Genomic DNA, 66,959 nt, shown 5'->3' on the forward strand with positions numbered 1-66,959 from the left:
GCTTAGGGGGCGACCTGCCTGATCGGGGCCGGGGGTTGCAGTGCCAGGGCCCGGTGCTGTGTGCTCCCACTGAAGAGGATGTGATCAGACCAGGCCCTGGTTTCGGCCGGCTGCTCCGCGTGTGATAGCGTGGGGCCTGCTTCTCTCTCAGGCACGCTCCCCAGCCCAAACAAATCCCATAATCTCTCAAGGTGAAGCCTTCTCTTTCTGCCCTCCCCTTGCGGCTGCCTGCCAGCTGCACTGGCTGTGTGACTGGCGCTGGGACTGGAACATGGCAGACACTCCGCAGAGCTCCCTTCTCTCTCCCTCCACCCCCTGAGCCGGCCTGCTCCGTGGGAAGTCCCTTCCCAGCAGCAAGTTCAGGCAAGGAAGCCGGGAAAGAGGCGACAGGAGGGGCGGACACACCTGAAAGCCCTGCAGGCGGGGAGGGGCCGCCTCTCGGAATATTGGTGGAGTCCTAAGGGAGGTGTGCAGGGAGCATGGGAGCTGATTAATCCCTTCAGTCGACGCAAGCGACACTCGCCCGGTGACCTGTCCTGGCCGTGCCGGAGGCAGAGGACTCCAGAGAGACGCTCCGTTCCATTTCATGGGGGAAAAGTTTGCCAGGAGTCACCATGCATTGCTCAGCCAGGGAGAAGAGAATGAAATGGTAAGTCACTGGCATTCCCCTTATCTCTCCCAGCCTGAAACAATCGCCCCAGTGTTCTGGCCTCTTCACCGCAGCAAAGCTCTGCACGCCTGTCATGGGAGTGTACTGTCTGCCAGGGGACTCGGGAATATTTAAACGCCAGGGAGTGAAATGGCGTGGGCTCCGTCTGAGCCAGCTGGCAGCTGAGGGTTGCCTGTGCTGCCGTCAGGGATTTGATTTCCACTTGGATAGGCTTTAAGCGAGCCAACGGCAGCGAGGATGCTGCGGCACGGGCTGCTAACCCAAAGGAGTCGAGCTGTCTTAGCCAGGTTAGTGGTGGGGCCGGGGCCAGGGCGTCGTGCTGCGCTGCAGACCCGTTGCCGGTGGCGATGCAGACGGTCCCTGCGAGCAGCGCTCTGACGCGGGAGAGGAGCCCCATCAGCCTGCCCGGGCTGTAACTGGTGATTTGCATCTGTGCATGCCGCTGAACGGAAAGAGAGCATGGGCACTAAGCCATGTACGGTCTAAGGCCTCTGTGGCACGGTGCCTCTTATTCTTTATGGAAATGTGCTTATGAATAGGAATAGGCCATAAATATGCTTTATGCAAAATACTCCCTGTGAGATCTTTGTGGGCATGTAGCATTCCTGTATTGGAAGTTGGAAATCTGAAGTGTAGAAGTATGAGGTATGTTTACTACTCTAGACGTGCTAAGGGAGGGCTGTTACGAGTACCCACGGAGCTTAATGGCCCAGTATTCAGGGCAATGATCTGTGAGCCAGGACCTGGGTTGGTCCTGCCAAGATCTGTGGACAGGTCACCTGAGGCTGGAACCCATTTTGGACGCTGGTTTTTTTCCATTGAAGATGAGAAAAGTTTGAACTGAACACAAAGTGTCCCCCCTTGGGCAAAACCTAGACACCTGCGGGAAACCAAACGATTTGTGGCTGCCAGATGCCAGCACATGCCTGGTTAGCACCTAAGGTGTCTGCTGGACCTGAACATTGAGAAGGATCAGGCCCAAGCTGGGGGGCTTCCCAGCTTGTGAGAAAAGATGATTAGAAGCACGTCTAGGGGAAGGAAGGGCAGGTAACAAGTTTCTTGGGCCATGAGGCTTAGCTGGCGTCTTTTGGTTTTCGATTAGTGACTTACTTTGATCTGTCCACTAGAACTTGCAACCGCTTAAATCCTACTTCTTGTACTTAATAAAATCATGGTGTGTGCTAATTAGCCCAGTGTAAATCATTGTTACCTGGGGAAAGACAGCACAGAATCCTAGAGCACTAGGACTGGAAGGGACCTTGCGAGGTCATCGAGTCCAGCCCCCTGCCCTCATGGCAGGACCCAGCAGTGTCTAGACCATCCCTGACAGGCGTGTGTCCAACCCGTTCTTAAATATCCCCAGAGATGGAGACTCCACAACCCCCTGGGCAATTTATTCCAGTGTTTAACCACCCTGACAGTTGCGAAGTGTTTCCTAATGTCCAACCTAAACCTCCCTTGCTGCAGGTTAAGCCCCTTGCATCTGTGCATCCCTCTTTCGTTGCTAGTGGGGACAGAGCTTTCTCTGCAGCATGAGATGGATTTATCTGGGGTTCTGGTCCCACCGGGGCTGGGCACCTGGCTGCTGTGACGGACCCTTCCCAGAGGGGGTGGCTCTCAGTCTGAGCTGCTCTGCTGTGGGCTGCAACCCCGACTCTGTGCCGTTGCTGTGGGAGACACCGGGGGGCTGGCTCAGCAGGGCAGGGTGGTGGGGTGCCCCACAGGGCAGGCAGGCAGGCTCCGGGGTGCTTCAGCCTCTCAAGTGACAGTCTCAAGAGGATCTCTGGCTGAACCCATGTCAGCCTCAGTCCTGCAGAGGGATGGAGTCACTGAGCAATCTGCCTAAAGCCGGACAGAATTTGACAATGGGGTTTGCAAGCAGGGGGTGGGACAGGTTGGGGTAACAGCAACACGGCCAGGTGGATGTTTTGTCTGATGAGTCTTATACAGCGAGGGGTCCAAGGAATGTGCGTGTGCAAGTGTGTGTGTGTGTGTGTGAGCGCATGTGTGTGTATGAGTGCATGCGTGTGTGTGCATGTGAGGGCGTGTGTGTATGAGCGTGTGTGTGTGAGCGCGCGTGTCTGTGAGTGTGTGCGTGTGCATCCATGTGTGTGAGTGCGTGCGTGTGTGAGTGTGTGTGTGTGTGCGCACATGTGCGTATGTTTGTGAGAGCGCGTGCATGTGGATGCGTGTGTGAGCACATGCATGTGTGTGTGTGAGCGTGTGCATGTGTGCGTGCGCGAGCATGTGCGGGCTTGTACGTGTGCGTGTGTGTGCGCGCGCGCATGCACAGAGAGCAAGAAAGACCATTTCTTTCATTAAACATCTCATCTGTAACGTTGGCTGCTGTGCAGAACGGCCCCGCATGTGCCTCCTACAAACTCTAGCGTGTCCCGCGGGGGCGACGTGGGTATTTTTAGGCAGCAGGGTAGAAAGGGGCCGCTTGCTCACAGAGCAGGCTAGAACACAGGGATCTAAGCGGGCTGAAATCCCCGTATTGTCGGCGAACCTGTCAAAGAGACAATGGCAAATCCAGTCACTGGGGCGTTGCACCCAAGACTCTGGATGTCCCCCTCTCTGGAGGAAGTCCAGCTGCATTTCTCCACTTGGAGTACCCTGAGTGTGAAGTGGAGTCAAGTGTTGGCCGCTGCAGGCTGAGGGGCTGGCGGAGCAGGCGGGGTTAGAGAACCAGAACGGGCTTCGCTGGAGCCTGTTTCTTTACAGCTTACTCTGCTGTGTTGCAGGCAGCTAATAGACTCCTCATGTGAAGAGGTGGGCTGTGCCCACGCAGGCTCATGACACCCTCTATGTTTGCTAGAGCCTAAGGCAGGGCTACCCAACACGCAGCCTGTCGGGTTCGTTTGCGCGGGGCTCGACATACGGCCCGGGCCTGGGAGCCAAAACAAACAAGGCGTCACTAGAATGGTCTTGTGCTGATACAAGTGGGGTGGTGACATTCCTGGGCTGCATTTTATTAATATCAGCAGAACTGACTTAAATGTGTCTAGACTACACAGCTCTGTCGACGGAGCCATGTGAACCAGTTTACCCGACATAGTCCATGAAGCTCCCCCAGCCGACAGATCCGTGTCTAGTCTGCCGCGCTGGGCCGGATCAGCTGATTGTCGGCACAGCGCGGCGGTCGTGTTTATTTTTATGAAGCGGGGATTATTTAAATCCCCGCTTCATTGACTGTGCCGGGTAAACAAGTTTGCATGACTCCATCGACAGAGCCACGTAGTCTAGACGTACCCTGCGTGTGGTGTAGTCTTGCCTTAAGCTCTGTATTCATGCCTGGCCGTGTGAAAGAAGCTATGTGCATCTCTTTGCATATGGATTTGCATGTATATGCAACCGCACTTAAGTGAGTATCATTGTGGCCCTTGGGGCTTCCCAAGTAGCCCTGCTTTACCTCCCGTAGCTGGCGACCCTGACCCAGGGGAGGGCTTCCTACAGGGGGCTCAGGGCCCCATCCCAGGGGACACAGGGTCCAGCCAGGCTGGGACTCCGGATCTAGGCAAGGGTGGGGAACAGGTCCCGATCCCTGCCCCAGTGGCTGAATTCCGGGCTGAGGTGCAGGCAGACCCCTCCTTGCAGAGGCTGAAGGACCAGGCTGGCCTCCGTGCAGCTCAGCCCCTGGGGAGAGGTGGCCAGGAGAGATTCCTGTGGGAGCGTGGATCCCTGTTCCGGGAATGGCTTCCCCCCAGAAAGGTGAGGGCATGGGGGGTCCAGCGGCAGCTGGTCGTCCCCTGAAAGTATTGCCGCAAGCTGCTGTATTTGGCCCACGACGTCCCCGTTGGGGGTCACTGGGGGATCCGGCGCACCCGGCTGAGGCTGCTCCAACACTTCTATTGGCCGGGGATGTTTGCGGCCGTGCAGCGGTACTGCCGGTCCTGCGACTCCTGCCGGGGGGGGGGGGGGGGAGGGTTGGAGAAGGCCCTAGATGGGAGGAAAGCTGCTTGGAAACCCCTACCCCATCTAGAGGAGCAGTTCTGCAGGGCAGCATTAGAGATAATGGGGCCTGTGGGCCAGGCAACCCAGACAGGGAACAAATACATCCTGGTAGCCGTGGATACGGCTACCCGCTGCCCCGAGTGCCGTGTCCCTGCCCTCTAGCGAGGCAGACGCGCTGCTGGCCCTTTTCAGCAGGGTGGGGTTCCCCAGGAGTCCTCACGGACCAGGGGTCCCACTTCATGTCGGCCCCGCTCCGGCGCTTGTGGGAGACGCACGGGGCCCGGCTCACCTGGACCCCAGCATATGGTGCCCGTCCCAGCGGGCTGGTGGGGAGGTTCATGGGGACCCTGAAGCAGATGCTGGAGGCCTTTATGCTCTGGCACCCACAGGTCTGAGACAAGTACCTGCCCCACCTGCTGTCTGCACAGGGGGAGGCGCCCCGAGGGTCTGTCAGGCTCTCCTGAACCGAGCTGGGGTGCGGAAGGGGGAAAGACCCCCTGGGCTTGCTGAGAGAGTTATGGGAGAGGAAGAAACCCCCTGGATGGAGTGTTGGGGTTGGAAGACGTCCTGGCTTTCCGGGAAAGGCTCACTGGGCTCATGGGCCCGGCCAGAGAGACCCTGGCCAGAGCCCAAGGGCAGTGGAAGGGATGGTACAGCCACCGAGGATGAACCCGTGTCGGTCCCCCCGGAGCTGTGCAGCAACAGGACAGGGGGGAGCCGGCTCCTGCAGGACAGCGCCGCAGCCAGCCCGAGCCAAGGGGAGCGCCAATGTCACTGCCGCGGCTTTCCCGGGCAGGGGACCTGAACCTCCCTAGGCCACAAGTGGAGTGACCCTGCTCAGTTCGCTGTCGGAGGGGGGCAGCTGTGGCGCAGGGGGGGGGCTGCCTGCTCTGTGACCCGGGTCCCCCTGCGCTGGGATGGGAGATTCTCACTGACTCTCCCAGGTGTGTATTAACCCGACACCCAGGCTCAGCCGCCCAGGGAGAGACAAAGGGAGGGGGGCGGAGACCAGCACCTGGCTGGGGGCAGGGCTGGAAGAGAGGTTTTTAGTTTCTGTCTGGTTTCATGGAGGAAGCAGCCTAGGCAATGGGCTGGGATTTAGGGGCCCAGGCTCCCCCATCTCAAGGGGGGCTGAGGCATCCTAGGCCTGCCCTGGAACCAGATTCCATCTGTGCTGTGCTGTATCCTGGAGAAGCAATAAACTCCCTCTGTTCCACTGGCTGGCGGGGTCTGTTCGTGCCATTACGGGGGTGCAGGAGGCAGGGGAACCCCAACGCGCCACCACACATATATATTTGCATGTATATGCAAGCGCACTTAAGTGAGTATCATTGTGGCCCCCGGGGCTTCCGAAGTCGAGTAGCCCTGCTCTACCTCTCGGTTAAGGTTTCCTGGAGGAAGCGTGAGAGCCGCAGGGGCCTGGAGCACTGAAAGGGCCTCCAGAAACGGTCCTAAAGCTGGGCCCGCAGCACTGGTCCTGCGGAGCGGTGACGATTATTTTTTAACGTGAATTTGAATCTTCCTGAGCCAAGCGCTTGGCCGGCAGTTTCTGACTCTCTGGAGACGCGCGTCTCCCTCGGAGTCCTGGCGTGCGCTGCTGGGTAAGAGGATTCCATCGATCGTTTGACAGTCTGCCGGCTCCTTTGAGAGCTGGAGAAGATAGCAATCGCCTTCCCCAGACACGCTCTGCCCCTGGGTGGAGCTGGGTGCAGAGTGGCGGTGGGACGGGATGTGGAACTTTTCTACGGTCACGCCCGGCACTGGGCCTGCTTTGCTGCCCTAGCTACCGCCAATGCCCATGTGTGTCAGAGCTGCCAGTCCCGCCTCACGTCCAGCACGGGTCTGTTGCTGAGACTAAGGCCCTCACGCGACCGGCAGGAGGGGATCTTTGCAAAGCTGGGTTCATTTTCCTGGGGTCCCCCAGAGCCAGGGCTGGATTAACCATCAGGCTAATAAGCTTTAGGCCCCCCTTGCTCAGGCAGGGGGCAGGGCTGGGCCGAGGGAGGGAGGGAGGGGACGGAAGGACTGTAAGGAAGGACTCTGATACTGTAATGCGGGGAATGGAGGGGGAAGAGGAGGAAAGGGAGAAGGGGAAACACAATGTAACAGGAGAGGGGGAGGAAGGTAATTAACATACGCTCAGATCCATACTTTCTTGGCAGCCCAGGCAAGAGATTTTGCATAATCATAGTTCCTGCTCATCTGGTTTCTACAGTCTTGGCCAGCCAGACCGTGTGGGGCCAAACCGTGCTGGAAATATTTGAAAAATGTGTTCAGCTCTAGTAGAGATTTCAGCCTGATTCTTGTGTGGTTTGACCTGTCCAGGCAAAGGTGACAGACTCGAGTTGACATTGAACAAGTTCCATAAACCAAATCCCAATACTCCTGGGGCCTGCAGTAATAGCTGTGCCTACAAATTTACCCTTTCACAACCATGAAAGGCAAACCAAAATGATAAAGATGTCACACTGACCTGTAACAATAAACATTGATTTCCTTCTCCCCACCCCTCTCTCCTTCCCTTATTTATTCTTGGTCTGGACTTCTACACTCCTGTCATCTGAAGAAGTGGGCCGTGCCCACGAAAGCTCATGATCCCATCGACACGTTTTGTTAGTCTTTAAGGTGTGCTACTAGACTATTTGTTGTTTTTTAAGTTTTTCCTGTTACAGACTAACTAGGCTACCTCTCTGAAGCTTTTGAACAAGCAAGGCACTGCATTCAGCCATATGGAGTGGAAATCCATCAACTACACAAAGAAACTCACGCAGCTCCAAATAGTTATCATCTTCCGACAACCCCCTGGCCACAAACAAATTCTTTCCAGTCACCACGCAGCACATCTCCGTCATTTCATCCAGGAACCCACCCCTGCAATCAGCCCCGGTGCCAACTCTGCCCACATATATTCACCAGCAACACCATCACAGGACCTAACCAGATCAGCCATACTGTCACTGGTTCATTCTCCTGCACACCTACTAACATTATATATGCCATCATGTGCCAACAATGCCCCACTGCTATATACATCGGCCAAACTGGACAGTCCCTACGTAAAAGAATCAATGGACACAAATCAGATATTAGGAATGGCAACATACAAAAACCTGCAGGGGAACACTTCAATCTCCCTGGACACACAATTGCAGATCTAAAAGTAGCCATCCTGCAGCAAAAAAACTTCAGGACCAGACTTCAAAGAGAAACTGCTGAGCTACAGTTCATCTTCAAGTTTGACACAATCAACTCTGGATTAAACAAAGACTGTGAATGGCTTGCTAACTATAAAAGCAGCTTCTCCTCTCTTGGAATTCACATCTCCAGATCAGCTACTAGAAGTGGGCCTCATCCTCCTTGATTGGATCCACCTCCTCATCTCCAGCCTGATCCTGGCCTGCATATTTATACCTGCCTCTGGAAATATCCACGACATGCATCTGACGAAGTGGGTCTTTGCCCACGAAAGCTTATGCTCCTACACTTCAGTTAGTCTATAAGGTGCCACAGGACTCCTCGCCACTTTTATCCTGCCTGGACACTCATTAATGGATCTGCAAGTCACAGTTTTGTTTCAGGCCAATTCCACAAGCCAAATACACAGAGAAGGGTTGGAACTTAACTTCATTCACAAGTTTAATTCTTATGTAAATGGTATGAACGGGGCTGTTGGCTGGCTCACACACGACCTTCCACATCCTACGATTTAACCAACCAACCCAACAATGGAGGTGCTAATTGTTCTTATCAGCCTCTTGTAACTATTGGAACCATCTACTCATTGTCTCTCTTTTTTCCTCCCCTCTTTTTTCTCTTTTTTCCTTCTCCTCGCCCTCTCTCCTCCCCTTATTTATTCTTGGATCTGGACTTCTAACGCTCCTGTCATCTGAAGAAGTGGGCTCACACACGACCTTCCACATCCGAATGACTTAACCAGCCAACCCAACAATGAAGGTGCTAACGGTTCTTATCAGCCTCTTGTAACTACTGGAACACTGGCATAAGTTGCCTGGGGGGCGTTGTGGAGTCTCCATCCCTGGAGATATTTCAGAGCAGGTTGGACACACACCTGTCAGGGATGGTCTAGATGGTGCTTGGTCCTGCTGTGAGGGCAGGAAACTGGACTCGACAACCTCACAAGGTCCCTCCCAGTTCTAGTGTGCTATGATTTGGTGAAACCAGACTGACTCACAGTGCCCCAGGGTGCAACCCAAATGAGCCACCTCGATGTTCTGCAAGAAGAAGCCACTGTTTCCCAAACACATTCCGCTGGGTGGAGTCGCTGTGGCTTGCTCCCGTTGGGTTATCGTTGTAGGCCAGGCGTGTCTCAGGTGATTTGGCATCGGAATGCAGCATGTTCCAAGCAGGGAGGAACCACTTCCAAATGACAATGAATTGCTCTAATTGGCTGCCAGTACGGAAACACGCCAGGACACCCTGTGGTAGTCATTGTAAACAGGCCTCCTGGCTGCCCAGCTGGGTGTAGGGCACAAGGGAGTGACTCAGACGCTGGGACATTTCCCACCCCGGTATTTCCAGCCCATGTTTCCTGGAAAGGATCTTGGTTTTCCATGCGGAGATGTTAATGAGAAGCAGTTGAAGGGCAGGCCAGTCAGTGATTCTGCCTGCTGGAATTCGCTTCTCCCTGGGAGGTCTCTGGGCAGCTTGACAAAAAAAATAGCCGGTGTGTCTGGGGGTGCCTGGGGTGGCCCTCATTAGGAACGCCAAGGTCTGAGCAGGCTGGAAAAAGGCAGCAAATGCTCCCAAGGCTGGTGGGAAACATGGAACCAGACACAAACGGGGCTTCTGACCCCCCTGGGCTGGTTATCCAGAACAAGCAGGAACCACACACACATACCCCTTTGCTGCATCCCAGGTTTCTGGGTCCCCATCAGCACCTCGGTCCAGTACAGTGAGAAGTGATTTTAAAACTCTGCTCACAGATACCCATTACCAGGTCACTGTAGGGTTGGATCTTCCCCCATACCAGGCTTCCAGCCAGTCCGGTAGAGCCTGAAACAACGGGCGTGGTAAGAGAAAGAAAGGCCGAGAAGAGAGCGATGAAATGGCCAGTCACACCCACAACAGCTGCCAAGTCCGCCAGGCTGGGTGAGTTCTCTGGCTGGCTGGTCCCCCAGGAGCACGGCGAGAGTTTGGATGGCCTTCAGCCCTTTGTCCAGCGCTTCCTGTGTAGAAGGCTTGGGAAGCAGCGGCGAAGACTAGCTGGAGAAGATGCAGCTGCCTTTTATACATGGGCGGCAGGGCTGAGAGGCAGGGGCCCTGTGACGTAGTGTTGGTACCTTGCTGGTTGCTAGGCTGGGGCTGTGGCTGACCCCCACTGGCTGCTGTATGTACCACGGCCCAGCAGAGTAGCTGATGGGTCAGGCAGGTGACCTGTCCGACCAGTTACCCCCCCAGGGAGAGGAACAAAGGGAGGTGGGATGCCGCCCCTGGCTGGGGGCAGGGCTGGAAGGGACGGGTCTTTAGTGGCTGTCTGGGAAGCAGGGGAGAAGGAGCTAGGGAGGGGGGCTGGGATTGCAGGGCCCAGCCACCCCCCTCTCAAGGGGGGCACTGAGGCCTCCTAGCCCCAGTTCCTGTGACCAGATTCCATCTGTGCTGTGCTGTACCCTGGAGAAGCAATAAACTCCCTCTGTTCTACTGGCTGGTGGAGTCTGTCCGTGCCACTACGGGGGTGCAGGAGGCGGGGGACCCCGACGCGCCGTCACAGGCCCTGCCCACGCTCCCTAGCCCCACTTCCCCCAGTTCTCCTGGGGCTGTCTGGGTTTCATGCCGAGGTGGGGCCATGCAGCCAGCCCTCTCAGGGCTACGGAGTCTGGGCCTGGGGGGGCACCCTCCCCATGTGCCAGGGAAGCCTGAGGCAATGTGCTGCCTGCCCTCCCCAGCTGAGGAGGACTGGGGTCGCCTGCCGTCCGCCCTCCCTCTCCCCCCATTTGGTCTGGGGAAGGCTGAGGCGCTGCACCACCCGCACCTCCCCACCCCCCATGCTTCTGCCAGGGCCGGGGAAGGCCTGGGGCCATGTTCTGCCTGCTGGGAAGGGGTGGCCTGCCCCTACAGTGGGGGGGGGGGGGGCACTTGGCTTCCACGGGGTCCTGGTTGGCAGGGGAGGGGCATGAGTGGAAGGGGCGGGGCTAGGAGCATGCCTCCCCCAGCCCTAGGGTCACCCACTGCCCGTGTTTTAATATTCCGTTTGGCACGTGGCTTCTCCTTCCTTTGTCCCAAGGAGATGCTGCCCAGCACAGGGCCTTGGCGGCCTGAGAGTTCAGACCATAGACAGGCCCCTTCATGCCCTGCTGGGTCACAGGGTGTATCCCCAGCCTTCTCTCAGCTGGTCAGCGGAAGAGCTGAGGGCCTGGATGAGCCCTGCAGCAGGCGAGTGCATCACCATAGCGCCCGTGGGCATCACCCGGCCGCCTCGCAGACAGACAGAGCCCGGAGGTGGTGCAAGCCCAGAGCTGCGATTCGTACCTCTGGCAGAGCAGAACAGCTGGGCAGATGCTGTATGTGGTCTCCGGGCATCACTCAGGGCCACCCCAGCACCCTGCCAGGCCTCGTGCCCGGACGTGTCCCCTGCGCTCCACGCAGCGCCACAGCTGGGTCAGGAGAGTCAGGGCCGGCCCTGCCTCGGGCGGGGGCTGGGCTCAGCGTCCCCACACTCTCTGCCCTCTCTGGGAGTCTGTGGAGCGGCCTGGCAGGTAAGGCAGCACCGGGTTGCAACAGCAATGGCCCCGGGGTGAGATCCAGAGCCCCGCGTCTAGAACCACGCTGGAAGGCGGCAACGGCCCATTCTTCACCGGCCGCCACACCCTGCCCCTGGAAATGGCTGAGGTCCCGGGCTGGCTCCAGGCCTAACACTTGATATTGGTCCATGCAGGTCTCCGTGTCTCCCGGCAGAATTTTACACCCCGCCCAGTTCTCCGGGCCATGCTTATCCGCCCAGGGCCCCTGCAAAACTCCCGGCTTGCCAAACCCCTGCATGACACAGGCAGCGCTTTGCACAGAGGTGGCCACAGGCTGCGATGAACCGGTCTGCGGCTGGGCCTTTCACGCACAACGCCAGCAATTCCCGCTGGACCCGGGGGCACTGGCAGAGGCCGGGCCAAAAGGACAATGTGCTGCTCTCGGCCTCTCTTTACCGAAAACGCCTCTTATCCCTTTCCCCTCTCTTGGCTCCACAGGAGCTCTTTGGCTACCGGAGCCAGGGCTGCCGGAGAGCCCTGTGTATCGCTGGGTACGTCCTGTCCTGCGGGCTTCTCCGGCTCGTGTTTTACTGGAAACCAGCCTGGCACGTGTGGGCAAACTGCACCCCCTGCAGCTTGGGAGAAGCAGACGTCACGCTCCTTAGAACCACGGTAGGTGCACCCTTGCCTTTGGACCCTACTTGCTAGCACGCTGGTCATGGGAAGTGGAGGGAATCCACGTACCCTGGGCCGGAGGGTCCCCACCCCCGTGATAAAACCTTCTGTACCTTTTGTTCTTGTGAACAAAGCCATAGAGACAGCTCAAAGTAACATCCCACCTTCCATTTAGACTGTCATTGAAACCAACAGCAAGCTGCGGGCTCAAAGCAGCTGAGACGCAGGCCCTCTGCATTCTCCGAGGGACTGTATTACACCTGCTCTCGAACCCTACGGCAGGGCTGCCTCCGGCAAACTCAGCATGGCTCCTGGTTTCTGTTTCTCTAGGACGAATTTCAGATTTATTCCCGGAAGACGGTGACGTGGGTCTCTGTGTCTGCAGTGAACAACTTTACATCAGATTGTCCAGTCACTGCGGATGAACGCTCGCTCGTAAACAGAGCCATAATGAAACCAGAGTTAAAAGTACGTGAGTTGAAAACCTGGGGCATCTGATAGGCGTTACGCAGAGACGGGCATGTGGGCCACTTCCTCAGATGTGCCCTGATCGGAGACCGCTGTGGGGACATGCTAAGTACATAAACACACAAGCATGTACGGGGGTGTAAGCACCATTCCACAGGTCGGGCAAGTGTCCCATGGAGAAATGAAGTGACATGGCCAAGGTCACGCAGTAAGTCGGTGTAATCCCTTGAGACTAGACGCCCAGGTCTCCTGCCAGCAAAGCAGCATTCACACATGCGCGTGCAGCAGCAGAACTTCGTTGTTCGTAGGCAGGGGCTAGCACCTGTGAACCACAACACGTTATTGTGAGTACGTGTCAACAGCCTCGCTTGCCAGCCTTCTGCCCTTGCCACGGGGCTGGGAGCCCACGTGGGGGATCCCTGAATCGTCAGCAATGGCAGTCCCCACTTGCTAGCGCTTCCTGGGATGTCTCCAATGAGATGTGTAGCAAAAGCTACTGATACGTCCTTGCAGCCGGAACAGGGTCTGAACCAAGCTTTCTTCCTGCTGGGAATACAGAAGCCTCCACTTGTACCTGTGGTGCCGGTCACTTCAGTCCACAGGCAGAGAGCGAGTCATAACATTCTTCAGGGGATGAAATTAATCACGTTTTAACCCCCCCCCCCCGCTCCCCTAGCCCTCACATAACAGAGCCTTTGAGCAAACCGTTCATCTCGAGCAAAACATGTCCGTGGGCCAAACAAAGTTCTCAAAGCAGCCAGTTAATCCTCCAATCCCAGGTCACAGGCCCCTTCCTAAAAACTAGCATAACCCCCCCCCTCGCCGTCTAACCTATCACAACAGAAAGCTATTGTCATGTGACAGGGTGTCCCGCAAGGAGCGGAGCTGGCTCCTCTCGCATTCAATGCACAGCCTGTCCCGGGCTGGCCGGCGGAGGGTCAGTCAGAGAACACGGGAGCAGGATTTCCCTCCACGCTGCTCATTAAAGTGCATGGCCTGGCGTGAGGCCTGGTGTTCCCTGGCAAGCCAGGGCAGTGACCGGAGCCAGGCCTGACGCTCTGTGAGCTGAGGATGCTGCATTTTGTACCAGTTCGTTTCCAGAGGCTGATGGCTTCCCAGGTAGATACATCAGCGCCTCGCCCGAGAGTGAGAAACGGGGGCATATCTCGAGCTGGCGTGAACTAAACAATTGTCGGTGTGTCCCTCCAACCCCAGGAGGCTGCCCCGCGGCTGCAAACACCGCCCAGTGCTTTCCTCGCCCCGCCGGTCTAATAGGTCTGGCCTAAGATCCGCCCCGCTAGCAGCCCCGTATGTACAAAACCAGGAGCAGAACTGGGCCCATTCATGTCCCACATCTTGCAAATGCTGCTGCGGCTCTTTGGTTTGGCAGGTGAGAAGCATCGAGGTGCAGAAAATCCGGTATGTTTGGAACCAGTCGGAACAGCAGTTCCAACGAGCGGGGTGAGTGAACCTCCTGGGTGCAAAGTTCTTTTAGGCCATGGAGCGCCTTTTGGAATGACGTCATCAGGAAACCTTTCCCTCTGTCATCCAGGTGCCTAGAAGACGGTCACACGTGTTCAGACATACATGCCAAATTTGGGTCGGGTTTGTCGCAGGAGGAACGGGACATCAGGTAAGACTACAACAAGTCCGGAGTAGCTAAAGCAGAGTTCGAAGACCAGGTGTTGACCTCTTTTATAAACACTGGTGCTGAAAGGGGCCATTGTTTGAATGTGGCTGATCATTTTGGTGGTGCGTGCAATTTTGCTTGTACTATTGTGCACACATATGTATGTGCATGCAGGGCTGGACACGAACAGGATTTTATTTGAAAAATGATCTACAGACAACTAAAGGATGGGCTCCGTTTCCAGGAGTAGCCTTTGAAAATGTGTTTCTGACTGTTTTATTACTGCCTTCCCTTTCCAGTCATACAGTAACCAGAGCCTTTCGATCGGAATTTGTTTTGTGAAAGAGAAACAGCAAACTGAGAGCCAAAGTAAAGTGTCCATAAAACAGCCCAGATTAGCTCCTCATGGAGCTCCCTCAGCAGAGCTCCGTGTGAATATTGTTAGACATTAATGAGTCCTAACTGCTGAGTTTATCCCTATACATGAATACATTTCTGGAAAATAGGTCCCTGGCTCTGTCATGGCTCAGTCCCCAACCTGACACTCTGAATGCAGAGATGAGGGGCCAGCTAGCAAAATAAACTCTGTAAAACCTCTCTCTAGCACTCTCAGAGAAAAGCGTGTCTGGTCTCAGTCTCCCTGAGATCCAAGAAAAAAAAACAATTAAAAATTTGCTGCCACCACTCAAGTGTACTTAAAAAGATATAAAATAAACCCTTTTCCAGGGGAAAGGTCACTTGGGAATCCCCTCCGTAAGGCAAAGTTCCCTCTGCCTCCCCGAACAGCCGTTTTGCCTGGAGTTGGGAAAACAAACAGAGGGAATCCGCAGAGAACAATGTACGGATCTGCATGGAACTCTAAAGACACAACAATCAATCAATACCGGTTAATCAAAACAAAAGGAAAACTCTTTTATTATCAAAACAAAACTACTGTTGCAAGCATAGTAATTTGACTAGGTGGTAAATAGTCACAATTGACATAGACTCAGGGAAAGTCCCTGAGCTGTAATGCTTAGTTACAAAAGAGAAAAACAATTAGACAGCTCAGACATGATTTCCAAACCCCCAAACAAGGAAAACAATACAGCCGGTCCCCGAGTTGCGAACGGTCGACTTACGACCGTTCACAGTTACGACCAAAAATGTCATAAACGGCGGACCCCGAGTTACGAACGCAATCCGTGCTTATGAACAGCGCGGTCGCGTGTAACTCAATGGGGTCCGACTTACGAACAAACCGAGTTACGACCAATTTCTTGGTCCGTAACCGGTTTGTAAGTCGGAGACAGGCTGTAAACTCTGACAGACTATCTAAACTGTCCCCTACTTCCACATTTCAAGAAGTCCATTCTTGGAGAGAGAAAGAGTCTCCCATCTCCCTCAGTCCCTGGGAGAAACTGCTCTGATCTCAAACAAAGAAGAGAGAGAGAAAAACTCCTCTTTTCCAGTTCAAAATTCCTATCTGCTTTTTTATTGGCTGACTGTCCTAACCCCCTTCTCTAGGTGCATCTCCAATTGCTTAAGCTTTTCCTCACTTCAGGTAAGTCAGACTCGCCTTAGCTGCTCCTATTGATGACAGCCCCTGACCAGAGTCTTTGGGTGTTTCTACAGTCCAAATGCAAAACAAATAAATGAAGAGTTGCATTCGTTTGTTTGTGTATTGCAAATCATCTGGCTTCTAACCTGGGTCCAAAGTCGCCAGTAAATCAGAATACTCTGCATTATATTCTGAGCTGTGGAGAAGGGTCCTTGTAAGTGTGTCAGTCCCGGCACATTAAGGGGACAAGACGGGGGAGGGGAGGAATATCTTTGATGGGACCAGCTGCTATTGGTGGGAGAGACCTCACCCACCTTGTTGCACTAATGCAGTGAGAGTTGCACTTCAACCCTTTAGTGTTCGAATAGTACTAGAGAGGCAGCCGTGTTAGTCTGGTCTTGCTGAAACAAAAGACAGAACTACGGAGCACTTTAAAGACTAACAAGATGGTTTATTAGGTGATGAGCTTCCGTGGGCCAGACGAAAGCTCATCACCTAATAAACCGTCTTGTTAGTCTTTAAAGTGCTGCATAGTCCTGTCTTTTGTTTCACCTTTAGTGTTCGGTCCCCCAGTTACAAGGGATCAGTGCAGGAGAGAAACGTTCATTGCTGCTTTCAGGCCGCTGCGCATTTAGTTCTTCCTGATGGAGAGGCTGTTCTGACGCTAGCGTCTCTGGCACAGACACAGTGCGCATGCAAAGATGTGGGCTAGTCACGTGTCACGTCTGCTCTTGCAAGCGGCCAGGTTTGCATCTCGCTGCCGGTGAGCGCCTGCAGTGTCTTTGTGCTCGACAGTGACTGGGCGTGCAAAGCGTGCACTCACGGTTTGTGTTTACCACCGTGCACAAAGAATGGGGCTGCCCTGGGGCCGCACTGCTTCCTGCACAGACCTGGTGCAGCTACACAACTAGCACGTGGAAAACACCACACCCGGCCTCCTTCTCTGTGGAGCCCAGGCTCGGCCAGGCTGGGGGTTGTGTTTTCAGACGGGACGCGTTCTGACTCCCCACGGAGCCGGGGGCCGGAGCTGCTTGAGGTGCGTTGTTGGGGCCCAGCAAGTGGAGCGAGAAAACCAGCTTTCCCGTTCATAATCCTTCCCCCCACAGGAGGCTTGTCTGTGGGCCAAACACCATCGACGTGCCTGTGGTCCCTGTGTGGAAGCTGCTCGTCAGAGAGGTGAGCTGCATTTCCATTGCCACGCGGACATGGAGCGTAGACAGGTGGCACGTGGCTGGTTTGGCGCGTGGACCCCCCTCTCCGCGCCTCCTCCACTGAGCACGCTCCCGCTCCCGCTCCCGCTCCTCCAAATTCCCACTGGGAACCCGCCCAGGGAACGGTCCCACGCTGCCTCCTTGCCAGTCCTCCCTCGGCTGGCTGCAGTGCCCGGGTAATAAATCCAGCGGCACCGGCAGGCCAGGCTGGTTCCTCCTGCCAGCACCACGTGGCCTGTGTGACTCCCACCTCGTGCCACCGTCCAACCCTTCTCTGCTCCACTTCACAGGAGACCGTCGCAGCCAAACTCACATCCCCACTGATCAAGGTGCTTGGCTCCAGCGCCCTGGCTCTGACCCAGCCAGGCTGCCTAGTCTGGAGCCGGGGCTATGCAAGTTAGCCCGGGCCTGGGGCTCAGCCAGTCTCTCCCGGGGCGGAGCGTCTCTGAGCAGTGTAAATGCGGCTTCCTAACTCCCCGCTACTGCTCCGTCTCCACACAGGTCCTGAATCCCTTTTACGTCTTCCAGCTCTTCAGCGTCTGCCTGTGGTTCGCGGAGGATTATAAGGAGTACGCCCTGGCGATCATAGTCATGTCCCTCCTGTCCATCGCCGTCACCGTGTACGACCTCCGACAGGTGCGCTGCCCTGCCTGGTGGCAGGGGCCAGGGTCACTGCCGCTGCCAGCCAGCTCGGAGGACTTGGCAGGTTGCACCCAGCCTGGTACAACACGGCTGCAGCTCTGCTCCCTATTTCATAATAAAACTCGGCTGAAGCTGAGCCTGTGTCGGGCCCCCAGTGCCTGGGGGTGCCGGAGTCCCAGCCCTGAGACTCAGTGACAAGGTCCTAGCAAAGGGCGTATTGAGCAGGTCTGCACTGCAGGTGTGTCCGCGGGCTCACTGCAAAACCTGGAAGGGGTTTGCTGGGGCGGGGGCCTTGGGTTGTTCCCCGTCCTGCTCAGGAAGTGGACGCTGCCGCGGGAAGGGGCAGCCGAGAGACGATCAGCTGTTCCCAGCGTGCGATAAATCACAGGCACTCAACGGTGATTTGCCTCGCCCTTAAACAAGTGCGAAAGCATGGAGGGAATTCCCCGGGCTGGAGCGGGGACGCTCCCCCAGGGAATCGAGAGCAGGACAGAGAGAATGGAAGAGTTAGACGTGGCCAAGGGCCTGCCCAGTCCCTTTGTCTGGGAAGACTCAGGCTCTGGGATGTGCATGCAGCGGCACGAGGGAACGCTGTGGAGTACGAGAGGCTGGCGCGTCGCCGGGATGCGGCTCTGTGAGCTGCTGCAGAGGGCGGATTAGAGCGGCCGGGTGGAGGCTCTGCGGGGGAGCCCGGCGTGGGGCTTGTTACGCCTAGCGAGCGGCACGAGGCCTTTCTCTGGACGGTCACTCACACCGGACTCTTCCTTCTCTCTCGGACTTGCAGCAATCCAGGAAACTGCACAAGCTGGTGGAGTCTCACAACAGTGTCCGGGTCACCGTGTGCAGGAAAGGGGAAGGTGCGTCCTGGTCCCCTTTTCTCTTTCTTTTCTCTTCAGTTCCCGTGGGACAGTCGCTCCTGTGGGCACCGGGAGCCAGTCAGGGCTCTGACAGTTTCCCCTTTCCTCCCCGGCCGGCCGATTGGCTTCTCGTGCGTCAGTCTCACACCTACAGTATCAGTCGCGTGGTGGCCACGCCTGGCCCGGGTCGAACAACCCACTGCCCTGGGGAGCGGAGCTAGCGGGGGCCTGTCTCCCTCCGTGGGCCCATCGACTCTGCCGCTGGCTGTTCCCGTTGGCGAGGGCTCCGGGCAGCAACAAGAAGCAGGGCCAAGCGGGTGTCTGGGGCCACTGCGCAGAGACATCCCAGACCCACGTGCTCCCCAGCTGTGGGACGGTTTGGTTCTGTAGCGATGGCGACTGTTGCGGGGGACTCCTGGGGGGGGTTTAGGTTGGGGCGCTCACCCATTCTGGAAATCACAGCGCCACATGGCGAGTGTTTAGCTCGAACCCCCCCGAGGCGGAGGAGAGGAAAGCCCCCCGAGAGGCGCAGGTCTCCTGGGCGGCCCAGACACTCACCCCCCAAGCACGAGGGGCTGCCACCTTCTCCAACGCCGCTCACTCGGATTCAGCCCAGCTTCCCGCGCTCCCCCAGCACCTCCCAGAAAGTTCAGTGCACCCCCACAGCTGGGAACCGAGGCCGTGGTGGCGGGGGACGGTAGGGCTGGGGCAGGCAAGCCTACAGCCACACCCCCAGCCCGGGGAGGACAGGCAGCGCCTGCCCCTGAGCACGGGAAGGACGGGCGCTGGGTGCCCCCAGAATTCCTCCAGCAGGCGCTCTGGGGCGTAGTGTGGGGGGGCTGGGAAGGCAGAGCCTACCCCTGCCTCGCGCACCGGCCGCCCCGCCTGAGGGTTTGTCGGGAGGCACCAGCTGGAAAGGCCGGGATGGCTCAGGACAACGCCCTTCTCCAGAGGCCTGGGGGATGCCGGGGCGGGAGGAGGCTGGGGCACACACAGGCAGGGCCCACAGGGCCTCTCTCACGAGCGCGGCTGTTTGCTGAGGGCAGCCAGACTGAGACGCCGGGACCCGCCGGGCTGCCTGAGTGAGGCCTGCATCGGTTGCCATGGGGATGCGAAATCGTAGGACAGATCCGCGTGGACCCCCATGGCTCCTTGCCAGCCCCTTTCCTCTCAAAGCCTGTGGCAGCCACCGGACGCGGGGTCAGCCGGCTGGCCCCTGTGCACAGCGCTACAGGTTCGCCCCCGCTTTGCCGCAGGTTTCCAGGAGCTGGAATCAAGCCACCTCGTGCCCGGAGACATGCTGGCCGTGACCGGGGCCAAAGCCCTCCTGCCGTGCGACGCCATCCTGCTCAGCGGCGGGTGCGTCGTCAACGAGAGCACGCTGACAGGTACGGCGCGGGGGGGTGACCGGTTACCCCTGGGGGCGGGGCCAGCTCAGGCGGTTAAGCGGTTAACCATTAGGCTGACCTAACGATTAACCAGCTAACTCATTAAGGGGATTTTGCATCCCTAGCATGGAGCGTGCATGGCCCGTCTAACGGCACCGCCTCACCCCGGTGGGCTCTGGAGCGCTTGCCTCAGACGCATTCCTGTGGAGAGAGCGAGTCCTTCAGAGAAAGCCGGCCCGCCGCAGGGGGGGGCAGGGCAGGGCCCGGGACGCAGGGGCCCAGGGAGGCTGAGCTGCCGGCAGACACAGCCTGACGTCCCGCTGCAGCCCAGGGGCAGGGCAGGGCGCAAAGCAGCTGGTCTGCCTGGCCGCCCTGGGGCGCGTTCTGCCGGGACGTAGCTCAGAGACCTGGCAGCAGCCAGGCACGTGACTAAAAGCTTCCCCTCTCGGGCGGGAAGTAGTCCAGCAGCCAGGGACCCGCTGCCCGGTCCCAGCCGGACGCCGGGGAGCCACCGACTCAGCTCCACGCTGATGGGGCACAGCCGCTGCCTGGCCTGAGGAGAGGCCCTGCCCCCGGCTGTCCCCGGCGAGTCAGGATTCAGGCCTTGCCCCCCTGCCCTGCGCCAGGACAGTTCCCATGCAGCCTGTGTGCCCTCGTTCCTTTGCCTGAGCAGCCGCATGCCCCGGGAGGGACCCTGCAACGCCGGCACGGCTGCGCTAGTGGCCAGGGCGCTTGCAAGGGCCCGGAGAGCACGGGTGGCTCGTGGCAGCACTCGGGAGAGGCGCTGTCCCCATATGCCCCTGCCAGTATTTTAACTGCCAAATGCGGGGGCCTCACATGCCACCTTGCTCCTCTGGGTGGCTCTTCCTGCACCCCTCCCTCCGCAGGCACCGGCTGTCCTGCTTGGGAGAGCCAGGTTCCCCTCCCTGCTGCGCCAGGGACTCACTTGTGTGACCTTGGTCAAGTCCCTGTGCCCTCTGCCCTGCGCCCCCGGGGCTGGCGGCAGGCGGCAGGAGGAGGGAGAACACACTGAGGCTGGGAGATGCTCGGACACTAGGGCGATGAGGGTCAGAGGCAGAACCGGGCAGCGGCGAACCCCCGCCCAGCCCGCGAAGGGAGGAGGCAGGTTTCCCTCATGTGCCCCACTCTCCTCCAGGGGAAAGCATCCCAGTCACCAAGACGCCCTTGCCCCGGTCGGGGGACGCCAGGCCCTGGAGAACCTGCTGCGCGGAGGATTACAAACGCCACGTCCTCTTCTGCGGAACGGAGATCGTCCAGAGCCAGGCCGACGGCAGCGGGCCAGCGCGAGCCGTGGTGCTGCGGACCGGTCAGCCCATTCCCTCTTCACGGGGCTCCTCCCTCAGGCAGGGGCCGGGCCGGGGGCACGTCTACACTGCCCAGGGGAGACCTCGGCAGCAAGGAGCCGAGCCGGGCGCCCTGGGCGCGGGCTGCAAGGCTGGCAGGAGCCGGGGAGGCGTTGGGCTCAGGCTGGCCAGGCGGGAGGCTCTGAGAGCACCGGCTCCAGCCCAAGGCCCAAGGGCTGCATGGCTGGTGTGAGGCATGTGGGAGAGTTGCAGGGTGGCTGTTGTGGGCAGCTGGGGGAGGCAAGCCCCCAACCCCGCCCCTAGCCCCGCCCCTTCTGCCCAGGCCACGCCCCTGTCACGGGGAGGGCGGGACACAGTCCTGGAGCACGGGGAGCTGGTGCCCTAGGCAGCCACACTCCATCCCCAGTCCATGTTCTGGGGGCGGGGCCAGGCTGGCGGGTTGCGAAGGCGACGCCTCCCCCTGCCTAGCGCACCGGCCGCCCGTGGGAGCTGTGCCTACGAGTCCTGCTATGTCTTGTCTGTGCGGTTTGGCATCACCCGCAACCACCCACCACAGCATCGCACTGCACGGGCCCAGGAACCTGCAGCTGCCAGGTGTGTGGGGTGTCCCAGTGCCCAGCTACCCGCCCTCTGGGCACCTGGCTCGCGAGGGATGGGCCCCGCCGGCTCCGGCCCAATGGCAGCTCGGCTCCAGCGTCCTGGTTGGGGGGGCTTTCGGCAAGGGGGTCCCCCTGAGGAAATTGCTCCTCGGCCCCATCCAACCCAGGCAGGCTGAGCACAGCACCCTGCAAGGCCCAGCCCCAGCGCTGGGTTGGGGTGGGCTAGGGAGGGAGGCTCTTGTATTGCTGGCGATTTACGTTGTGAGCACCCTTGGGCAGGGCTTGGCATTCCAGGCGCGTGGCCGTGTCCGGGCACGAGCACCTGGGGCATGCCCGGCGGCAGGGCTGGCCCGACAGGGCTCGTGGGGGTGTGGCCCAGAGGAGACACCCGGCAGTGCAAAGGGAGAAGCCGGCTTGGCGAGGCAAGAGGCTGCCCGGCTCTGACCCAGCCAGACCTTAGCCAACCCGGGTGCAAACTGCAGGCGGCTCCGAGCACAGGCTGCCTAAGGCCTGGCGCGGCGCCGAGCGTGGGGAGCGCACAGCCAGGAGGAGGCCGAACCGGCGCACGACTGCACAAAGGCCGCTCTGCCGCGCTGGCGTCCGCGGGGTCCTGCACGCTCCGGGAAAATGGCTTTTCTGAGCTGACCAACGCGCGGCTCAACTTCAGGGCCCCACTTTCCCGCCCCCGTGTCCCGGTTGCCCCACAAGTCTCTTTCCCCCAGTTACACCGATCGTCGGCACCAGCCCCTTCCCCGGGAGTTTTGTGACATCCCTGGGGAGCTCCTCTTGCAGATGCCCCGGAGGCACTGGGTTCATCGCAAGCTGCCCTGGCTGAGCCCTGAAAGCATCAAGCCTCCTGCCAAGCCGGGTTCTCACGCGCACAGTGACAGCGCTGCCAAAGAGGGAGGGCGTTTGGGGGCAGGAGGGGCTCAGGGCTGGGCATGAGAAGGCTGCAGGCTTTGGGAGGGAGTTGGGGTGCATGAGGGGGTGTGGGACAGGGGGTTGGGGCACAGGAGAGGTGCTCCCCTGGGGGGGGCTCCCAACATGTCCCTGCTGCTCCGAAGCAGAGACGCGACCAGGCCAGGAGGAGCAGGGGCACCAGCACTCCAGCGGGGAAGGGGAAGGGGTGGCCATGAGGCCCCCCCATTGCTGTTCCTCACACAGGAGCCACAGATACATGGCCCTGCTCCAGGGGCGTCATTCAGTGCAGAAGGTAGCCCAGAACAGCAGCAGATTGGACCTTTTGGGGGTGGGGGTTCTCAGAAAACGCCTTTCGGTTTGATGCAATTCACCTGGCTGCTCCTTGCAGCCAAATTTCCAACTGAAATGTCGGGTGAATTTGAAACTCGAGGCACAAAACGACTTTCCCAAGACCCAGTAGTGAGGATCCCTGAGACTCACCCTCCTCCAAACCCACAGGTGTCTGGGAGTCCCCCGAGGGCGGGGTTAGCCGGGGATGGCACAGCTCCGCCCCGAAACCGTGCACAGTGCTCCTCATCCCTCCTGCTCTGTGAAACCAGCCCGAGCGCCCAGCGCCTGCTCCCGGGGCCCGTTAGTACAAGCCATCGCTTCCAATGCTCCCCCGGCGGACAGGACTGTCTGACCTGTATCGCGGGGCAAACCTACCCGGCAATCGGCGTGTCTTGCGCACTGAGTGGCCAGTCACACCGTTACTCGCTGCTGTGTTTAGCCCCGCGGAAGTTCCCCCCGGCTCTGCCCTTGGCGTGTGTGCGGCACTGCCCATGCTGATGGCGGCTTAGGACAAGCACCGCCGTCTCTGGCATGAGCGGGTCCACACAGCCGCTTTTATGAGTCAGGACGTGGGATGGGAAGCTGCGGTCGCTTGAACCGTTTCGTTCCGCTGCGGCTCTGCCGGGACGTTTGGTCCCAGGGCCACTGTTGACTTGATGCCGCTGGGTTTGGTTTGTCACTCCAGGTTTCAACACCGCCAAAGGGGGCCTGGTGAGGTCCATTCTCTACCCGAAACCCATGGATTTCAAGCTGTACCGAGACGCCATACGGTTCCTGACGTGCCTCGTGCTGCTGGCGATGGTGGGGATGGTCTACGCGGTGTGCGTCTTCGCGCTCAGCGGGGTGAGTGGGAGGAGCCCCCGCCTCCGACTCCGGGGGGGCACGGCCATTTGGCGCGTACGGAGCTGGCTGCACTTTTGAAACATGCTCGTATCTGCAGGACATTCTTGCCCTGACGTGGGATCATTTTGCAGATGATACCAAACTGGGTGGGGTTGCAACTTCTTTGGAGGATAGGGACATAATTCAAAATGACTGTAGCAAGTTAGAGAAATGGTCAGAGGTAAACAGGATGAGGTTTAATAAAGAGAAATGCAAAGTGCTCCACTTAGGAAGGAACAATCAGTTCCATACATACAAGATGGGAAGCGACTGTCTAGGAAGGAGCATGGCGGAAAGGGATCTAGGGGTCATAGTGGACCACAAGTTGAATATGAGTCAACAGTGTGATGCTGTTGCAAAAAAAGCAAATATGATTCTAGGTTGTATCAACAGGTGTGTTGTAAGCAAAACTCGTGAAGTCATTCTGCCGCTCTACTCTGCACTAGTTAGGCCTCAGCTGAGTACTGTGTCCAGTTCTGGGCGCCACATTTCAAGAAAGATGTGGAGAAATTGGAAAGGGTCCAGAGAAGAGCGACAAGAATGATTAAAGGTTTAGAGAACATGACCTATGAAGCCAGGCTTCATGAACTGGGCTTGTTTAGTTTGGAAAAAAGAAGATTAAGGGGGGACATGATAGCGGTTTTCAAATATCTAAAAGGGTGTCACAAGGAGGAAGGAGAAAATTTGTTCCTCTTGGTTTCTGAGGACAGGACAAGGAGTAATGGGCTTAAAGTGCAGCGGGGGAGGTTTAGATTGGACATTAGGAAAAAATTCCTAACTGTCAGGGTGGTCAAATATTGGAATAAATTACCAAGGGAGGTGGTGGAATCTCCCTCTCTGGAGATATTTAAGATCAGGTTAGATAGACATCTGTCAGGGATGGTGTAGACGGAGCTTGGTCCTGCCTTGAGGGTGGGGGGCTGGACTCGATGACCTCTCGAGGTCCCTTCCAGTCCTATGATTCTATGATTTTAAAATGAAGTTGCGTTTCCAGACACAAGGCCTGTTTGTTTTCATGGCAAGGTCCAAGACCCCACAAGTATCCCACAAGTTAACATCCCCTCCAAGGTCTCCCCAGTGTCTCTGAGCGTCCTCTTCGAGGTACAGATTCTCCCCACAGGTTTATCTCCTTCCTCCTCCAGACATCCTAGCGCAGGGCCAGGGAACCCGTTTTGGACGGGGACCACAGACGCTCGGGAAAATCTGTCGGGGGCCGCACACCAGAGCCTGGGGCCCAAGCTGGTAGTTGTTGGGGGCCCAGCCTCCCGGGGGAACAGCAGGGGTCTGGAGCACCATTGCTGGGGGCGGGGGGCTGAGACTCGGGGGTCAGATTGAGGGAAGTGGGAGCAGCATCCGGCCCCCAGGCCGCAGGTTCCAAGCCCCTGTTCTATAGCCAGGCCTGCAGGGCCAGCCCAGTTCCCCAGTCACTGCACGTGGGCCTGGTCTCAGCTCAGTACAGGCCCACAGCTGCAGCTGCTCTCGGTGGGCTCCCCATCATGTCCCGTGGGCTCCCGCTGCACAGCGCAATGCGGGAGCTCCTGGGCATTACGGGCCCTTCAGAGCGTGGGCCCAGGGCCCCGGGCGCCGTGGTAAATCCGCGGCTGATCTGCTCCCAGGAGACACCGGAGAGGTACGACCCGCGCTTGTTCCCTCCCCGCTCACAGGAAGCGGCGGGAGAAGTGGTGAAGAAGGCGCTGGACGTCATCACGATCGCCGTTCCCCCGGCGCTGCCCGCGGCGCTGGCCACGGGGGTCATGTACACGCAGGGCAGGCTGAAGAAAAAGGGAATCTTCTGCATCAGCCCCCAGAGGATCAACGTGTGCGGGCAGCTGAACCTGGTCTGCTTCGACAAAGTGAGTGCAGCGCCCCGGGGAGGGAGGGAGCCGCCCTTCGGACGGGCGCCCGGGGCAGCGTCCCGGCTTCTCCTCTCCTCTCCTCCCGGCGCTTTCACAGATTCTGTCTCCCTGGGGCGGGGGAGCCTGCCAGGGACTTGGTCCGAAAGGGGCTCGGGCCCAAACCAAGGGGAAGCTACAGCCCGAGCTCCCTGGCCCCCCCGCAACCCGCGCCACATCAGCACCCGCTGGGGCGTGGCCTTGCCATCCAGCGCAGTCGTGCAGCACGTGGCCTGGGCGGAACCCGAACCAGCCCGCCTGGACCGTTCCGTGCGCTGCCCACTCTGTGCCTGCGCGAGGGGAGCAGTCCTGGCGGGCGCTGCCAGTCGGCGTTCACGGTGCACTGCGAGGGGGTCCTAACGGCCGGTCGAGTCAGCGTGTTACTGGCGTCGGGGGCTGGCCACCTCCCCTGGACGGGAGCCCCCGCAGAAGCGAGGCCACGCCGTGACGTGGCTGTCGTCCCCTCGTGGCTCTCTGGGGTCAGACCCCCCTCACACTCCGGCTGCTGCCCCGCAAAGCACCAGCGACACACCGGCCTGAGCTCCCGCCCAGGGAGCGTGGCAAAGCTAGTGGGACCATGCAGGTCTGGGCAAGCGCCCGTGGGCCATGCTCACATTGCAGCCCACGCCGCAGCCTTTGCCGCTGTTCCGAGCTGGGCTAGCCAGCGCAAAGCCAGCAGGGCCACGCTTAGCCACGCTGCAAAGCAGCCCCCCAAGCGCACGGCACACGTGGCCGAGACGTCACAGCCCCACGCTGGAACGGCCAGCCCTCTCCGCGCTCCCCTGGTGTGTCCCTGCCAACACCAGCAGGCTCCGGGTCTGGCTCCACTGTCCGCACACAGGGCGTTCGCGCCAAATGCCGCCCCCGGGCTGTTCTGTCTCCCTGTGGCAGCGGCTCAGGGCCCGGTGCTTGGAAGGGGTCTGGCGGTTCCTGTGTCCCCGCAGGGACCCGGTGAGCCAGAGCCTGTTCTGCGCGCTCCTGTGTCCTTCCAAAGTGACGCTCACGCCAGTGTCCATTTCCCCCTAGACGGGCACCTTAACGGAAGATGGACTGGACCTGTGGGGGGTGATCCCTTCGGAAGCAAACAGGTAACGGCCCTGGGCCCGCGGGGGGTGGATTGTGCCGGGAGTCATGCTCGGTCGCTCTCCTTCCTTTCGCAGCAGCCGGGGGACCCCAGGCTGGGATTCTCACACGTGGCAGGCTGAGTTCAGGCCCGGTTAGGAGTGATGGACATTGGCGACTTTCCGTGGCCTTGTGAAATGGGTGGCCCCAGCCAGCTCCTGCAGAACAAGGGTCCCTGTCCCAGGACACCACCGTGCCTGTCCATATTTCCTGCCTCTGCTGACAGTCCCAGCGGACGGAAGGGCCCAGGGAGCCAGGGAGGCTGAACCCCCCTGCCCACAGCTGAGGCACATGGGCCATCTGGCCGGGTCTCTTGAGGGCTCCATAGAGGTTGCCGGTTTCTGGTACTGTCCACTGAACACTTTGCCCTCGCTGGGGCCAACTTCATGACCAATGAAAGCTTTGCTATTTCAGCGCCACTAAAGGCAGCCCGGCCCCGAGCCGGCGGCTAAGTCTGCGTTGCAGGTGGCATTCGAGCTCCACGGGGCCGCCCTGCCCCTGGAGTGCGGTGGCCTGCCCAGAGGAGCGCGCGAAGGGACGAGCGTGGGCGCGAGCCGTGCCGCTCCCGGAGAGGGGTGGGGTCCCCCGGGTCGCGGTGCGGGGTCACAGCGAGAGGAAGTGTCGTTAAGCCACGAACCGCAGCGAGTCGTCTGCTTTCTTACAAACCAGCTTTCAGAACGTTCACCGCTTCGCCGTGGGGCGCAGCTTGTCCTGGGGACCCGTGTGCGGCGCCATGGCGAGCTGCCATTCCCTGCTCCTTCTGGACGGGAAGATACAGGGAGACCCCCTGGACCTGAAAATGTTTGAGGCAACTAACTGGGTAAAGCCTGTTTGACTGTTGCTCTAAGATCGGTACTGGCTCGGGGGGGGGGGGGGATTCCTCGCTCCCGGGTGCAGGGCCATCTCCCTCAGAAGAGCCAGCGTTCTCACCGCTCCGCTAGCTGCCTTTTCCGGCAGACCTTAAGCCGACCTTCGGCTGTGTGGGGCAACTGGCCTAAGTGGCCAATGTGATTAAGTGCAAACTAATGGCCCTCGGAAAATATCATCCCAGCTGGACACACCATACGATGGGGGCTCAGTGAGCTGTTACCGCCAAGAGAGATCCCGGAGTCACTGCGATAGTTTTCTGTAACATGCACTCCACGTGCAGCAGCAGTCAAAACAGCAAACGCCATGGTAGGAGCCATTAGGAGACACCAGAAAATACCATAATGCCACTCTTCAAATCCACGCTACGCCCACACCTTGAACGCTGCGTGCAGCTCTGGGCAGCCCACCTAAAACAGATATATTCAAATTGGAAAAAGTGCTGAGAAGGGCAACCAGAATGTTTAACAGCCCATCTGAGCAGAGATTAAAAAGACTGGGAGTGTTCAGCTTAAGAAAGAAATAACTAAGAGGGGATATGATAGAGGGCAATGGATCATCACTAGTGTGCAGACAGTAAGTGGAAGAGTTATTTCCTCCTCCTCAGAACACAAGAAACAGGGGTTGCCCAATGAAATTAACAGGCAGCAGGTGTAAAACAAACCAAAGGAAGTATTTCTTCAAACAATGCACAACCTGTGGAACTCCTTGCCAGAGGATGTTGTGAAGGCCAGGACTTTAACAGGGTTTAAAAAAGAGCTGGATAGATTCCTGGAGGTTAGGTCCATCAATGGCTATTAGTCAGGATGGGTAGGGTATCCCTCGCCTCTGTTTGTCAGAAGCTGAGAATGGATCGCTCAGTGATTCCCAGTTCTGTTCACTCCCTCTAGGGCACCTGTTGGAATCAGGCTCCGGGGCTGGGGGTGGACAATGGATCTGTCCCACTGTGGCTGTTCTTCTGTCCTTAACTAAGTTGCATGGCCTGTGTGCTCTTTAAACACCAAGCCACACCCGAAACAGAACCTGCTGCGTAAGCAGTCACCTCCCGAAGGACGTATCTTGTCAAGGGGCACAGTGTGGGGAGGGGTCCTGGGAGCCGGGATTTCTGGGTTCTGTTCCCAGTTCTGCTATTACCTCCTGCATGGCCTTGGGCAACTTGCCGCGTGCCTCAGTTTGTCCTGTGGGCTGTATAATCTAGCAACATCCAACCCCCCAGTAAAGCATGGGAGTGTTGCCCTCCCCCCCCCCCCCCGGCTCCCATCTTCTGATTCTGGCTGCACCCCGGCCTCCTGCCGCCCTCTGGCTCCTGCCGTTCCCTCTCCTGCTCCCTCCTGCTGCCCCCTGGCTCCTGCCGTTCCCTCTCCTGCTCCCTCCTGCCGCCCCCTGGCTCCTGCCGTTCCCTCTCCTGCTCCCTCCTGCCGCCCCCTGGCTCCTGCCGTTCCCTCTCCTGCTCCCTCCTGCCGCCCCCTGGCTCCTGCCGTTCCCTCTCCTGCTCCCTCCTGCCGCCCGTCAGGGAGCCCTGAAACAAGCCCAAGCTCCTTGCTCTCTCCAGCCACAGTGGCCCCGGGCACGGAGAGCCCAGGCCAGCCCCGGCAGGACGGCGCTTGCTCCTTGTGTGGGATGGGCCGGTGCGCTGGTCTCACCCGGGGTGTGAAGATGCTCAGTCCTGGGAGAGCCCAGCAGCCACTTGAGGGAATCGACGGCCGGGGCCCAGAGCTGCTAGAAACCCTACAAGTCATTTGCTAACCGGTGCAGCGCAGCGCTCCCTCGAATCTCACCCCACTAGCCGCTGAGTCCCATTGCAGAGCCCGGCACGGGAGGTTTCCAGCCGACGGGCGGTTTGCCAGGTCCTGGATGGCAGCCGGCCGTTGTGAGCCCCAGCGCAGCCCAGTCACCCTGTGTTCTGCGGCTGCGTCGCCAGCGGCCCCACGCCCCACCCTCGGCACAGACTGCGCGGGCGTGAGGCGCGGGGCTGGAGAACAGAGGTGGCGCCTCGCTAGCGCTTTCCTTTCCACTGGCTCGGCTGTATGCCTCCTGTGATGGCGCGTTGGGGTTTTCCAGCCTCCTGCACCAGCCAGACTCCACCAGCCAGTAGAACAGAGGGAGTTTATTGCTTCTCCAGGACACAGCACAGCACAGATGGAATCTGGTTCCAGGGCAGGCCTAGGATGCCTCAGCCCCCCTTGAGATGGGGAGCCTGGGCCCCTAAATCCCAGCCTGTTGCCTACGCTGCTTCCTCCATGATCCCAGCCAGAAACCTAACTCACTCACTTCCAGCCCTGCCCCCAGCCAGGGCTCCACTCCCCTTCTTCCCATTGTTCTGCTCCCTGGGAGATCACTGGTCAGACAGGTTTGAAGCCCCCTTGCATAATGACTCATTCCCTGCCCTGCTGGGCCGTGCTGGGGGTCACCCACAACCCACTGCCCAGCATAGCAACCAGCAAGGTACCCCCACTAGGTCACACCTCCCCCGCAGGCTGGGTCGGTGACAGGGACCTGTCAGGCTCCCTGTGCCACAGAAGAATGTGATTCTGAGGGGCGATTCCATATTGCGGGGTCCTGGGAGGGTCAATCCAAGTTTGCTGTAAAAGGCCATGGAAGCAGGGGATGGAGCCTGCTGCGTCCGTGCAAAGCCTTGTCCATCACCCCCTTCCCTCACACTGCATCCCAATAAGGGACCGTGCCTAGTTCTCAGGCCCGGGATCAATGGTCCAGGGGCGTTGGCTAGGGTGGGCGTGTGGTGGCCCCGCGGGTTCGTTCACCGCTGGCCCTCGCGAAGGGCCCGTTGGAGAATTGCTCTTGGCGCCGGTGACTGAAAAGCTCCTCTCCCTCTGTACATAACCAGGAGCTGCGAGAGCCCAGGGAAGGGCTGGTTAGCGAGGGGCAGTTCGCGCACGCGCTGGTTATCAAACCCGGCCCCAACGCCGGCCACGTAAGTTTTCCATCCCCCACGCCATCCAGAGCTGAGTTCCGTCAGAGGCGACAGTCACTGGGGGCCCTGCTGGGACGGGCTCGGCCCCCCCACCCCCAAACATCTCTTCCCTGCCCCGCTGTGCCTCGGGGGGACAGCAACGCGTTTCTCTCCAGCCACGCGGGACAAGGCACGCCGCGCCGTTGGGGCGCCGTGGGCCCAAGCAGGGCACTGAGCCGGGAGGTCTTCTCTCTCCGCTTTGCCAGCGCTGCCCTTCCCCTCAGCACTGCGCCGCTCTGGAGCAAAGGCGGGGGCGGGGGGTGGAGATAACCCCCCAGGGCTGGGCTGGGCTCCATAGGGCCAGAGTAGGCTGGGAGCCCTGAGGGGAGGAAGGGCGCTAGGACCCCTCCTCTCCTTGTCAGCCTGTGCCAAGGCCAGTAGAGTCCAGGCCTCTCTGCTTGTGGGAATCAGGGGCTGCCAAGGCCCTGCTCCCCTGGGGCGCTGGATACCCCAAAGGGGGCAGGACCATGGACCGGGCTCGGCCCAGGCCAGTACAGTCAGTTCCTGGCTGGTGGGCGGGGTTGTGCCCATCCCCTTGGCGTCGGTGGCTCTGCTAGGGGCTGCTCCCCGGCGGGGGCGGGGTCTCTCCGCGGTCTATCAGCTGGGGCTGCGCACCCGCCCGCCAGCGCTCTCCTGTGCGAACTCACCCGTGGCTGAGCACAGAGCCTGCCGCCGGCCTGTCTGCGCAGGGTCAAACTGGATCTAGCGCCCAGGAAATTCAGCCCACAGCTTTCCCGCCGAGCTGTCAGCCTGATGCGCCTGGCCCCTCCAGCCTCCCTGGGCGTTATCACCCCTCCGGGGCTGGCCAGGGCTGGAGACACCGGCCGGGGCAGCCCGGGGCCCTGGGGTGACACAGACTCTCCCTCAGGCCGGGCTCCCACGCACAGGGGCTAACTCATGGCCATTGGTGCGGCCGGGTAGGACTTTCCCCCCAGAGCAGCCAGGAGCGACCTTGGGGCTCCCTCCCCTTCCTCCTCAGCGTGTGGCGAGAGTCACTTGTCAGGATCATTGGGGCGTCTCACCTCACCGCTTCCCTGCCCGCCCCGGGGCCTGGGGGCCGAACCCAGCCCCTCCCGTCCGCTGCCCGTGGCACGTCGTGGTCCCGTCTCCTGAGCTGTGGTGCTAATGCGGGTGCAGGGCTGGCATGAGGGCGCTGGGCGGCCAAGGAGATCCAGCCGCTCAGCGCAGATGGGCCCGTCGCTTGCGCCGGTAAGCGCCGCCGGCTCCAGCCGGGCTGCAGCACGTGGTGCCTGCGCTTCTCTCCTAGGTCCCGGTGGAAGGCATTGCCGTCTTACGCCAGTTCCCGTTCTCCTCAGCCCTGCAGAGGATGTCGGTCCTCGCACAGGAAATCGGAGGGGAGCAGCGGGTCTTCATGAAGGGGGCGCCGGAGACGGTGGCCAAGTTCTGCAGACCAGAGACCGGTGAGCAGCATCTCGCCCGGCGCTGAAAGGCGGCTCTGGAAGGGCGCGGGTCCCGCACCGCGGGGGGAGAGAGCCGGCGTCAATGCCTGGGGCCAGACGCTCGCGCGCAGCCTGAGCGGGAGCGCCTCTCGGCAGCGACTCGCTCTGGCCGCTCGGGGCGGGTATCCTCTAGCCCAGCTCGGCCAGAGGGCGCCGCTGAGAGAAGAGCCGAAGGTGCAAACTGGTGGCATCCTCCACAGCAGACCTTGCCCAGGCCCCAGCCAACAGCAGCCAAGCAGAATTGTCTTTTCTTTGCTCTTGGCTACAGCGACCCACATGAGTCGCAGACTGAGCTAATGGTTAGAGCTGGGGAGTAGAAGTCAAGAGTCCTGGGTTCCGAGCCAGCCTCAGCCACTTGCTCGCCATGTGCCCTTAGTCAAGTCACTTAATCTGCCTGAGCATTGTTTAGCCATCTGTAAAATGGTGAGAAAGACACGGCCTGAGGAGGGTTTACCAGCGGCAGGAAAGCAATCGGGGGCCGTGGCCGGACGGTGACAGGGAAGGGCAGTGTTGTCACTGGGGGTATGTCTACACTAGCCCCCTAGTTCGAACTAGGGTGGTTAATGTAGGCAACCAGAGTTGCAAATGAAGCCCGGGATTTGAATTTCCTGGGCTTCATTTGCATAAAGACGGGCGCCACCATTTTTAAATGTCCGCTAGTGCGGACTCCGTGCCACGCGGCTACACGCGGCACGGACTAGGTAGTTCGGACTAGGCTTCCTACTCCGAACTCCCGTTACTCCTCGTGGGACGTCCAGGCCGCAGGGTTTCCTGCCTTCTCTATGTATTTCCCAGCAGCGAGTGTCTGCCCACGCTGGTCTGCCGGCTGCCTCGCCCGGCCATGGCCCCAGCCCTTTGGATGCAGCCTGTGTCCTCCCGGCACCCAGAGAAAACGCGGTTAAACCAGTGAGCGCCGCTGCTCTTGCTAAGTTCACCAGCCCCCTCCACCCCTCCGGGGCTCGCTTGCAGTGACCAGGCCAGCGCCTCGGCTCCCAACAAGCGCACGGTCCTATGAGACGCAGTCAGCCCAGCCCCCCAATCCCCACCCCGGGGGCCCGAGGCTCCAGCCAGGCTGCAGCCCAAAGTCTGTTCTTTGTGGGTCCCTGGAGAACCACGATGCACCTCCCCTGCCCCGGGGCTGGCTTCCCAGGCTGAGGGGGGACAGCCCTGACCCCCCCCCCGCGACTACCGCAGGAACGGGAGGGGCCGCGGCAACAGGGGCTGGGCCTCGCCCCCGCGGTTTGCTCTGGAGGCCAGCGGGACGCCCCTCTTCTCTCCTGCACAGTGCCGCCCAGCTTCGGCCAGGAGCTCCAGTTCCACGCGGCGCGGGGCTTCCGGGTCATCGGCCTGGCGCACAGAACGCTGCCGCCGGGGACGCAGGCCGCTGGCTCCCCCAGGTGAGAGGCTCCCGTAGGCTATTCTGCGCTGCTCAGATACCAGGGTGATGGGCACCCGGCTCTGAGCATTGGGCTAGGGGCGTCCTCGCAGCAACGCCCCACCCGTCTCCTCGCTCTCCTCGCCCGGGCGTGTCCACGGACAGGTCCCGTTACTGAGTGTGACGGCGTGCGACAGGGGCCGTTGATGGCGGGACAACACGCCTGTCCCTGTGGGGCAGCAGGAGGGGGCGGGATTGTGGGAAGGGCTTTGGAGGGCAGGCCACACACTTGTGATCTGACTGGCATCCTCTGTGCCACGTGGCCTGGTTCCAGCCCCCGCCGTGTGCGCAGGGCCCAGAGTGCAACAAGCAGGCGCCTGAGGCCGGTGTGTGTGGATGGGCGGGCGGAGCGACAGGCGCCTCGGAGCATGAGGCTGTAGGTGCGTTATCCGCCCTCTCGCCCGGGCGAGCGTGCTGCTGGGGGGGCAGGCTGGATGTCCAGGCGGCGGGTCTCAGGGGGCTCACTGTAACACCAGGCTGTGGCGCTGGCCAGGGACGCAGGGAGCTTTCTGCTGGCATGGACAGGAGGGTAACTGAGCTCTCAGCCGAACGCCCAGAGCCCTCGGCTGCAGCGTGGCCGCCCGACGCGTGTAGCGGGACACCCGGCCACCGCTGGCAGCATTTCCCATGCAGTTGTGGGTCACACGGCGAGACGCGTGACCGTGGAAGGGCCTGATTCCGGGGACCCGCTCACGGGTGCCCTGGCAACGTCAGCCCCTCCCCGCCAGAGTGAGCAGCTCAAGGCTGGGTCTTTGGCCTCCAGCCCACCCCAGGCATCCAGCCCGCGTCTGGGAGAGGGAGCCGGACTCGTTGTGCAGCATCGAGATTGTTACCTGCGTCCTGGGCAGGGCCACACTGCGCTCCCCGACACTTGTGCAACCCTGTTCACGCCAGCAGCCTGGCCCCCGGGTGAGTCAGGGCAGCGGGTGAAGATGCCGAGGCTGACGAGGGTGGAATTTGCTGCCAGTGATGACACACGAGACAAGAAGAACCCACCCAGCCTGGTGCCCAGATCGGAAGCTGGGTTGGCAGAGCTGGGAGTTACCAAGCAAACAGCTTTTTCTTTATTAACCACGTAACCACGATCCGGTGTCTCTGTGAGACACTGGGCCCCTTCCCAGCCCACCCCCATGCCACTGCCACAGTCCCCTGCAGACTAGACCAGCCAGGGGACTATCGCTCCACATGGCTCCCGGCCACAATGACTCTAGCAGCCCCCGCCAAGGCTACTTATATACTGAGCTCCGCCCCCAGGCTGAGGAGAGTCCAGAGGGAAAGAGGGTGTCTCCTTTCCAAATACAACCAGTGCCACCTAGTGTCCCTGTCAGGCGATGCTTCCAGGCGCAGGGAACTTCTCCACGGGCGTGCAGGGAACTTCTCCACGGGCGTGCAGGGAACTTCTCCACGGGCGTGCAGGGAACTTCTCCACGGGCGTGCTTCAGGAGGGTGCTGGAAGGGCTAATTAGTTCACCGGAAAGGCTGTTTGGGATGGCAATAGACATGCACCCAGCATGCTGGCTAGTGAGCTGATTCAACAGTAAAACCAGACTGAGATTCCGGAAAGTTCCTCAGAGACGTCTCTTTCTTCCTCGTGCCCAGGGAGGAGCTGGAGAGCGACCTGACGTTCCTGGGCCTGCTGATCATGGAAAACCGGCTGAAGGCCGAGACCAAGCCCGTGCTGGAAGAGCTCAGCGCTGCCCGGATCAGGAGCGTGATGGTCACAGGTAGCTCCCGGGAGAGATGCCTTGTGGGCGCTGGCGCTGAACAGCAGAAGTGGTGCTTTCCAGTGACTCGTGTCCCAGAAGCCGCCGTGGCTCCTGCCTGTTCCTGTGGCCCCTCGACCCCTAGCACAGCCCTGGCTTCCTCCTCCGTCCACAGTCAAGCCGCTGGGCTGACTCGCACTCACAATCTCTCTCCTTGGTTCTACCGGTGGCTCTGTCCCTCTCCCTTCTCGGCCTGCGCTCCCCTCGCCCTGCGATGCAAGTGGGAGGGAGGGCCGGCCGGGGAAGGGCTGCGTGAGCTCCCCCATGCTACCGTTGCATTGCTCTGGCCTTCTTGGGTTTCCGATACTCATCTTACCCCTAGGCTGTGCCAGGACAATCGAGCTATTTCCCTCAACGCCACAGTTAATTCCCTTTTCATTCTTTTACCTTCTACTCGGCTGAAGGGATACACGTGCCCCCTTCTGGCAGGCGAGCCAGTAGAGTTTCCTCAGCCGGATTCAGTCCAGACCAGATAAAATGTGAATTTCAAAGGCAGGAAAAATTCATCACATCCAAAATGGCTGTGGAGCGTTGCTCTGTGCGGTTAAACTACGGCCATTTCCCACACCAGAGGTGGCTGCATTTCAACAGTGGGTGAAGTGAAATCTGTATCAAAGGGACTTTCCAGTTCCTCTGGATCCTTGGGATGCAAGTGATGGTCAGGTGCAAGGCAGAGGTATTACAGAAACATGCAGATACCCACATTGAACGTGAGAACAGCAGAACGGCCACACTGGGTCCGACCAAAGGTCCATCTAGCCCCATGCCCTGTCTGCCGGTAGTTACCTCTGTCATAAACCTGCTACTGTCTCTCTTCCGAGCTGAAATCTCTCTGGCCCCCAGCTGTGCGATCACACGGATGTCAGGGAAAGGTTTTCATTTCCTCCAGCCTCAAGGTCTAAAATCGGCAGAAGGCAAACTTGCAGATAACACCCCTGCCCCCGCTTTTCCTAGGTGACAACGTTCAGACAGCGATTACGGTTGCCAAAAACTCCAGCATGATTTCTCCTACCAGTCAAGTGATTCTCGTTGAAGCTAATGAGCGATCAGGGTCCCCCGCAGCCTCCATCAGCTGGCAGCTAACGGAAGCAAGCAGCCCCAATGGCCATGGAAACCTGGTGAGTGCTAAATGGGCAGGTCTCGTGGGGGGGAGAGGAACTGAGCACTGGCAGGTGGGGACGGGTCTAACTCGCTGGCGTATCTCTGGCACCCCGTCTGCTCGTCCCTCCTGCGCTTCAGAACGTGCTGGGTCAGGATAGCGATGAAAAGGGATCGTTAAATCGCTGTCCCCTTCGTGCCCCGTCCTGCTAGTGCCCTGGGACGGGTCTGTGCTGATGCTGGCTTTGCACGTTCGTCTAGGGCAGTGTTTCTCAACCTTTTTTAGAAAGTACCCCTGTGACGGCGCGTTGGGGTCCCCCGTCTCCTGCACCCCCGAAATGGCACGAACAGACTCTGCCAGCCAGTAGAATAGAGGTGGTTTATTGCTTCCCCAGTATACAGCACAGCACAGATGTCATCAGGTTACAGGGCAGGCCTAGGATGCCTCAGCCCCCCTTGATATGGGGGGGGGGTCTCGGCTTCTAAACCCCCCAGCCTGTTGCTGAGGCTGCCTCCTCCATCCTCCCAGACAGAAACTAACTGACTCTCCTCCAGCCCTGCCCCCCAGCCAGGGCAGCATCCACCTTCCTTTGTTTCTCTCCATGGTGGTTAGCTGGTCCCACCGGTTGAGAGATCCCTTTGCATAATGACCCATCCCTGTCCTTCTGGGCTGTGGTGCCGGCGGCAGCCAGTGGGGTGTGATGTAGCGGGGGTAACCTGCTAACTCTCTGGCTGCTGTCTGGAGCACCACCGAGCAGACAAGCGATGAGTCACTATGCAAAGAGGGTATCCCAACTGGTTTGGCCAGCTGACCCCCATGGAGAGGAACAAAGGAAGGTGGATGCTGCCCTGGCTGGGGGCAGGGCTGGAAGAGGGGAGTTAGTTCCTGGCTGGAAAGCAGGGAAGAAGGAGCTGGGGAGGGGGCTGGGATCCCCCCATCTCAAGGGGGGCACTGAGGCCTCTTAGCCCCCAGTTCCTGTAACCAGATTCCATCTGTGCTAGGCTGTATCCTGGAGGAGCAATAAACCCCCCTCAATTCCACTGGCTGGTGCAGTCTGTTTGTGCCATTTCGGGGTGCAGGAGATGGGGGACCCCAACGCGCCGTCACATGGGGTTACCACAGACCCATAGAAACCAGCAAGTTCCCCCCCACTACGTCACAACCCCTTTTTCAAAAAAATTAGACGTACCCCCAGGACCTACAGTTTTCAGACACACACAATTTTTGTCTCCCTTTGGAACACATTTGTTTAAACAACTGAATTGTAGCTGGGTAGGCGATGACATTTTTGGGTGTAAAAAGTAGAAAAATAATAAAGCTCTGTAAAACTTCAAACCAAAATTCAGTTTTCTCCAAATGTCAGTTGTGTTGATGCAGAGTGGATCCCACTTGCCCTGTAATCCCATTTCAGCTGCACTGCCAGCGCCCTCTGGCCCCCATTCCCACAGCCTCTGAGCACCTCGCCGTCTTTCAGGATGATCCTCACTCCACCCCGGGAGGCAGGAACGGTCATCTCCCCATCGTACGGGGAGGGGAACTGAGGGGCTAATTGACTCGCCCAAGGTCCCGCAGAAGCAGGGAACTGAATCAAGGTCTCCAGCATCCAAGTGTTCTCACCACTGGGCCACACTTCCTCTCGACATGGCTATTTGAGTGCCTCTCGGCAGCCTCTTCAGCCCTTGGCATGGAGATAACCCTGGCCTGGTTCACAGGAGACCCGCATTCCCGTCGGGGGGAGAGGCAGAGCCGAAGTGGAACGTCGCAGTTACCACTTTGCCATGAGTGGAAGATCTTACCAGGTCATTACCCAGCATTTCGGCTACTTACTCCCAAAGGTAAGTGCTGGGCTGTCTGAGCCGGGGCCTGCCCCGAGTGACTCCGGGGGAGAGCGTTCGCAGGCGCGGTGTCTGCTGGGTTTGTTCACAACTGTCCAGTTCATGGGTTTCCAAACTGGGGCACATGAAGAAATTCCAGGGGGCGCGAGGCAACCCAGCTCTCCCCCCATTAATTCCCTCTCCCCAAAGTTTTGCTGCTATTGGGGGGAAGGGGGGCGTGAGGGTTTCTCAAAAATCAAAAAAGGGGCGTGATGCCGAAAAGTTTGGGAACCACTGGTCTAGTTAAACCGGAGCCTTGAGAGGTCAGGGGTCAGGGGTCAGCCAGAGACTTGAGTGACCTACCAGGCCTTTGTTCCCGGATTTCCTTTTGCACCATCTTAGCCCTGCAGGCCCATGTGTGGCCAGTCCTGCGTCCAATCGCTTTCTCCTTTCAGCTCCTGCTTCAGGGGACTGTTTTCGCTAGAATGTCCCCGGGTCAGAAGTCCAGCCTGGTGGAGGAGTTTCAAAAGTTGGGGTAAGTTCTGTTGGGCCATGGACAGGGCTGGAGCCATTTGCAGGCCGGAGGGGAGTCCAAGGCCAATCAGCTCCCGTCCAGACGCTTGGGATGGGCACGGGGAAGTGTGGGCCGGACGGGGATCCCAAATCCGAGTCCCCTCCAGAAATGCAGCTCGGCAGATAGTTCCCGTGCACCCCGGAGGGGGTCTGTGATCGCCGTCCCGTCCCGGCTCGCAGGCCAGGCACACGGGGCGGGTCGAGGTCGGGGCTCAGGTTGGAGGGACGTGGTCTGAGGTCACGGTGAAGGCCTGAAGCAGCGGTGCGGGCCAGGCCATGCTGTAGGAGCAGGTCGAGGAGCTGCACTGGGCTCGCCAAGGGAGCCAGCCGAAGTGGGGCATTCGGGGCAGCTAGGAGGGGCGAGATGTCAGGAGTGGAGCAGGGGACCAGGGACAGGAGCTCGGCTGGGCCCCAGGAGGGCCCCAGGCTCTGTGTGCAGCAGCAAGCCAGGCCACTGCCTAGGCCCGGGCAGCCTCCAGCCATGTTCCTGTGCGTGAAATTGTGAGCCTGGGCCAGGCAGGGAATGCAGAAGGCTCCACCGGCCAGGACCTCCAGGGCATCCGGTGACGCTGGAAATGGCCGGGCTCTCCGGCTGCTGTGCCCCAGCCCCAGAGCGGCCCCCTGGGAGCCAGCAGCGCTGGGGTCCAGACCGGCCAGCCTTGCAGCCCTTCCCCTGGAAAGCGCCCGACCCTTTGCAAACTAACCCCAGGCGGGGGCTGCCTGGCTCCCTGCTGACGTGCTGTTTGCTTTGGCTTGCAGCTACTTTGTGGGCATGTGTGGAGACGGAGCCAATGACTGCGGGGTGAGTGCACCGACAGGAGGGGACCCGCCGGGCCGGGGACAGCCCAGTGCAGTCACCTGGGGAGGCGAGTTCTCCGCAGAGCAGCCGCAGCAAGGACAGAGACCTCCCTCCTGCCGCAAGCCCCCCCCGGGCCCAGCGGGCGCAGCCTGCTGCAGAGTTAGGGCCGTCGGACTGATCCGGCTCCACGCTGGGCCGTGGCGGGTGGCTCAAGTGACTGGCAGGCGGGGAGGGGGGGTTGCCCGATGGGACAGTCAGGCTTTCGGACCCGCCCTTCCCGGTGCAGACTAGGAGAGGCGGCTGTGCACGGGAGGTGGGTCGCACAGAGCTCGTAGGTCCTGCGCCTCTACTCACAGAGAGCCCTGGGCCGGAGCAATGCGCCCCGGGGCGGGCAGCAGGGTCTACACTGGGGTCGGACGGGGGGGGGGGGGGCGCGGATTCCTCGGGGCTGACCCGGGCTGCGCATTTCAGGCTTTGAAAGTGGCCCACGCCGGGATCTCGCTGTCGGAGCAGGAGGCCTCGGTGGCTTCGCCGTTCACCTCCCGCACTCCCAGCATAGCGTGTGTGCCCGAGCTGATCAGGTGAGCCCCCGGCACCCGCCGTCGGCAGGGAAATCGGCCCCCGGCCCGCACCAGGGCCTGGCTGCCCCAGTGGAACACGCATCCAACTCCGTGGCCTGCTGCTGGCGGACAGAACGGCGCTGGGTCCAGCAGCGCGGGGGAGGAGGCCATGGCTGCGGCGCAAGGGGCTCTGAGCGGTTTCTGTGCCAGGGGGACGGCAGGAAAGAAGCTATAGAAAGGGACCCGTGTCCAGGGTGCTCGCCGGGGGCACCGTTCCAGTGCCCTCCACCCAGGGCCCTGGCGCGGGCGAACCCCAGAGCGCTGACTGGCCTCCCAACACCCCGCGGGGCAGGGACGTAGCATCGCCCCATTTCACTGACTGGCCTGCAGCAGGACTGGGACCCAAGTGAGCTGCCCAAGGCCGTGTGCGTCATGGAACAACGGTCCCGAGTCACAGAACAAGCCCCCTCCTTCCCATACCGAGCAAGGAACCCGTAACACTCCCTCCCTCGCTGCTTTCCTGCAGAGCCCCGCCTAGCGCCCTTCCTGAGAACACGCCCCACAGCTTCACCAGATGGGACTTGTGTCCTCACCGCCCAGCCAGCCAGTAGGACAGCTGGGAAAAGAACCCAGGAGTGCTAGAGTACTGCTCTAACCACTAGGCTTGCTGCCTCCCAGGACACTGCTCTGAAAGGAAGGCAGAGTATTCTGAATCCATGCTGTTCCGTTTGCCCTCGAAATCCGCCGGCGACTGGCTTTCTCGTCGGGGACAGCTGCCTTCTGCCCTTGGTCTGGGGGCTGGGGCAGAGCGCCCTGGCGTGGTGCTGGCAGGCTGAGAGCTCCTAGCAACCCGCCGGGCACTTTGCATGGGCACTGCCCGTGCCGCTGCCTGAGAGGAATGGCCCTGGGGTGGCTGGTGCGAGCCCGGGTTGGCGGCACCACCACGTTTCCGCCAAGGGATTCACGTGCAAAACGACGCCCGTGTGCTTTGTGCCTTGGGGACCGAGCAGCCCGTCGCTCTCGCCCTCCGCCCTCTAACCGTCACCTTCTCTCTCCCTTCCGCAGGCAGGGGCGCGCGGCCCTCGTCACCTCCTTCTGCGTGTTTAAGTACATGGCGCTGTACAGCACCATCCAGTACCTCGGGGTTCTCCTGCTTTACTGGGTACGGCGCTGGGACCAGCCAGAGCCAAGGCGGGACGCTGCTCCCGTCGCGGGGAGGCGGGCGTCACAGCCGAGGCCCACCCAGGGGAGCTGCCTTCTCCCCACTGAACCTCAGACTCCCTGTGTGACCTAGGGCAAGTGGCTGAACCTGCCTCAGTTTCCCCATGTGAAATGGAGGGACTTTTGCCAGTGACTTAGGGGGGAAGGGCCAGGCAGACGCCCACGCGCAAGGCAAGCCGTGGCAGGCCAGCACGTGGCAGCAGTGAGGGAGGCTGAGAAGGGAGGCTAAGGGCCCGCGGAAGGGCCCTGCCGGGGAGGCGAGAAGTGCGTTGGCAGGTGAACCCGAGGCACTTTTCAGCCGTTCCAAAGGGCGTTGGCTACAAATGCCAGAGCGCCCTGAACCGCCCTGGGCTGGAGCCTTCCCCGGGGTGAGGAGGGGGCTGCATTCAGGAATCACCAGGCAGCCGCCGCAGCTCAGGCCGGTGGCATTTTTGACTGAGCGGGAAGGATCATTCACCATGCACCAACCGGCTGCATTTCGTGCAAGCTCCGTGACAGCGCCTCTCGTGCGAGGGCTGGGCCTCGTGCGGGACGCATCCTGCCCAGGCTCTCTAGGCAGACTGCAGAGCACTAGCCTCATGAAACACTGACCGGGGGAGGGGGCTGAAGATGAAACACACGAGCCCCCAGCAAATGTCTGACGTGTGGTTTCTTGATCTTTCCTTTCAGCAACTAAACTCCTTTGGGAATTACCAGTTTTTATTCCAAGATCTGGCTATTACCACTGTCATTGGCATAACAAGTAAGCTCCGTCGCTATCGCCTGTGTAGGGGGAGAACAGCTCGCAGCCAGTCCCCACCTGCCAGGCATGCACAATCCTGCGCACCGAGAAAGACAGAGACTTTGCAGCAAGTGCAGGGCAACACACATGATGAAAGATCTAGAGAACATGGAACGATGAGGGAGGGCTGAAAGAACTGGGCTTGTTTAGTTTGGAAAAGAGAAGACTGAGAGGGAGTTACACGGAGAAGGCAGCTCTAGAAAGGAGGCCGGACCATTCTAGAAAGGAGGCCGGACCACTCTAGAAAGGAGGCCAGACCACTCTAGAAAGGAGGCCGGACCGCTTTAGAAAGGAGGCCGGACTGTTCTAAAAGGAGGCCGGACCGTTCTAGAAAGGAGGCTGGACCGCTCTAGAAAGGAGGCCGGACTGTTCTAAAAGGAGGCTGGGCCGCTCTAGAAAGGAGGCCAGACCGCTTTAGAAAGGAGGCCGGACTGTTCTAGAAAGGAGGCTGGGCCGCTCTAGAAAGGAGGCCGGACTGTTCTAGAAAGGAGGCTGGGCTGCTCTAGAAAGGAGGCCGGACCGCTCTAGAAAGGAGGCCGGACCGTTCTAGAAAGGAGGCCGGACCGCTCTAGAAAGGAGGCCGGACTGCTCTAGAAAGGAGGCCGGGACTGTTCTAAAAGGAGGCCGGACCGTTCTAGAAAGGAGGCTGGACCGCTCTAGAAAGGAGGCCGGACTGTTCTAGAAAGGAGGCCAGACCGCTCTAGAAAGGAGGCCGGACCGTTCTAGAAAGGAGGCTGGGCCACTCTAGAAAGGAAGCCGGACCGTTCTAGAAAGGAGGCCAGACCACTCTAGAAAGGAGGCCGGACCGTTCTAGAAAGGAGGCTGGACCGCTCTAGAAAGGAGGCTGGACCGTTCTAGAAAGGAGGCTGGACCGCTCTAGAAAGGAGGCCGGACTGTTCTAGAAAGGAGGCCAGACTGCTCTAGAAAGGAGGCCAGACTGTTCTAGAAAGGAGGCCAGACTGTTCTAGAAAGGAGGCTGGGCCACTCTAGAAAGGAGGCCGGACCGTTCTAGAAAGGAGGCCGGGCTGCTGTAGAAAGGAGGCTGGGCTGCTCTAGAAAGGAGGCCGGACTGTTCTAGAAAGGAGGCTGGACCGCTCTAGAAAGGAGGCCGGACTGTTCTAGAAAGGAGGCCAGACTGCTCTAGAAAGGAGGCCAGACTGTTCTAGAAAGGAGGCTGGGCCACTCTAGAAAGGAGGCCGGACTGTTCTAGAAAGGAGGCCGGGCTGCTGTAGAAAGGAGGCTGGGCTGCTCTAGAAAGGGCTTTCCTCCATGGCTGAACATGCTGTGGAAAGCCGAGGCGGCAACATGCCGTGAGGATGTGCCGGATGGGACGCGCAGCGGAGGAGAAAGCGGGCATGGGGGGCCAGGGGAAAGCAGCGCTCGACGAGGGGGAAGGGAGCAGAGACAGACACGTTGGAGTCAGTCCCGGGGGGGTCTGGGACCCAGGAGAGCAGTGACCCGGGTGCTGTGGCAGGAGCTCGGTGTGGGGGTGTGACGGGCTGTGTGCATGGTGGGGGGCAGAGCTGGGGAGACCGCGATGACGCCAGTCCTGAGAGTGGCAGCCTGGGCCCTTGGAGCCAGTGACAGTAGCCCCGCGTGGCGCTTTTCCTCGCCTCGATGCTCGTGCGAAGCAGGCGTAAGCCCTGCAGGCGGGCGCTGCCCCAGGATGCACCCAGCAGGCCTTTCAGAGAGGTGAAGGGATGCTGGGGAACTGGCAGGCAGTAGAGGCTGCTCATTAGCCCAAGTGGCCCACGATTCAGGTCTAGCGCCTGGCCCCTTGGCTGGCCTGTGAAACCCATTCTTCTTTCATCAGTGAGTTTGAATGGGGCCTACCCAAAGCTGGTCCCCTACAGGCCTCCCAGCCAGCTGATCTCGCCCCCACTGCTGCTGTCCGTGGTGCTGAACATCCTGTTCAGCCTGGCCATGCAGGTCTTTGGCTTTGTGATGGTCCAGCAGCAGCCCTGGTACGCGCAGCACAACATCCACAGGTAAGGCCGGGCTTGGGCCCCAGACCAGCGGGGCCGGTGTGCAGGCAGCCGCTGGCGAGGGTGGGAACGGGGCAGCAGTGATACCATGCCAGATAGCTTCTGTGGAGGGGGTGGGGTGTAAATCTACTTGCCCCAGTGGAAATTTGAGTGAAGTTCGGCAAACCCACCCAACAAGGTCCGCGGTCAGGGTGACATTTACAACCCAAGGCCATGGAGCCCCACCCCAGCAGGCTGGCCGCATGGCAGGGCCAGAGAGCGAGTTCCCAGAGCACCGGGGCCAGGAGGGCCGGGCTCCCACGCCATCAGCATGGCTCTGCATTGGCAGCCCTGGGCGGAGGCTGGGGCCGACCAGCTGGAGTTTGCCTTGAACAAGTCATTGTCCCTCGTGTGTTCCGCGCAGCCCGGGAGCTCCAGGTCCCCTGGCTACGGAGTGGAATAGCCAAGGGAAGAGGCCCAGAGGCGGTAGCTCTCTGCTGCAAAGGCTCCTGCTTGTACCAATACAACTGATGGCAAAGGGGTGTCCGGAGGCTGGGGACCTACTGCCGCCTCTGCCACTGCCTCACCATTGGCCAAGTCAGCTCCCCTCTCCAGGACGCTGTTTCCTTCTCCGCAGAGCAGGGATAGCCCAGCGTCCCGCCTCGCAGCACTGCTGGACTTCACTGGGATCGTGCGGCCTGGGAGGCCCAGCTGGAGGCTGGTACATCTGGGCTGGCTGCATTACTGACCGCAGGGCTCCTCTTTCACAGTGCCTGTCATCCCAGGAATAACAGCCAAGTGGAGAATTCTTCCTTGGCGCCTGCCCTCGGCGCCAACGGGACGGGGAACGCGGCAGCCGGAGAGGTAGCGGCCAATGGCTACAAGAGCTATGAAAACACCACGGTCTGGCTCCTCAGCACCATGAACTGCCTCCTGGTGGCGCTGGTGTTCTCCAAGGGGAAGCCCTTCCGGCAGCCCATCTACACGAACTGTGAGTGCAGTGCCCGGGGCGGGGCGGCAGAGCACGGCCGGGCAAAGCGCCCCAGGGAGCCGGCTCGCCAGGGAACTCCTGGGCAAACGCTTCCCTGGCCAAAACTCTGCACAAGGATTTTTCCAAAGCTTCTCGCCAGTGGAAACGCAGCTCCCTGGATCCCGGTGCTCAGCCCTTCTGAGCGTGGCCCAGGCGCTGTGGATCTACGGTGCTCAGGGTCCGAGCTGTGGCGATCGGGGAGTCTAGCAAACGGCAGCTTGTTTATCAGCTCACCTGACCCGCTCTGAGCAAACCACAATCCACTGGTATTTGGGGGCCGGTTTGCTGGCGGGGGTGGGAGGCAGCTTGCCAAGGCTAGCGTGTATTGGGCACACAGGTCACCAAGAGACGCACCCAAATCAAAACACCCCCTGCCCACCAGCCTTCACCTGGGTATCACTGATAGGCCTGCGCCCGGCAGCATGCGGCTGGACCAGAGTTGGGGAGGATTCAGATTCAGGGCTTCTGTCTGGGTCCAGCCCAAGGGAAAACTGAACCGAAACCAGAACGTTTTCTAAGGCTACGTCACCCAGACAAGGGCCAGCGTAGCAGGGAGAATCCAGAGCCGACGGCCTGGGAACTCCTGCCTGGCCCCCAAAATGCACCCCACACGGACAAACCGAAATGGTGACAGACTAGCAGTGCCCTCTGAAGGCCGCTGGCATCGGTGGAACCGTGTTAGTCTCTAAGGGGGACACCGCTTGAAATAAGATACGCAATTTGTGCTATGCAAGTTGCGTATCTTATCTCGACTCTATTTCGAAATAGAGCAGCCAAATTTCAAATAACGCGCTATTTCAAGACATCCCTTAACTCTCCGGGAACGAGGGTCACCGGTATGCCGACACAGCGCGCCTGTTATTTCGAAAAATATTGTGAAATAACGGGCAACTTGCGTAGCTGCAGGGTAGCTATTTCGGGATATCTCCAGTATCCTGAACTAGCCCTGGAGCGTAGCTGTATCCTAAGGGAACACATTTAAAACCAGTGTAAGGTCCCGCAGCATCTCAGAGACTAACACCACGTGCCGGCGAGATGAGGAGCCTTTGTGGGCACAACCACAACTGCGTCTGAAGCAGTGGCCCGTGCCCAGGAGAGCTCCTGATCCCACTGACATTTGTGGTTCGTCTCCAAGGCGCTGCAGGACCAGGCGGCTTTGAGCACCCACAAGACCCAGCTGGCTGCTCACCAAGCCACAAGCCAGAGGTGACCCAAAGCCAGGACGCTCTCTAGCGAAGTGCCCAGCAGGCCTAGCCCACCAGCCGCAATGGGAGCGCTCGATTGGCTGAGCCCTGCATGAGGGACGTTCCCCGTCGGGCAAGGCTCGCTTGGGATAACCCGGCTGGGCCCTTGTCCGGGTCGCGGGCGGGAAAGGACTGGGCCTCGCGCTGCTCCAGGAGCTGGGGAAGAGGAGACAGTCGTGATGCCTCGTATCCCCCTGGAGAGATCAGCCGGGGGCTTCTCGGTCCAGCACAGGGCAAGGTCCAGGGCTGGGCGCTGGCATGAGACCCGCTCACCTAGGAACGTGGGAGCAGTCTAGCAGGGCGGCGAGGAGGCCCAGGAGAGCTGCCCCTCGGGATGCGATGGCCCCACTGCCACGTGCCGTCTGTCACGGAGACCAGACGTGACCTCCTGGCCCCACCAAAGCCAAGGGCAGCGCTCTCAGGGCACCAGCCGGCAGGACTCCCCGGCTTCTCTCCGGCACGAGTCCTCAGGCCCCCCGGGATCGCAGGGGCAGGTTGTCCGGCCGCTGGGGTGCAGGAGGTGTGACCAGCTCCCCGCGGCCCTTCCGGCCTAGCAATCTAAGGCTGTCCCAGCCTTGCAGGGTGCCCTGGACCCACCAACACTGGAGGGTTTTGCTCCGTTTCCTTTCCTTTGGCTGCAGACTCTTCCCCATTGCAGGGCCGTGGTGCGGGCTGGCCTGGGGTGCGAAGGGCTCGGGGGTGGCTGAGGACACTCCTAACCCCCGTGTCCCCGGCTGCCCCTGTCCCTCAGATCTGTTTGTCCTCGTGCTGGCCGTGCAGCTGGGCGTCTGCGTCTTCCTGGTGTTCGCCGACATCGACGGGCTCTACTCCCACATGGACGTAAGTCGTGTGCCGGGCGAGTGCTCCGAGTGCAAGGCCCCGCGTGGGCCAGCCGGCGGGAGAGGGAGCCGGGCGGTCGGGCTCCCCCGAACTCTCCCTCAGGTCGGGGGAGGGAGGAGCGAGAGCTCGTCTCCCCAACTGAAGCTGCTCTAATGACAGGCATTAGCTGCCCTGCCTCGTCTCCCAAGGCCTGGGCATGACGCGGCCACCTCCCACTGCCAGCTGCACGCACCAACGGCCATGCTGGGCCGCAGCCGACACCCGGCACAGGCTCCCCCGAGTGTCCCAGTAGGTCGGGAGCCAAGGCCAGTGTCAAGTGGATCTGAGTCGTTTCCTGGGGCCCTGGGACATGCACTCTGCCCCCGCTACATCGCCAGCTGGAAGCAGCCTGGCCCTGGGCTCTCTGACCGTGTATGGGTCAGTCCAGTCTCCCCCGGACAGGTGCCTACGTCACCAAAGCCACCGCCCCCATGCCCTGCTGGCCGTCTCGGGAGGGCCAAGATGGTCGGGGTGCACCCGGAGGCGGCTGCGCCGGGTGAGTGTAAAGCGCAGCGGCAGGCAGGGCCTGGCTGCCGTCTGGGCTGGCCCTGCTCGGCAGGCGGAGGGAGGACTGCACTCCCGGGGCTGCCAGCAGTCACAGCCTAAGGGAGCCCAGCTGATCGTAGCAGTTTAACGTGGCTCGAGCTCGTGGCCAGGGTCCACCGCGGCGTGGCCCCAGTGCGCTAGCGGCGCAGTTGGGTCCAGCTAGTAATGCACAGTCCACCAGAAACAGCCTGAGGTTTCACTGCTCCTTCCCAGCCCGCCAGACTCCCTCCTCCCCAGAAATCCCAGCAAGCCGGGCGCGTGGGAACCGGCAGCCCTGGTTAGCAGGCTCTGCCACAAGGTGGCACTTTTCAGGCAGCGGGATCCCTGCTCACTCCATACCCCCGGGCACCCACTCACCAGGGACTAGACCGGCTGTAGGGAGAGGGCTCGTGGCAGCGTCCCACGGGTCTCTGCTGGGGGAGAGGGACCCGCTGCAGTTTACACCCTAGATGAAGCCTTGGAAAACTAGGAAACCGCGGGCAACCGAAGGCTGGCTCGGAAAGCCCCAGGCCCTGCTGAAAGCAGCCAGCCACGCTCCAGATCTGCACTCCGCTCTCCAGGGAGCTGAACCCACCCAGCACCCGACCTTTGGAAGCTGGGATCTGGCTTTGGGGTTAATCATAGAATCATAGAACCACAGAGCTGGCAGAGACCTCAGGAGGCATCAAGTCCAGCCCCCTGCTCTAGGCAGGACCAATCCCAACTCAATCAACCCGGCCAGGGCTGTGTCAAGCCGAGACCTAAACACCTCTAGGGATGGAGATTCCACTGCTTCCCTGGGGAACCCAGCCCAGCGCTTCCCCACCCGCCTAGGGAAATAGTTTTTCCTAATATCCAACCTGGACCTTCCCACCACAACTTGAGCCCATTGCTCCTTGTTCTACCATCTGCCCCCACTGAGAACAGCCTCTCTCCAGCCTCTTTGGAACCTCCCTTCAGGGAGTTGAAGGCTGCTCTCAAATCCCCCCTCACTCTTCGCTTCTGCAGACTAAACAGACCCAAATCCCTCAGCCTCTCCTCATAAGTCATATGCTCCAGCCCCCTCAGCATTTTGGTTGCCCTCCGCTGGCCCCTCTCCAATGCGTCCACATCCTTTTTGTAGTGGGGGGCCCAGAACTGGACACAATACTCCAGAAGTGGCCTCACCAAAGCCGAATAAAGGGGAATAATCACTTCTCTGGATCTGCTGGCAATGCTCCTCTTAATGCAACCCAATATGCCATTCGCCTTCTTGGCTACAAGGTCACACTGTTGACTCATCTCCAGCTTCTCATCCACTGTAACCCCCACGTCCCTTTCTGCAGAACTGTTGCTTAGCCAGTCGGTCCCCAGCCTGTAACAATGCTTGGGATTCTTCCGTCCCAAGTGCAGGACTCTGCACTTGTCCTTGTTGAACCTCATCAGATTTCTTGTGGCCCAATCCTCCAATTTGTCTAAGTCACTCTGGACCCTATCTCTGCCCTCCAGTGTATCTACCTCTCCCCCTAGCTTAGTGTCATCCGCTCTCCCCCCTCACTCCGCCAGGGCCTCCACACAGAGAGGAAAAGGGGAGACACTTTCCTGGGGTCCGAGGCCCGGGGGGCTGCAGATTGCAGCATGCGTGAGGAAAGGGGCCCTCACAAGCTCGCCCATGGCCCCCCAGAACGAGGCTTGTGCCCGGCTGCAGAGTCATGGGATGGAAGGCGACATCGGCGCTTCTTTGTCAGGGCTGCATCGGGCCAGGCAGCGAGTTGATCCGCCCACCGGCCGGTCGCGGCGAATGCGCCCGTCCCGGGGGCTGTAGCGCTCAGACGGGGGCCGCTCGCACAGCCCCTCTGGGGGGGACACACTCTGCTGACAGGTTCCGCCCCCTTTCCCACAGCTCGTGTGCACCCCCACCTCCTGGCGAGCTTCCCTGCTGCTCATGCTGCTGGTCACGTTCGCCGTGTCCTTCGTTGTGGAGGTGAGCGCGCGTTTCGGGGAACCTGGGGGTTGTGCCTGGACACCCCTCCCCGCCCCTGCTCCCTGGCCTGGCTCCCGGTGAGCTGAAAGGAAGGGCGCGGGTGCGTGGGAGCCGGGGGTGGCACTGGCTGCCCCGCTGGCGCGTCGTGCCGGATGCTGGCTCTGCAGATGGACCGGTCCATAACCAGCAGTCTCCCTGGGGCAGCGTGGCTAGGAACAGCCGGCAGAAGCCCTGAGCTTCAGGGGTACGTTGACCACGCCAGGGGCCAAGCAGAACGGGGCACAGCCTCCATGCCTCCGCTCTCCTGGCCAATGCCTCACAGTGCCCAGCTGCCTACTGATGGGTTATATCCCTGGCATCAGGCCCTGGGCACGTCGGGCCCGAGGTCTGAGCTGGTGGGGGACTCCTGTTCATCTTCCCCTCCCTGCAGTGGATTAGGGGCAGGGCTGTAGCCTGACCAGCTCCCAAAACCCCCCTGTGCAGGCCCCGGGCTCGGCACAGTGTTCCCGTGTGGGCTAGGTGCCCCCTGCCCAGGCGTGGGAACATCTAGCCACAGCTGCCCGTGGGTGGGCGGGAGGAAGGGAGGCAGCCGTGGCGGCTTCTCAAGGGGAGGTCAGACCTGACTGGCCGTGTCGGGGAGGAGGGACTCAGCCCCACAGGGTCAGTTCCCCCAAAGGTGGCTGAGCCCAGGGCAGGCCCGGGGCAGCTGCTGGTTCCTGGTGAGTAACTTTCCATCCGCCCGCCGTGGACACACCCGGCAGCAGCCTCGGCGCTGCCTCAGCTCCTGCTGAAACTGCCAGTCAGTCTCCGAGTCGGCGTTTGCTGGGGACAAGGACCCGCCTGTGGGCGGAGAGGACGGCTCAGGGGCTTGGTCACAGGCACCTTTAATCTTTAGGTCCCGGCTCCATCCCACATCAAAAGCAGCCAAACGTGCCGGCTGTGGCTGCTGGGAAGCCCCTGTGGGCGGCACGGGGATCCCTCCCGGTGGCAGGGCACACTTGGCCCTGCTCAGCCCCATCTCTGGCAGCCACCCCGAGGGACCTGGGCCGGCAAGAATACGGAGAGTTGAACTCGCCCACCCTCCAGTACTCGGCGGTGCAAGCGAAGCGCCAGGCCCCCAGCAGCCCTCCGTGCCGGGGCTGGCGCTCAGCGCCGCGGGGGCCCAGGGGTTCGAGTGGGGCTGCTCCGGTGCAGGGAGGAGAGGCGCTGGAGCGGGCAGCCCAGGGCTCGCGAGGGGAGATGCAGCATCAAGCCAGGGCCGGAGAGCTGCTCTCGCTCCCTGCCCTGAGCCTGGCCGGCAGAGGCAGGGCTAAGCCGGGCTCACTGTGGCCTTGCTCTTGCAGGAGGCTGTCATTGAAAACAGGGCTCTCTGGCTGCTGCTGAAGAAGTGGGCCCGGTACCAGTCCAAGAGCCCGTACAAGCGGCTGGAGAGGACGCTGGCGCAGGACTCCGCCTGGCCTCCCCTCAACAAAACCGTCTTCTCGGAGCCCCGGGGGAGCCCCGGGGAGGCCAGCAAGGCAGCGTATGGGAACCCGGCCTTCGAGAGCCACGAGGACGTGCTCTGAGCGGAGCAGCAGGCCAGGTGCTCGGGGCCAGGCAGCCGCAGGCTGTGACAGGACTAGACCTGGCACCTGGCTTGGCCAGCCCCCCCTACCTGGCTGCTCTGGGCCACCTTCCCGTGCCAGGGCCACTTGGTGACGCGCCAGACACATAGCGTGGCCCTGAGTCCGCTCGGGTGGGCGGAGCCACGAGACCGGGTCCCCTGCTAGCGCCCCGGCCCTGCCCCCGCTAGCGATGGCTGCTGCCCCGGGGCTAAGCTGGGGGGGTCGGGCCTTGCCGGGAGAGTGCAGCGGGGGCGGAAGGATGTCGCCTCTGCAGCCCCCGCCAGAGCATGGGCCCGGGCCTGGGCTGGGTACCCAGCAGCGCCAGCCCCTGGGAGCAGCAGCAGCCGGCTCCCCTGGCTCCCTGCCTCTGCTGCCTGGTGCTGCCATGCAAGCGCTCCCAAGGCCCGGCCTGGCCTGAGCCGTCCTGGGCACTTCAAGGTGGAAACCTGGAGCCCACGTGAACAGGCCCAGTATCCAGGGTGTCAGAGAGCGACAGACGAGGGCGGGGGGCTCAGATCCCAAGCCAGGGCCCCAAGGGCCCCCCAGCGGAGATGCACTCAGGGCAGGGACAGAGCTGAAGGGACCCAGGCAGATTTTCTGGACCTGGCTCACTCCTGCAGTACGCTAGAGCAGCCTCACAGCTGCTCCGATGTTGGCTCGAGCAACACGTGGCCCAATAGGGGGCTTGGCAGCCAACGGGGCTGGACCCCTCCCGGAGCCGCCCAGCCAGGGCTGCAGCAGGGCCAGAGCAGAGAGCCCGACCCCCCTCCCGGAGCCGCCCAGCCAGGGCTGCAGCAGGGCCAGAGCAGAGAGCCCGACCCCCCTCCCGGAGCCGCCCAGCCAGGGCTGCAGCAGGGCCAGAGCAGAGAGCCCGACCCCCCTCCCGGAGCCGCCCAGCCAGGGCTGCAGCAGGGCCAGAGCAGAGAGCCCGACCCCCCTCCCGGAGCCGCCCAGCCAGGGCTGCAGCAGGGCCAGAGCAGAGAGCCCGACCCCCCTCCCAGAGCCACCCAGCCAGGGCTGCAGCAGGGGCTCAGGACAGTTGCTCCTGGGTCCTAGCACCCCCCCTGTTTCCTGTGCAATGGCAAGTGCCCAGAGGGTGGGGCACAGGGCAAGGAGCGGGGTGGGGCAGGGGACGAGACAGTGGGGAGGGGTCTGGGATGGGCAAGGGGGCAGGGGAGAGGAGGGGGAAGGGAAGGGGCCATGGAAATAGGCCTGGGGGAGAAGCAGGAGCCGGGCACACGGCAGCCCCTTGGCAGCAGCAGCAGAGCAGCGACATCCCTGCAGCAGGGGGCCGAGAGGCTACCAGCAGCACCAGGAGCTCCCCCGTGTCGCCAGCTGTGACGTAGTGGGGGGGAACTTGCTGGTTTCTATGGGTCTGTGGTAACCCCCACTGGCTGCCGCCGGTGAATGCTGCCCTGGCTGGGGGGCAGGGCTGGAGGAGAGTTAGTCAGTTGCTGTCTGGGAGCATGGAGGAAGCAGCCTCAGCTGGGGGGTTTAGAAGCCGAGACCCCTGCCCCATAGCAAGTATCTTGTGCTGTATCTTGAAGAAGCAATAAACCACCTCTATTCTACTGGCTGGTGCAGTCTGTTCATGCCATGATGGGGGTGCAGGAGGCGGGGGACCCCAACGCGCCGTCACACCAGCCCGGCAGCCCAGGCACCGCTCCAGGTGGGGAGGGAGCCAGGGAGCCGGGGCACTGGGCTCGGTGCACACACGTGAGCGTGCGAGTGCTCTCGTCACACTCCCCCCATGCCCACTCCCGTGGCCTGCAGGGCGGGGTTACTGCGGTGGGGATGTTGGTGCCGAAGCTGGAGCCCGGGCGCTAGGAGCCTGCGAGCTGAGGGTCCCAAGCCCCACACGCCACACTGCAGAGAAGCTGCCCCTTGGCCTGCGGCAGCCGAGGGGGCCGCACTGCCATGGAGACAGACCCTGGGAGGCCTGCAGCCCCTCCTTCCGATGCCAGGGTCGCGTACGGGGCCGTCGGGCCCTGCAGTGTCGCCCATCCCCGGGCCTGGGGGTGGACCGGGATCGGGGCAGGCCCGGCTCTAATCATGCTCCCTAGGGGCCCCTGCCTCCTGCTGGGATGTGAAATGCTGGGGGTCACTGAGACTGCACTTTGCTTTCCAATAAAAATCGATTTCCCTGCTACCGAAGCCCCGGCTCCAGCGCAGGGGTCGTGATGGGCTCCGCTGGGGGACGAGTGCCGGGAGGGGGGAGGCGTCTTCCAAAAATCCAGGAACGCTGCCGAGATTTGCAAAGACACCCCAGGCTTCCAGTGACTGGGTGCAGGCCTGCCAGATGTTCCCAGCCAGCCCTGCTCACCTCCTCCGGCTCTGGGGCTGTGCACAACTAGGCCGCAGCGAGCTTTTGTGGGGCTTGTGACGGGCTGGGCCAAGTCTGGGCACCGCTGAGGGCATCTGCTCAGGGCGAATTGCTCAAACTCGGGGCTCTCTATAGCCCCTGACTGGAGACCTTCCCAAATTGGCCACAAACCAGTCCCACAGAGCACTTCAGCTGCCTGTCTGGCCAGCCTGAAGCCTCATGAGCAAAACCCCTCGGACACCCCAGCTCTCTCCGTGCCCCAAACAGCCCCGGGCCTGCCCACAGGTGAGGGGTTTTAAAACCCAATCCCACCTCCCCCGAACAGGTTCTGTCCAGTCCCAAGAAACCAGCCACAGGTTCCCAGTCAATTTACTCTCTGGACCTTACCCACGAATCACGCTGAGCCAATCCTTTAGAATCTATCCTCTAAAGGTTTATTACTACAAGAAACAAAAGCATGAGAGTGAGGTTGTTAAAGTATCATACGTTACATGCACCGAATCTCCCAGTTCTTGATGAAGGCTCTAGCAGAGATGTTACAGCTGCTGGTTTAAAAGTCCTTGGTGCACATCCTATGTCAGGATGGGTCCACAGGTCTTCCTGGCTCGTAGTTCCCTGCAAAGCAGCATCTGGGATTAAGAGCAAATCTGGAGACAAAATGGAGCGCGCTGCATGGCACTTTTTATCCCTCCTTCCTGGTCTCCTCTTGGCAGCAGCAGGTCACCTGGCCAGCGGCCTGTCCCTGTGTTCCCTGCTGGTAGCCCTCAGGTATCAGTCCCCACTCTTGAGGTGTCCTTGGCCTACAGAGGGCCATTGTTCCACAGAGACTTGCTCATTAGCATGTCCATAGGCCGAGCTTTTTCGCCCATTGCTCAACCACATACAGAGAAGCATTCGGTATCACACAAAGTACATGCTTAGAACTTCACACACTGACATTCTACAATCCCATGAAGAGCAGATATGGAATCAGAAGAAAGTAGCTTCTATTTGACCCCTCACATGGCCCCCTTTGTACCACTTTTGGGGCAAACACCCCTCCCCCCATGGTGCAGCAGTGATCCAGTAACGTGACAGGGCTCATTCCCATGACTTCTGTCCCCCACGCGGTTGCTTGCTGTGCTGCTTCAGGAGACTGGGGATTTTTCACACCGATGCAGGTGAAGCACTGGCAAGCCACTTTCACGCAGAGGAACATGAGTGAGTGTGTGCGCGCGTGTCTGCGTGTGTGTGGGTGCATGTGCCTGCGTGTGCGTGCATGTGTGAGCGCACTCCATCCGAGCCTGCGGCCTTGCTTCCACTTAGTAGCAATAATAACGGCAGCTTTTCGCAAGCAGCCAAGGGGCGGCTAAGAGGCAGGAGCTACAGGACCTCAGATCCAGAGCTGGTGTGTAGCTGAAAGGCCAGTCCATGCAGATGTGGATCCTAGAACCCCAGGGTGGGCAGAGACCTCAGGAGCCATCGAGTCAACCCCCTGCTCAAAGCAGGACCAACCCAACTCAACCCTCCCAGCCAGGGCTTGGTCAAGCTGGGACTGAAAAACCTCCAGGGATGGAGATTCCACCCCCTCCCTAGGGAACCCAGCCCAGGGCTTCCCCCCCTCCTGGGGAAAGCCGTTGTCCTAATCTCCAACCTAGACCTTCCCCACTGCAACGTGAGCCCATTGCTCCTTGTTCTGCCCCCACCGAGAACAGCCTCTCGCCAGCCTCTCTGGAACCCCCCTTCAGGGAGTTGAAGGCTGCTCTCAAATCCCCCCTCGCTCGTCTCTTCTGCAGACTAAACAGACCCAACTCCCTCAGCCTCTCCTCGTAGGTCATGTGCTCCAGCCCCCGAAGCATTTTGGCTGCCTCTGCTGGCCCCTCTCCAATGTGTCCACGTCCTTTCTGTAGTGGGGGGCCCAGAACTGGACACAACACTCCAGATGTGGCCCCACCAGAGCCGAATAAAGGGGAATAATGACATCTCTGGATCTGCCGGCAATGCTCCTCCTAATGCAGCCTAATATGCCATTAGCCTTCTTGGCGACAAGGGCACACGGTTGGCTCATCTCCAGCTTCTCCTCCACTGGAACCCCCAGGGCCTTTTCTGCAGAATGGCTGCTTAGCCAGTCGGTCCCCAGCCTGTGGCAATGCTTGGAACAGCTCTCGGTGCCCCCAGCTCCACGCCTTGCGCTCAGTCCCATGACACCTGCTGCCGCTGGCCCACACGTATTGGTGAGAACTCTTCTCTCTTCCCTGCAGGGACGTCAGCAACCCTGAGAGCTTGGCCCCCCACAGCGTGAAACTCAGTCCCAGCCCCCCACTTTCACTGGGCTGTGACGCAAACCCAATCTGTCCATGAATCGCTCACCAGAGCTGGGGTGAGCTAGTCAGTGACACAGCCTGGCCCCGGCCCAGGGTGCCGCGGGGTCAGATCTTGCAATAGCATTTCCCACGGCAGCGGGGTGCATTGGGGGCCAGGCTAGTGTGGGCTTCCCCGCCTGTCTGTCCCCAGAGCCCATGGGACTATGCCCCCGGAGGTCAGATCTGCTCCACGGCCATTGAGGTAGCAAAAGAACAAGTTCTCAGAAGGCCTGTACAGAACCGCACCCCTCACGTGAGCAGGCAGCTGCTGGCTCCCTACAGGCTCACTACATGCAGCTGCCGGCTCGCTACAGGCTCACTACACGCAGCTTCCAGCTCGCTACAGGCTCACTACACGCAGCTTCCAGCTCGCTACAGGCTCACTACACCCAGCTTCCAGCTCGCCACAGGCTCACTACACACAGCTTTCGGCTTGCTACAGGCTCACTACACGCAGCTTTCGGCTTGCTACAGGCTCACTACACGCAGCTTTCGGCTTGCTACAGGCTCACTACACACAGCTTTCGGCTTGCTACAGGCTCACTACACGCAGCTTTCGGCTTGCTACAGGCTCACTACACGCAGCTTTCGGCTTGCTACAGGCTCACTACACGCAGCTTTCGTCTCGCTACAGGCTCACTACACGCAGCTTTCGGCTTGCTACAGGCTCACTACATGCAGCTTTCGGCTTGCTACAGGCTCACTACACGCGGCTGCCGTCTCGCTACTGGCTCACTACATGCAGCTGCCAGCTCGCTACAGGCTCACTACACCCAGCTTCCGGCTTGCTACAGGCTCACTACACGCAGGTTTCGGCTTGCTACAGGCTCACTACATGCAGCTTTCAGCTTGCTACAGGCTCACTACATGCGGCTGCCGGCTCGCTACTGGCTCACTACATGCAGCTGCCAGCTCGCTACAGGCTCACTACACCCAGCTACCGGCTTGCTACAGGCTCACTACACGCAGCTGCCAGCTTGCTACAGGCTCACTACACGCAGCTGCTGGCTCGCTACAGACTCACTACACGCAGCTTCCAGCTTGCTACAGGCTCACTACATGCAGCTTCCGGCTCGCTACAGGCTCACTACACGCAGCTGCCAGCGCGCTACAGGCTCACTACACGCAGCTACCGGCTTGCTACAGGCTCACTATACCCAGCTGCTGGCTCGCTACAGGCTCACTACACGCAGCTGCCGGCTTGCTACAGGCTCACTACACGCAGCTACCGGCTTGCTACAGGCTCACTACACCCAGCTGCTGGCTCGCTACAGGCTCACTACACGCAGCTGCCGGCTCGCTACAGGCTCACTACACGCAGCTACCGGCTTGCTACAGGCTCACTACACCCAGCTGCTGGCTCGCTACAGGCTCACTACACGCAGCTGCCGGCTTGCTACAGGCTCACTACACGCAGCTACCGGCTTGCTACAGGCTCACTACACCCAGCTGCCGGCTTGCTACAGGCTCACTACAGGCTCACTACACGCAGCTGCCGGCTCGCTACAGGCTCACTACACGCAGCTACCGGCTTGCTACAGGCTCACTACACCCAGCTGCTGGCTCGCTACAGGCTCACTACACGCAGCTGCCGGCTCGCTACAGGCTCGCTACAGGCTCACTACACGCAGCTGCCGGCTCGCTACAGGATCACCTGCTGGGCACCTTCTTCCCACTTAGTTGTTGGTGCGCACTCCTCAGAGCAGCCGTGCCGTCTTCAAGGACTCCAGGCTGGTCGCTATTCCGAATGGTTCCCCCCCCCCCCCACCCCAGGAAAGTGAGGCTGGGCTCTAGCTAGGGACAGAAAGGGAAATTGTCATGTTTAAAGAAAAGTCCAGCCCCACACACTCCTGCCGCTTCGGGAGTCCGGAAGCCAGATCCACCTCCCGTCTGAGGGCTAAACCTAGGTCTGGTTCGTCCGTGTCATGCGCTGCCAGAGGACACAGGGACCCCTCCTGCTGCGCTGTCGGCCAGCAAAGCCAGCAGAGAACTGGGGTGCTGCTTGTGCCAACCTGACCCGAGGGCAGCAGGCGCGGTGCAGGCTGCGAGTTGCTGGACCCAGGGCCTGGGACTGACACTCTGTGGCAAGGCAGGGTGGGGGCTGACACTGGGGACGTTGGCTTGGTGCTTGCAATGACGCTTCCCAAAGCCTCCCAGGGCCGGGATACAATCGCGAGTCAAAGCGCTACCAAGAGACACAGATGAATAGGGCTGGAGCCTGAACAATGGGCCCCCGCGGTGCAGCGTGCGTCACTGCTGACTCACAGGTCTGTGTGCCTGTTTGCTCTCGGCCTCCCTGAGCCGGCCAGCAGGTACCAGCCACGCCGACTGTGCCAACCCTCGCACCAGGCACAAATACTGTAGCATGTTCCAATCCAGCTGGCGTTGAACCAGGACCCCCAGGGCACAGGGGAGTTTCACATCAATTCCAGCTTTGCTTTTGTCTGGTCACCAGCAGGCGTTGGGACGTTGCTCTGCAAGGCACGCTGGACCCTGGCCGCCCCGCCACGCAAAGGCAGCCCACGCACAAGAGCAGGGACTAAGATTCTGACCAAGGTGCGTGTCCATCCACAAGCATGGCACGTCCTACTTGCAAAATGCCAAGAATCATATTGGCAGCACGTGAATCCTCTGAGGCCTTGGTGCTCGCCTGGCGCCTTCCACCCAGGGCTTCAATGCATTTCGCAACCCGTCCTGGCCTGCCTGGCTGGTAAGGGAGGGTTAGTCTCCCCAGGGAGGGACTGGACCCTACCCAAGGTCACCCAGGAAGGGCGTATGGTAGAGGAGTAGACCCTGGATCTCTGGACTGACAGGAGCCCTGCTCTCACACGGCCTGGAGCCTGCCTCCTGCGCTGAGCAGCATCGAGCTGCACCGTCTATTGCATCATGTGATAAAAGTACAGAACTCCGACAGCCTGGTTTTATATTCTCACACTGGGAGGCTGGGCCCGTCCTTAACCAGCAGCTACTGCGGGCGGGCCAGGCCATCGCAAAGAAGGCATTGCACTGTGTTCTCCTTTCAGAGCTCCTGCTTGGCCACGCAAACCAGCGGCCAGCTTTGCTCCCCCAGATCCAGCATCCAGCCAGTACCTTCACCACGCTCCGCCGACACCGTGTGCCCGAACCGCGCGGCTCCGGAGCGGGCAGCTCTGCCCAGGCCAAAATGCGTGGGCCCGCGGGGCAGCTCTGTGGGAATGTTGCTTAAGAGAAAACGTTTCCCTTTCCCATGGCGACCCGACGTCGGTTCCTTTTCTTTTACGTGTGTGTCGTGAAATGGTGCGAAACAGGGAGCAGTGATACCGGCCTGAGTCCTGGCCCACGCGAAATGGTTAACGCGGCCCGGATCTTTCCCCAGAATTTTCCTTCATGGAGAATTTTGAAGTGTTGGGATTTGGGGCCTGGTTGGAACAAAGCCAAATTTCAACTCCCCTCCCCCCGCCAGTGGGTGTCCTCATGTGCCCCCGGGCTCCCTCAGAACAGCTCCCGCCAGCACAGCTCGGTTACCTGGTGGCATACAGCACTGCCCACCTCAGAAGGGGAGGGGGCGTGTGGTAGCCATAGCATCATCCACCCCTTGTGACCAAGCCAGCAAGCCTCGGCTGGGCAGGGCATGTGCCTACTACACCCCCGGGTGCCCGAGGGACAACAGGCCAGCTCAGCCTGCTGCGTAACATCGCTTCGAAAAGTCAGCAATGGTGGAAGGTGGAGTCGAGTAATCCAGACACAAGGGACTTTTAAAACCGCGCCAAGACTCCGTGGCTGGTCAATACACGTTGGCTCGCACGCTCCGCTGTGACGCTCCCACTAGGGGGACGCTGCTCTGTCTGCACTGAGCACAAATATTCCCATCGCCAGAGTGGCCAGGGAGCCCAGACTGGCCTGCAGCTTTTTACAGCCCTGTTGACTTATGCCAGGTGCCCTGCACACCGGCCGCCACACGCTTTGGCTTACACGGCCGGGAAGATTGCCAATATTGAGATTATTTCCTCCTAGTAACAGAAAGGGAGACACCCGCCCCAGCCTCTTCCCTGTCCCCAGCCTCTCACACCCTCTGGTACCTGGACGCAGCGGTTCAGGACAACAAGAAGGGGGACCCCGTGCACCCGGAAAAACACGGTGAGAAGCAGATTGGGGGAATCTGGTTTCAAAGGCGGCAGCTTTACTGGTGCTCGAGTGGGCCGTGGAAGAAGGGTGATGGGGATTACTCTGGGGGTGTGCACCTTCCACGTAAGGTGAGTCTAACCTCCTGGCATGGGGATGGTGTGACGGCGCGTCGGGGTTTTCCCATCTCCTGCACCCCCGTAATGGCATGAACAGACTCCCCCAGCCAGTAGAACAGAGGGAGTTTATTGCTTCTCCAGGATACAGCACAGCACAGATGTAATCTGGTTCCAGGGCAGGCCTAGGATGCCTCAGCCCCCCTTGAGATGGGGGAGACTGGGCCCCTAAATCCCAGCCTGTTGCCTAGGCTGCTTCCTCCATGATCCCAGACAGAAACAGATGCTGTCCACTGTGAACAGCCCTGCCCCCAGCCAGGGCTCCACTCCCCTTCTTCCCATTGTTCCGCTCCCTGGGAGATAACTGGTCGGACAGGTTCAAAGCCCCCTTGCATAATGACTCATCCCCTGCCCTGCTGGGCCATGCTGCAGCCAGCAGCCAGTGGGGGTCACTCACAACCCAAGCCCAGCAACCAGCAAGGTACCCCCACTACGTCACAGAAGCAAACAGAACCGGCCGTCCAAGGACCCCGATCGGTGTGTCAGGAGGTAGGCCTGCCTAGCAGACGAAATAGGGAGGGGGATGGGCTCTTTTTCCTTTCCCACTTTATTTCTTCTACCCTCTCACCTTCCCTTGGCGACCCGGCAGGCAGCAAAAAGCAGGGCCTGAAACAGCCAGAGGCTGGTGCCTCTTTGCCAGCGCTCAGAGTGGCTGAGCAGCCCGTGTGCTGCCAGACCTGTGTTCTCCAGCCATTAACCTGCTAGTGGGCTGCAGTGTTCTCAGGAAGCTGAGCACTTGGACGGCCACCCAACAGAGATTCAGGTGCCGCCTAGCTGATTAGCAGAGCGCCCACCACTGTTCACAGTGGACAGCATCTGTTTCCATTGGTGGTGCACATCTGCACATGTCTTGGCACATGAAACAAAATGTATTCTGCACATGGATGGAAAAACTTAAAGGGAACCTTGGTGGATGCAGCAGCTGCACCAGGAAGTGCATTTTCTGTCTTTTGTTCTTTCCTCTCCCCCTTTGTGGTTTTCTTGTTTTCTTTGTAGAGCAACGGGATCAGATTGTAACCACAACCCGGCCGCTCCATCCCTACAAACCAGCAGTGCTAACACCCTCTAAAACTGTCACAAGGGGGTGTCCTTCCTCGCCTCCACAAACCTGCTACAGCCACCAGGCCAGCGAACAAGGACTGCTGGTCCAGGAATGCCTCTCTCAGGACTTCCAGCTTCAAATGCATTAACCGTCCCACCCCTTTCCCCGTGTCTTTAACGAGTTAGAAAGAGTTCTGATGGCGTGTTTGCCGGGGACGGAGCAGGCTGCAGCCTCTGCCCTCAGAGCCCAGGACCGTGTCTCACTGTGCAGTGTGCTACAGCGCCGAGGTCACGTTGACACCCTTAGAGTCACGGCTCCTTTGAATCGGTGCAGCCGGGGGATTTGCCAGATGCACGTAGAACCACAGCAAGCAATGGCATTGGTACCGGGCCAGATGCGATCTGGCTGCATTCTGCTTCCTGGCTGGCTGCCAACCCATGGGAGGGACGTGGCTGGTTTAGATTCTGGGCAGGGCTGGTGTGGAACAAGTCTCTTCACCGGGCCTGCCGGCGTGGCAGTGCCTTGCTCCAGTGCCCTGCATTGCTCGCCGAGGGCAGTGAGGGTGTGGGGCGTGCGGGGGGTCTGTTTACCCGGGTCATTCGAGGCCATTCTGGAAGGAAGCACGCCCTGAATTCTTGCAAGGAACAAGCTATTCTCCTGGCGCGGTGGTTCGGAATCGCAGAGCCGTTTGTGCCAGATTAGTAGACCTTGGGGAAGGGACTGTGAATTCTGCGGCCACTGATGCTATTTGTTACCTTTTCAGGGAGGCTGGCATTCCCGGGCCACGTGGTCACCGAGGCAGCCCGACCGTAGCCAGCTGGGAGGGATGCGCTGGGTTTCTGTGTCTCTGCTACACGGTGTTCACGGCTCACGCTCCAGCCCGGCCACGCTTCTCCGGCCCGAGGCTCAGCATCGAGAGCTCTGACAGCCGAGCCAGCAGGGCCAGTCGGCCTCCCCCCCGTCGTAAGAGCCTGGCAGGACCCATAGACTGGCTCCTGCAGGCGCAGATCGGCCGCCGCTGTGGGGCCAGGCCCACACCGAGGGTCTGCGCGAGCTGCTCAGCACAGGGCTGTTGGGTAACTTGCTACTCGGGGTTAGTCACCGAGGCCCCTGCCCAAAGGGCTCGCCAGGCTGCCGGGGCTTGTCCAGGGGCGCGTCTGGGGCCCAGCGCTGGGTCGCGGGGGTGACTCAAGGAGGGGTTTGGCGGTGCGGAGGGCAGGGGCGTGGAACAGGGACAGGGAGGGTGCGGAGGGGCTCCCTGGCAGCAGGAGGCACAGGCCGGGTGGGGGGAGCGACGGTGGAGCTGGAGGCTGGGGTAGCCCTGCTCAAGGCCAGGGCTAAGACGCTTACACCTCATGGAAGTGCAGGGAGCCAGTGACGTTGCCACCTCGCTGGTGCCCTGCCTCCTTTCTACAGCCCAGGCCCAGTTCCCTGGGGTCTCTTTTCACGCCATCCAGCTGGCCACATCCTTAATGTCTAAACATGGCAGAGACCAAGCTTCCTGCTCTGCAGCCATGGGCAGGTCAGACCCAGCTCCCCTCCTCCTGCCTGGCATGCCTTGACACCCGGCTCCTGGAGCCCTTCTGCTAGCACACTCTGGTTTCTTCCCAGAGCAAGGCTGTGAGTTCAGAAAAGGGCAACCAAAACGATGAGGGTTAGGAAGGGTATATGAAGAGAGAAGAAAAAGACGGGGATTTTTCAGCTTAGAAAAGAGGACACAAAGGGGGGATAGGACAGAGGTCTATAAAATCATGAGTGGTATGAAAAAAGCGAATAAGAAAAAGTTATTTACTTATTCCCACAATATAAGAACTAGGGGTCACCAAATGAAATTAATGGGAAGCAGGTTTAAAACAAACAAAAGGAAGTTTTCTTCACTCAGTGCACAGTCAACCAGTGGAACTCCTTGCCAGAGGAGGTTGTTGTGACGTAGTGTGGGTACCTTGCTGGTTGCTAGGCTTGGATAGTGAGTGACCTCCACTGGCTGCTGTTTGCAGCAGGGCCCAGCAGGGCAGGGGATGAGTCATTATGCAAGGGGGCTAAGAACCTGTCTGACCAGTGATCTCCCAGGGAGCGGAACAATGGGAAGAAGGGGAGTGGAGCCCTGGCTGGGGACAGGGCTGGAAGTGAGGGAGTTAGGTTTCTGTCTGGTATCATGGAGGAAGCAGCCTAGGCAACGGGCTGGGATTTAGGGGCCCAGGCTCCTCCATCTCAAGGGGGGCTGAGGCATCCTAGGCCTGCCCTGGAACCAGATGACATCTGTGCTGTATCCTGGAGAGGCAATATACTCCCTCTATTCTACTGGCTGGGGGAGTCTGTCCATGCCATTACGGGGGTGCAGGAGGTGGGAAAACCCCAGCGCGTTGTCACAGTTGTGAAGGCCAGGACTTTAACAGGGTTCAAAAAAGAGTGAGATAGATTCCTGGAGGTTAGGTCCATCGGTGGCTATTAGCCCAGATGGGTAGGGATGGTGGGGATAGGCAACAGGGGAGGGATCACGTGAGGATTCCCTGTTCTATTCCCTCCCTCTGGGGCACCTGGCACTGGCCACTGTTGGCCGACAGGACACTGGGCTGGATGGGCCTCTGGTCTGACCCAGGGTAGCCGCTTTTACATTCTCCGTTTGCTCCAGATTTCACTCCGCCTGGAGCAGGAGCCTGGGCTCTCGGCAGAGGATCACGCGCTACGGTGACTGACGTTGGCGGAAGGACAGAAAACGATGCTCCTCTTGCGGCCTCCTTTGCAGACAGGTGTGTATGCGCCGCACCGAGTGCAGAGCTCCGTGGGAGCCTGGGGCAGCCTGAGGCCAGATGGGAGCAGTACGCAGGAAAGTCCCAGAGGGGCAGGCGTGTTAATCTGCGTAGGCAGAAACAAGGAGGAGTCCCAGGTCGTGTTCCCTGTAAGAGGAGCACTTGGGCAGCCGGCCAGGTGAGATTCAGGTGCCGCCCAGCTGATTATCAGAGCCCCGCAGCGCGTGGCATGAGTTTCTATTGGCGGTGCACATCTGCATGTGCCTTGGTGCACAGAACAAAACATATTCCGCAGATGAAAACAATTAGCGATAACACGTCCCGTGGCACCTTAGGGACTAAGAGATGAGTCAGGGCATAAATAAGCAGGCCACGAGAGCCTGGTTAGTCTTCAAGGTGCCACAGGCAAGTAAAAGCAGCAATCGATCACAGCGGAGTGAATGGGTGGGACGGAACGTGAGTGACCCACGCCTGGCCGAGCTGTTACTACAAAGGAGCCAATTCCTTGGGGAGCCAGCAAAGAGCCTACGGCAGAGGTACCCCTTGGCGTTCACACAGCCCTACCCCCCACTGCCCCAAATAGACGGGCTGGGGTGGGTGGGCAGCCAGGAACCCCCCGACGCAAGAACAGCTCATCATTTTTAGCAGAACATTTTCCCATCAGAAATGGAGTTTTGATTTTTTTTCCATGGGAAGTTTCACAACAAAACAACATCTCGTGCTTAGCGCCACACCGAGCTCTTGGCTTTTGTCTAGCTGCTAGCCTCCCACATTTTTGGGTTTGAGTCTGGATATTTAGAGAGGCCCGGGGAGGGGTCTCCCTCCTTCCCTGGAGAGGGGAAACCCCCCAGACCTCTCCAATATTTACTTCCCACCTTTTCTGGTGGCAAATCGGGGAGGAGAGTAGAAAAGGGAGAGAAAATTGGGGACCCCCAATTAACAATTGAGTTCCATCTCTCCGTTTGCATTTCATCTGAAATGTCCCGCTGAAAGGTATCCGGGGGGAACGGCCCATGGCTTTTAAATCAGAAAACAATCCCGGCTTGTCAAACAGCCTGAGCACTTAGCCCATGTGTGCTGTCGCCCGGTGCTCCAGCAAACACGGTCCCGCTGGCAGAGCCTCCGGGGCGGGCAGCCGCTGGAGCACCCTGAGCCAGAATGGGGTGAATCTCTCCCGGACACGGGGGCAGGGAGATTCGGCAGCAGCCTCTGGGCCCGCTGGAGCTCATCCTCTGTACAGTGAAGAAGGAAGCCCCCAGCCGTGGGGAGCGCAAAACTTTTGCACAAAAGGGCCAGTGTAGACAGCTCAGATTTGTTTTCTGCAAAAAAGCCCCGATGGCGAAAATGGCGATTGGGGCTTTTTTGCGGAAAAGCGCGTCTGGATTGGCAAGGACGCTGTTCCGCTAAAAGTGCTTTTGCAGAAAAGCATCCATGGCAATCTAGACGCTCTTTTCCGAAAATGCTTTTAGCGGAAAACTTTTCCATTAAAAGCATTTCCAGAAAATCCTGCCCAGGGGTCTCAGCCGCCCCACACCAGGCCCTCTAGCTGTTATGCTTATAAAAAGCCCCCGGGATCTTCTCAGGGAAAAGGCAACTCGCCGCGTTTCCTGAGAAGACAGTAGAGAAGCTGTTAGCATCTGCTTTATAAGATTCCACCCTCCCCCCCGGGCCTACAGATGATGCGTAGTTACCAGTCCGTCCTTGTACTGACCAGGCAAGGCTGGCCGAGTGAGGAGTCGGGGTCTTTCGACTGCGAGTCAAGGCTCCTTTCAGGCTGGGCTTGCAGGATGGAACCCGGAGTTCCAATGACCAGAGCTCCCCTTCTTAGCCATGTCAGTTCCCATTCGTCTGTGGGTTTTGCAGTGTGGTGCTGCCCTCATCCGCCCTCAGGAGGTGTTGTCCAGAGTTCTCCTCCGACGGGGATTGTCAGGCTGCCCACCCTTGTCTCTCACTCTTGCAGGGACAGGGGGGTGTCTCTGCTTGTCTCCGGGGCTGTCAACGCTGCCAATTTAATTCAGCCTCAGACACAATGGCTGCTTCAAAGTTTCCACTTCTTGATCACCTGGGCATTGTGCTGGCTGTCGCACTCACACACCTCCTGCACTAGCACCGCACAATGGTGCAGTGTTTCAGGCAAGATTAATCATTACTTAAAGGAACGGCACAAAGAAAGCAACCCTGCACAACTTAGTTGGTGCTGCAGACAAGGGGTACAACTGAATTTGTTAGCTAACAGGAAGCAAGGCCTTACAGTAAATATTATCGAATCTCGAGAGACAGGGTGAGCTAGAAGCCCACCAAACTTATAAGCAAGTCATTAGACATCAAATCATTATGCACCACACTTACAATCTGATAACCAAGACTACAACGTACATTTTTGCTACATAGTGAGTCCCCAAAGCTGCATCCGGGGTCCTGGGTGCCATGTGGGGGGAGCAGCTGGGGCAATGGCAGGATGGGGTGGGGCTTGGGGAATGGTAACACAGTCTCCCTCCCCCCCCCCCCCCCGCATGCCAGGGCTCCTGGGCTGGATTGCACAATTGCCCCAGCTGGGGATGACCTGTGGGCCGGGTGTTTGAGACCCCGCTATAGGTGCCAAGTTGTACTTTGTGCCAGTGGAACAAGACAAAGTGCATCTTAAACCCCCAGGCACATTTTAAAGCCCAAGAGCTCCTGTTCCTGCCTGGCTAACAGCGCCTGTCCCAGCGTGTCCCAGCCCTTGTGTCCGGGAGCGCCAGAGCCGGGAACACAAAGCGATAGCTCTTTACAGTCTTGCCTCAAGCGCCTAACTCAGAACCAGCTCAGCAAAACCTTTTGACCCACTACTGGCAACTTCTCTCCAATGAACTGAACCCGACCCCGTCTC

At 60.1% G+C, this 66,959-nt stretch overlaps 1 protein-coding gene across 2 annotated transcripts; it reads left to right on the top strand.

Moving 5' to 3' along the window:
- The first annotated feature begins 236 nt into the window (after nucleotides 1–236).
- On the top strand, nucleotides 237–52,927 carry LOC102458512 (putative cation-transporting ATPase 13A4). 2 transcript variants are annotated; one of them, XM_075938288.2, is made up of 30 exons: nucleotides 237–649; nucleotides 11,821–11,994; nucleotides 12,328–12,465; nucleotides 13,856–13,926; nucleotides 14,018–14,098; nucleotides 16,742–16,811; nucleotides 17,348–17,482; nucleotides 18,273–18,345; nucleotides 19,602–19,733; nucleotides 20,890–21,060; nucleotides 23,594–23,751; nucleotides 25,455–25,643; nucleotides 26,709–26,770; nucleotides 27,474–27,624; nucleotides 30,517–30,603; nucleotides 31,910–32,063; nucleotides 33,388–33,499; nucleotides 35,137–35,261; nucleotides 36,255–36,418; nucleotides 38,112–38,234; nucleotides 38,669–38,748; nucleotides 39,546–39,588; nucleotides 40,057–40,166; nucleotides 41,211–41,307; nucleotides 42,036–42,108; nucleotides 43,961–44,135; nucleotides 44,882–45,102; nucleotides 47,137–47,225; nucleotides 49,672–49,752; nucleotides 51,096–52,927. In XM_075938288.2, the coding sequence occupies exons 1-30, from the start codon at nucleotides 587–589 to the stop codon at nucleotides 51,315–51,317; spliced, it is 3,624 nt and encodes a 1,207-aa protein (XP_075794403.2). In that variant the 5' UTR covers nucleotides 237–586; the 3' UTR covers nucleotides 51,318–52,927. The 2 variants fall into 2 exon arrangements, with proteins under 2 accessions (XP_075794403.2, XP_075794404.2); XM_075938289.2 differs by having other exon boundaries at nucleotides 17,375–17,482.
- The last annotated feature ends 14,032 nt before the right edge of the window (nucleotides 52,928–66,959 follow it).

This window comes from Pelodiscus sinensis, chromosome 10, assembly GCF_052426305.1.
Source record: "Pelodiscus sinensis isolate ZL-2025 chromosome 10, ASM5242630v1, whole genome shotgun sequence".
Taxonomy (NCBI): domain Eukaryota; kingdom Metazoa; phylum Chordata; order Testudines; family Trionychidae; genus Pelodiscus; species Pelodiscus sinensis.

What these genes read in the sequence shown, in the direction of transcription:
- LOC102458512 (XM_075938288.2), top strand. Translation starts at nt 587, where the DNA reads ATGGGGGAAAAGTTTGCCAGGAGTCACCATGCATTGCTCAGCCAGGGA. An exon ending in CAGGAGGAACGGGACATCAG is followed by an intron (nt 14,099 to 16,741) that starts GTAAGACTACAA and finishes TTCCCCCCACAG; the next exon opens with GAGGCTTGTCTGTGGGCCAA. An exon ending in ACGGAGCCAATGACTGCGGG is followed by an intron (nt 39,589 to 40,056) that starts GTGAGTGCACCG and finishes TGCGCATTTCAG; the next exon opens with GCTTTGAAAGTGGCCCACGC.